At 43.2% G+C, this 72,089-nt stretch overlaps 1 pseudogene; it reads left to right on the top strand.

The window, feature by feature from the left end:
- The first annotated feature begins 51,672 nt into the window (after window positions 1-51,672).
- LOC129552061 (baculoviral IAP repeat-containing protein 5 pseudogene) lies at window positions 51,673-52,097 on the top strand (annotated as a pseudogene).
- Window positions 52,098-72,089: the final 19,992 nt, after the last annotated feature.

Genomic DNA, 72,089 nt, shown 5'->3' with positions numbered 1-72,089 from the left:
ATAGTGTATGAGCCACAGCTTTAAGCTTGTAAACTGACTTTTAAAGGGGCATAGGACAGAGGTTAAGAATCATCAGGAATATCTCCACTATGAAGCAACAATGCACTGGCGAAACACAAGACCTTTGAACTCACAGCTTTAGTTCAAACCTTGGTTCTGCCATTTGATAGCTGTTTACAGTGACTACCATCAAAAAGACATGAGATAAATGCTGGAAACTCTTGTGCACTGTTGGTGGGAATGTAAACTGGTGCAGCCATTATGGAAAACAATGAAGAGGTTCCTCAAAAATAGTTAAACACAGAAGTGCCATATGATGCAGCAATTCCACCTCTGGGACTATTTCCAAAGGAAATGAAAACACTAACTCAAAAGATATCTGCACCACCATGTTCACAGCAGCAATATTGAAGAGTCAAAGCATGGAAACATCTACTGACATACGAATGGATCAAGAAAATATGATATGTATACACACATGGTGGAATATTATTCAGCCATCAAAAATGAGGAGACCCTACCATCTGCTACAATATGGATGGACCTTGAGGGCACTATGCTAAATGAAATAAATCAGGCAGAGAAAGACAAATACCATATGATCTCATTTATATGTGGAATCTGAAAAACAAAAGCAAAACTCAGACTCATAGAAAAAGAGTCTGTCATCATCAGACTCTGGAGGCAGGGGAAGGGAGAATTGGAAGAAGGTGGTCAAAGCACAAGTTTCCAGTTTACAAGATAGATAAGTGCCAGGTGGGCAGGGGCAGGGATGTGTAGCATGATGACTATACTTACTTAACACTGCTGCATGACATACAGCAAAGGTGTTGAGAATAAATCCTAAGAGCTCTCATCACAAGGAAAAAAAGGTTTTTTTTTCTTTTTTTGCTTTCTCTTTTTATATTTTCTCTTTTTGCTATATCAGATGATGGATGCCATTTAAACTTACTGAGTTAATCATTTCACAATATACGTAAGTCAAACCATTATGCTGTATCCCTTAAACTTCTACAGTGATATATGCCAATTATATCTCAGCAAAACTGGGGGTGAGGTGAGGAGATGGGTAAAGAAGATCCAGAATGTAAAAGATTGCAACTTTGAATAGAGTGGCCATGGTAGACCTTCCTGAGGAGGTAATGTTTAAGCAAAGAGGGTGAGGGAGGGAGCTCTTCAGATACCTGAGGGAAGAGTGGTCCAGGCAGGAAAAATAACCAGTGTAAAGGTCCTGGGGCAGAGTCATCCTGAATCTGTTCCAGTTTCACAGGGGTGTCAAGAGTGGCTGGAGCAGGGGAAACAGGAAAGTTGTAGAAGAGAAGGTCAGGGGGAGTAGGCCACTATAAAGACTTTGGTTCTGACTTGAAAGACAGAGATCCATGGTGTGGTTTTGAATATGGGGTCACTCTGACTGCATCAGCCTAGAGGTGAAAAGGAGGGACCAACTGTAAAGACAGAAGCAGGAAGAACCACTAGAACGCTATTATATAAAGTCAAATGAGTGATTATGGCAACCAGAACAGGGCTGTAGCAGCAGAGGTGAAAAGTGCAACAGTCCTGGCTACACATCTGACCTTTGAACAACATGTGTTTGAACTGCCCGGGACCATTATGTGCAATGGTAAACACTACAGTGCCACAGCATTCACGGTTGGTTGGATCCCAGGATGTGGAACCACAGATAGAGCGGGCTGACTCTAAAATTATAATGTGGATTTTTGACTGCACCCCTAACCTCCACATTGTGCAAGGGTCAACTATACGTTGAAGCTGAGCTAGTTGGATGGATATAAAAAGTGAGAGAGGAGGCAGGAAGCATCTGCTGAGAGCAAACTGAAAGGATGGAGTTGCCATTCACTGTGGTGGGGAAGGCTCTTAGGAGGGCCAGGTAGGTGATCGGGCATTTGGCTGTGGACATGTTGAGTCTGAGAAGCCCTGTGCACATTCCAGGAAAGATGTGAAGGACACAGTTGAAAGTCAGAGGCAGCCGGTATCTGAATTGGGGAGAGAAGATATGGGTCAACCGAGATGTGTTAGAAATTACAGTCCGCTCAACTATGGCCTTGAGTGTTTCGTCCCACCATGATTAGTCTTGAACCTGTGGTTCTCAAACTCTAGAGTTAACAAAAATCACCAGAAATGCTTATAAAATACTGATTCTTGGGCCCATCCGGGGATGAGGGTGGGGAGGGAGAGCAAGGAATATACATTGATGAGCTCAAGGGACTCAGAGGAGTTGACTCACAGATCAACCTCTGAAAAATCTCAGGGTCTCTTCCCTTCTTCCCAAATCAGATATTCCAACTATCTGGACAATATTTACTTAATTTCTCCAATGACTCATAAAAATATGCCCTCCTTTAAAATATTAAGGAGGTGGGGGACAGTGGTGCTGGACAAAGAGTGATGATGCTTGTTTAAAGCACATTTCACTTGCTGCTTCATTATAGACAGTCTGAATGTTGGTTTGGGCAGTTCCATCCCAGCAGGGCTGAGCCACGAGTTCAGTTGGAAAGTGGACCCAGGATGGTCTCCGATCCTCCATGCTTTTGCCACTTTCTTAAGTGCTATTCACCTTAATCCCACATGCCACAGTTATAGCAACGGAGTCATGTTAACAAAACTCTCCTCTGAGAAAATAATGCTGAGTATCTACATGGACTACATGATGTGAAGATTTTCTGTACTTAAGTATCCTGTGCTGTTGTTCACTTGCTCAGTCCTATCCAACTCTTTGCGACCCCATGGACTGCAGCACTCCAGGCCTCCCTGTCTTTCACTGTCTTCCAGAGCTTGTTCAAACTCACGTCCATTGAGTCAGTGATACATCCTACACATGTGCTAAATCGCTTCAGCTGCATCAGACTCTGTGCGATGCTATGGACTATAGCCCTCCAGGCTCCTCTGTTCATGGGGATTCTCCAGGCAAGAAAGCTGGAATGGGTTGTCATGCCCTCCTCCAGGGGATCTTCCCAACCCAGGGATCAAACCCGTGTCTCTTGTGTCTCCTGCACGGGCAGGTGGGTTCTTGACCACTAGCGCCACCTGCTGCTGCTGCTAAGTCGCTCCAGTCGTGTCTGACTCTGTGCGACCCCATAGACAGCAGCCCACCAGGCTTCCCCGTCCCTGGGAACACTGGAGTGGGTTGCCATTTCCTTCTCCAATGCATGAAAGTGAAAAGTGAAAGTGAAGCTGCTCAGTTGCATTCGACTCCTAGCGACCCCATGGACCGCAGCCTACCAGGCTCCTCTGTCCATGGGACTTTCCAGGAAGCCCAAATGTCTTATACCTAATATCAGTCACACAATAGGACACAACGCTTCCTTGAAGGGTGTGGCAGCCAGCCTCCAAGATGGTCCCCACTGATGGTCACCTCCTAGTGACCATGCCATTTTGTAGTCCCCTCCCCATTGAATAAGAGTAGAATAAACAAGTGACAGTAGGTGACTTCCAAAGTTAGACCATAAAACCACAAAAGGCTTGTGGCTCCATCCTGGTCTCCTAGAGCTCTTACTCTGGGGGAAGCTGGCAGCCATGCTATGAGGACACTCAAGCGACCCTGTGGAGAGGCCCACTTGAAGGCAGAGTGAGACCTCCTACCAACAGCCAGCACCAGTTTGCCAGCCACATGAGTTCAAGTGGATTCTCAAGTCCCAGTTAGGCCTTCAGATGACCTCAGCCCCAGCAGACTTCTGCTGCAACTTCATGAGAAATCTCGAGCCAGAATCACCCACCTAAGCTGCTCCTGAATTCCAGATCCACAGATACTATGAAAGGAAGGAAATGAAGATTCTCGTTTTAAGCTAAGTGTTGGGGTGATATGTTTTATAGCAATAAGTAAATAAAAAGGGATACCCTAAGTGTTCTCACAGCTTTCCATAAAGAAGCTCATTAAAACTCATATGAATGCAATGAGGTAAGCACTTTTTAGTAAGCCCCCATATTAAAAGAAAGAAATAAAGCAAGGAGGAAGGAAAAGAAAACAGGCATTGAGAAGTTAAGTTCTTAGCCAAGGCTACTCACTTAGGAAGTAGAAGAACAGGGGTGGAAACCAGGCGGTCTGGCTCCAAAGTTTGTACTCTTAGCCACAACACTGTCCTGCCTTGGGTGTGGGAGTTGCCTTGAAAAGAAAATATTTGTGCTTCTTAGCTTATTCTGAGTAATACTTTGTACTCTAAAATACTACTTCTCTGTTTTGGCATTTACACGTAGTATTTTTTTAGAAACTGACTGCAGTTCAGGACGTGATTTTTGACTTGGAGTAAACACTGCTTTCCTCCAAAAAAACACATTTCTAATACTATAAAACATCACTGGGAAAAAGTATTCAAGGATCAAAGTTTCACTTCACCATCAAGCTATAGTCTCTTCAAAGCAAGGCACATCTCTTTCAGCCCAGCCTGCAATGCAGGAGACCTGGGTTCGTTCCCTGGGTTGGGAAGATCCCCTGGAAAAGGAAATGGCAACCCACTCCAGTATTCTTGCCTAGAGAATCCCATGGACAGAGGAGCCTGGCAGGCTACAGTCCACAGGGTCACAAAAAGTTAAACACAACTAAGCGACTAAGCACAGCACACAGCAATGTTTACTCATCCTCACTGGATACACAGGGATTTGTGAAGGAAACATAAAAAGAGCTAACAGTAAATCTTTCTCCAGTCCTCACCACTCAACTTAATCTGCATAATGGAGCATTTGCTGATGTTATCACGTATTCTGGGCCTTTTCTGTTAAGCATCTCCCTAGCTTAACAACCCACTCTTTGCATGAAAGACTAATGGTTTACGTCTCTTCCACCCTCCATAGCTGTTGCACATAACAGACTTTCAAATCTTTGTTTATTTAAGACATTTCAAGCTTTCAAAAATAAAAACCATTCTAGTTGTTCCTTGAACAGCTTCCAAGTCCACAATGCTCCGACATCCATCATTTTTGTGGTGAGACTCAGTTAGCCACCCCCTCCCTGGTCAGGTCGGAAATAAAAGGACCAAATGACAGTGCTCCCAGGGTTCTAATTGTGTCCAATGGAACCAACCCAAAGTCTACCACAGGGCTACTTTGTGTGTTCTGAATCACACACTTTAGGAGAGAGAGACCTTGGCAAACTAGAGAAGAGGGACCAGATGGAGAAAGATCTGAAAACCTAACCATGAAGAAGGCTGAAAGGTGTTTAGAGAAGACTGTACTTGGAGCACATGCCCAAGCATTTGAAAAGCTGGCCTGGGAGAGGAAGAACATGTAATTCTAACTGAGGAACCCCAGAGTCTTGCCTCCCCAGCTGTTTCAATGGGATGTGGATATATGCCTATCAAAAATATAGTTGGGTGGATGAATAAATCTGGAAAATGCCACAAAGGCAATCCCCCTCTGAGATTCACAGAGCACGTTAGCACACAAAAGATTCTGAGAAAATCCCCTAAGAAAGAAACCTGTGTTAGAATTGATTTGCCATATCCATTGTGTACACTACTCTTACTTCCCCATATAATGTCTATAGTGCAGGCAGATTCTTCACAAGGAAAGCAAATAAGGCAAATATTGCAGTAAAGTGAGTCACACGAGTTGTTGGTTTCCTGGTGCATATAAAAGTTATGCCTACTTATTTAACTAATATGCAGAGTAGATCATGAGGAACGCTGGGCTGGAACAAGCACAAGCTGGAATCAAGATTGCCGGGAGAAATATCAATAACCTCAGATATGCAGATGACACCACCGTTATGGCAGAAAGTGAAGGGGAACTAAAAAGCCTCTTGATGAAAGCGAAAGAGGAGAGTGAAAAAGTTGGCTTAAAGCTCAACATTCAGAAAACTGAGATCATGGCATCGGGCCCCATCACTTCAAGGGAAATAGATGGGGAAACAGTGGAAATAGTGTCAGACTTTATTTTGGGGGGATCGCTGCAGATGCCGATTACAGCCATGAAATTAAAAGATGCTTACTCCTTGGAAGGAAAGTTATGGCCAACCTAGACAGCATATTAAAAAGCAGAGACATTACGTTGCCAACCAAGGTCCATCTAGTCAAGGCTACGGTTTTTCCAGTGGTCGTGTATGGTTGTGAGAGTTGGGCTGTGAAGAAAGCTGATCACCGAAGAATTGATGCTTTTGAACTGTGGTGCTGGAGAAGACTCTTGAGAGTCCCTCGGACTGCAAGGAGATCCAACCAGTCCATTCTAAAGGAGATCAGTCCTGGGTGTTCATTGGAAGGACTGATGCTGAAGCTCCAATACTTTGGCCACCTCATGTGAAGAGTTGACTCACTGGAAAAGACTCTGATGCAGGGAGGAGAGATTGGGGGCAGGAGGAGAAGGGGACGATAGAGAATGAGATGGCTGGATGGCATCACCGACTCTGTGGACATGAGTTTGAGTGAACTCCGGGAGTTGGTGATGGACAGGGAGGCCTGGTGTGCTGTGATTCATGAGGTCACAAAGAGTCGGATACTACTGAGCGACTGAACTGAACTGAACTGAAAATAAAGACAATTCTGGTTCTGCCTAACAAATCTTGCAAATAACCCCTGAAAGGCTTAAACTGTTCTTTTTTAATTAAAAAAAATTTTTTTTACTGTTCTAACTGCATCCCAGAACAAAGCTCAAGAATCTTTATAAAGATATAAAAATATTCAGTACCCGAAAAGGTAAAATTTATAATATCTAGCATCCAATCAAAAATAACTAGATGCAAGGAAGCAAAAAACTACAGTCTACTACAAGGAGAGGAAAAAACCAATTGAACTCAAATCATAATGGACACAGATGCTAGAATAATCATAAAATGACATTAAAATAGTTATTGTAACTATATTTTTATCCACAAAGCTGGAGAAAATACTGAACATGCTAAGTAGTGACATGGGAGTCATTCTTAAAAAAGGCAACTTCCAAAGATGAAACTCACAATGTTTGTGATAAAAAATAAACAAAATGAGGTTAATATGTAAAATAGATAGCCAATGGGAATTTGCTGTATGGCTCAGGGAACTCAAAATGGGGCTCTGTAACAGTGAGAAGGGGAGGGAGATGGGGGTGGCGGACATGGGTGTACCTATGGCTGATTCTTGTTGATGTATGGCAGAAAACCACAAAATTCTGTAAGGCAATTATCCTTCAATTTAAAAAATTAAAATAAATAAACTAAATGAGGTTCAGTTCAGTCGCTCAGTCGTGTCTGACTCTTTGCAACCCCATGAATCACAGCACGCCAGGCCTCCCTGTCCATCACCAACTCCTGGAGTTCACTCAAATTCATGTCCATCAAGTCAGTGATTCCATCCAGCCATCTCATTCTCTGTCATCCCTGTCTCCTCCCGCCCCCAATCACTCCCAGGATCAGAGTCTTTTCCAGTGAGTCAACTCTTCACATGAGGTGGCCAAAGTATTGGAGTTTCAGCTTTAGCATCAGTCCTTCCAATGAACAGCCAGGACGGATCTCCTTTAAAATGGACTGGTTGGATCTCCTGGCAGTCCAAGGGACTCTCAAGAGTCTTCTCCAACACCACAGTTCAAAAGCATCAATTCTTCAGCAATCAGCTTTACTCACAGTCCAATTCTCACATCCATACATGACCACGGGAAAAACCATAGCCTTGACTAGACAGACCTTGGTTGGCAAAGTAATGTCTCTGCTTTTTAATATGCTATCTAGCCTAGAAAATCGCATGGACAGAGGAGGCTGGTGGGCTGCAGTCCATGGGGTTGCTACTAGTCAGACACGACTGAGCGACTTCACTTTCACTTTTCACTTTCATACATTGGATAGGGAAAAGGCAGCCCACTCCAGTGTTCTTGCCTGGAGAATCCCAGGGACGGGGGAGCCTGGTGGGCTGCCGTCTATGGGGTCGCACAGAGTCGGACACGACTGAAGTGACTTAGCAGCAGCAGGTTGGTCATAACTTTCCTTCCAAGGAGTAAGCGTCTTTTAATTTCATGGCTGCAATCAGCATCTGCAGTGATTTTGGAGCCCAAATAAATAAAGTCTGACACTGTTTCCACTGTTTCCCCATCTATTTCCCATGAAGTGATGGGGCCAGATGCCATGATATTTGTTTTCTGAATGTTGAGCTTCAAGCCAACTTTTTCACTCTCCTCTTTCACTTTCATCAAGAGGCTTTTGAGTTCCTCTTCACTTTCTGCCATAAGGGTGGTGTCATCTGCATATCTGAGGTTATTGATATTTCTCCCGGCAATCTTGATTCCAGCTGGTGCTTGTTCCAGCCCAGTGTTCCTCATGATGTACTCTGCATATAAGTTAAATAAGCAAGGTGACAATATACAGCCTTGACATACTCCTTTTCCTATTTGGAACCAGTCTGTTGTTCCATGTCCAGTTCTAACTGTTGCTTCCTCACCTGCATACAGGTTTCTCAAGAGGCAGGTCAGGTGGTCTGGGATTCCCATCTCTTTAAGAATTTTCCGCAGTTTATTGTGATCCACACAGTCAAAGGCTTTGGCATAGTCAATGAAGCAGAAATAGATGTTTTTCTGGATCTCTCTTGCTTTCTCCATGATCCAGCGGATATTGGCAATTTGATCTCTGGTGCCTCTGCCTTTTCTAAAACCTGCTTGAACATCTGGGAGTTCACAGTTCGCATATTGCTGAAGCCTGGCTTGGAGACTTTTGAGCATGACTTTACTAGCGTGTGAGATGAGTGCAATTGTGCAGTAGTTTGAGCATTCTTTGGCATTGCCTTTCTTTGGGATTGGAATGAAGACTGATCTTTTCCAGTCCTGTGGCCACTGCTGAGTTTTCCAAATTTGCTGGCATATTGAGTGCAGCACTTTCATAGCATCATCTTTCAGGATTTGAAATAGCTTAATTGTAATTCTATCACCTCCACTAGCTTTGTTCGTAGTGATGCTCTCTAAAGCCCACTTGACTTCACATTCCATGATGTCTGCCTCCAGGTGAGTGATCACACCATCATGATTATCTTGGTCTTGAAGATCTTTTTTCTACAGATCTTCTGTGTATTCTTGCCACCTCTTCTTAATATCTTCTGCTTCTGTTAGTTCCATATCATTTCTGTCCTTTATCGAGCTCATCTTTGCATGAAATGTTCCCTTGGAATCTATAATTTTCTTGAAGAGATCTCTTGTTTTTCCTATTCTGTTGTTTTCCTCTATTTCTTTGCATTGATCGTTGAGGAAAGCTTTCTTATCTCTCCTTGCTATTCTTTGGAACTCTGCATTCAGATGCTTATATCTTTCCTTTTCTCCTTTGCTTTTCACTTCTCTTCTTTTCACAGCTATTTGTAAGGCCTCCTCAGACAGCCATTTTGCTTGTTTGCATTTCTTTTCCATGGGGATGGTCTTGGTCCCTCTCTCCTGTGCAATGTCACGAACTTCCATCCATAGTTCATCAGGCACTCTATCTATCAGATCTAGACCCTTAAATCTATTTCTTACTTCCACTGTATAATCATAAGGGATTTGATTTAGGTCATACCTGAATGGTCTAGTGGTTTTCCCTACTTTCTTCAATTTCAGTCTGAATTTGGCAATAAGGAGTTCATGATCTGAGCCACAGTCAGCTCCTGGTCTTGTTTTTGCTAACTATCTAGAGCTTCTCCATCTTTGGCTGCAAAGAATATAATCAATCTCATTTCGGTGTTGACCATCTGGTGATGTCCATGTGTAGAGTCTTCTCTTGTGTTGTTGGAACAGGGTGTTTGCTATGAACAGTGCGTTCTCTTGGCAAAACTCTATTAGCCTTTGCCCTGCTTCATTCCATGCTCCAAGGCCAAATTTGCCTGTTACTCCAGATGTTTCTTGACTTCCTACTTTTGCATTCCAGTCCCCTGTAATGAAAAGTACATCTTTTTTGGGTGTTAGTTCTAAAAGGTCTTGTAGGTCTTCATAGAACCGTTCAACTTCGGCTTCTTCAGCGTTACTGGTTGGAGCATAGGCTTGGATTACTGTAATATTGAATGGTTTGCCTTGGAAACGAACAGAAATCATTCTGCCATTTTTAAGATTGCATCCAAGTACTGCATTTCAGACTCTCTTGTTGACCATGATGGCTACTCCATTTCTTCTAAGGGATTCCTGCAAGAGACGCAGGCTCTGGCGGCGCAGACGTGAGAGGCGCCAGCTCCAGCACAACCATCCACGCACAGAAGCGTGGAGGAGAGGATCTACCCCACATCCAAGGTAAGGTACAGCGGCTGCGCTTTGCTGGAGCAGCTGTGAAGAGATACTCCACGACCAACGTAAGAGAAACCCAAATAAGATGGTAGGTATTACAAGGGGGCATCAGAGGGCAGACACACTGAAATCATAATCACAGAAAACTAGTTGATCTGATCACATGGACCACAGCCCTGTCTAACTCAATGAAACTAAGCCATGCTGTGTTGGGTCACCCAAGATGGATGGGTCATGGTGGAGAGGGCTGACAGAATGTGGTCCACTGGAGAAGGGAATGGCAAGCCACTTCAGTATACTTGCCTTGAGAACCCCATGAACAGTATCAAAAGGCAAAATGATAGGATACTGAGTGAGGAATTCCCCAGGTCAGTAGGTGCCCAGTATGCTACTGGAGTCAGTGGAGAAATAACTCCAGAAAGAATGAAGGGATGGAGCCAAAGCAACACAAATACCCAGTTGTGGATGTGACTGGTGATAGAAGCAAGGTCAGATGGTATAAAGAGCAATATTGCATAGGAACCTGGAATGTTAGGTCCATGAATCAAGGCAAATTGGAGGTGGTCAAACAGGAGATGGCAAGAGTGAACATAGACATTCTAGGAATCAGTGAACTAAAATGGACTGGAATGGGTGAATTTAACTCAGATACCATTATATCCACTACTGTAAATGAGGTTAAAAACATATTAAACATTATGAGATAATGGTTAGTGTTTAAAGACATAGCAATAGAAGTTATCCAAAATAAAACACAGGAAAAAGACTGAAATATAAACAGAGCATCAAAGAACCGTGCAAAAACATCAAGAGGTCTAATACACACATAGCTAGTTTCCAAAAGAGAGAAGAGAGAAACAAAAACACGTGCATAAATCATAGCTTCAATTTTATAAAATTTGATAAAAATTATAAACACATTCAAGAAGTTCAACAAACTCCTTGCACAAGCCCAAGAAACATGATTACAACTATACCAAAGCATATAATATATCAAATTCCTGAAAACCAGTGTTAAAGGGAAAAATCGTAAAACCAGAGAAAATAGACACTTTACATTCAGAGGAACAAAAATAAGCACGATATTGGAAATAATGTTAACTAGCCAAAAATGAAACAACATCTTAAAGGAACAAAAAGAAAAAATTCACCTACACTCTGTGAAACTATCTTTCAAAAATATATGTGAAATAAAGACATTGAGGCCTATAATAGTGACAAAAACTTCTCATTGGCAGTTGAATACTATTTAAAAAAAAAAAGGTAAAGTCCTTACCTTGAGATAGGTAAGAGAGGAGGGGAAGGAACGGAGATTATGTCAAGTGAAGATGTGGATCCATTCAAAAGATTGAAGACCACTGGAAATGATAACTATGTTGGTCCAGCACTTTTCTTGTTTAACTCTTTAAAAAACAACTGTCTATTTAAAATGGATAATACATCATGACCAGTGTTTGGGGGTTAATCCCCCAAATGCAAAGTTAATTTAACATTTAAGAATCTACCAATGTTTTATGAATACACTACACTATATTAACAAACTAAAATGAAAGTCCACATGATCATTTCAATAGATAACAGAAAAAATCCTAGACAAGATCCAACACCTTTCTGAGAATGTGAGAAAACTGAAAATATTAAGGAACTTTCTTAATTAGATTAAGAGTTTCTATGAAAAGCCTATTAATAGCATCACACATAATTGGGAAAGACTAGATTCATAAGGAATTGCAAAGGGCATAGAATAGACAACTTTGGAAAAGAAAGCTGAAAGAGCAGCGCCAAGTGACTTCAGTGTTATCATAAAGCTACAGATATCAAGCCAGAGTGGTATTAATGTAAAGGGAGACAAACAGATCAGTGGAACAGCGTAGAGTCCAAAAGTAGATCCATACTATGGACAACCAACTTTCAACAACGGTGCAAAAGTAATGCAGAAGAGAACGGATCATCTTCTCAATAAATGATGCTGAAACAACTATATCCACCTGCCCCCCAAATGGACTTTGATCCATATATCAAAGTCATCTTTAAGAATTAACTCAGAACAGATCATATACCTAAATGTAAACCTAAAACTATAAACCTCTAGAAGGAAATCTAGGAGAAAATCTTGTGTTAGGCAAAGATTTCTTAGCTATAATAGTAAGTATACAATTCCAATAAATGAAAAAAAAACTGATAAATCATACTTCATTCTTTGAAAGATGTCCTTAAGAATGAAAACACAAGTCATAGACTGGAAGAAAATATTTAAAAATCATATATCCAAAAAAAGACTTACATTAAGAATATGTAATGAACTCTCCAAACTTAGTAACAAGAAAACAACCAACATTAACACTCGGTGATAAATTTGAATAAACACTTCACCAAAGACGACATAAAGATGGCAAATAAACATGCTTTTTAAAAGATACTTAACATCACTGGGCATTCAGAAAATGCAACATCAAGTAACAATGAGGTAACATTATACACCTGTTCAAAAGGCTAAATACTTAAAAACTGAACATAGTAAGGTTAGTGAGGTGTGAAAGAACTGGAAGTGGGAATGTAAAATAGAGCAACTGTTTTAACAAACAGTACAAAAGTCTCTCAAAATGTTAAACAGCCTTAGACCATCAGTTCAGTTCAGTTCAGTTCAGTCGCTTAGTCGTGTCCGACTCTTTGCGACCCCATGAATCACAGCACGCCAGGCCTCCCTGTCCATCACCAACTCCCGGAGTTCACTCAACCATATCCAGACCATATTCCACTCCTAGGCATTTAGCCAAGAAACAACGGCAGACATTCACACATGAGTATTCATAGCAGCTTGATTTGTAGTAGCAAAAACTAGGAACGATCCAAATATTCATGAAGAGGCAAATGGATAAATGGATAAACCAACTGTAGGATATCCATACAACATAATACTACTCGGCAATAAAAAGGAATGAACTATTGATACACTCAACAATGTTGATGAATCTCAAAATAATAATGCTGGGTAAAAGAAGTCAAAGAAAAATACAAACTGAATGATTCTATTTCCATATAACTCTTTAAAGTGCAAACTAATCTATAGTGATAGAAAGTTGATCAGCGGTTGCCTGAGGATTGAAGTGGGTTAGGGAAGGAGAGGAAGAGATTACAAAAGGCCACAGGAAGCCTTGTGGGGATGATGGCTATGTGCTTTATCTTATTTCTCATGATAGTTCCATGGACATAAAAATATGTCAAAACTTATCAAACTATATACCTTAAAATGTACCCTTTCTTAAATGTCAATTACACCTCAACAAAATAGGTAAAAATGAACAAATAATAATAAATGCTAACTGGAAGAAGCACAAGCTGGAATCAAGGTTGCCGGGAGAAATATCAATAACCTCAGATATGCAGATGACACCACAGTTATGGCAGGAAGTGAAGAGGAACTCAAAAGCCTCTTGATGAAAGTGAAAGAGGAGAGTGAAAAGGTAGGCTTGAAGCTCAGCATTCAGAAAACAAAGATCATGGCATCCGGTCCCATCACTTCATGGGAAATAGATGGGGAAACAGTGGAAACAGTGTCAGACTTTATTTTTGGGGGCTCCAAAATCACTGCAGATGCTGATTGCAGCCAGGAAATTAAAAGATGCTTACTCCTTGGAAGGAAAGTTATGACCAACCTAGATAGCATATTAAAAAGCAGAGACATTACTTTGCCAACCAAGGTCCATCTAGTCAAGGTTATGGTTTTTCCTGTGGTCATGTATGGATGTGAGAGTTGGACTGTGAAGAAAGCTGATCGCCAAAGATTTGATGCTTTTGAACTGTGGTGCTGGAGAAGACTCTTGAGAGTCCCTTAGACAGCAAGGAGATCCAACCAGTCCATTCTAAAGGAGATCAGTCCTGGGTGTTCATTGGAAGGACTGATGCTAAAGCTGAAACTCCAATACTTTGGCCACCTCATGCGACGAGTTGACTCACTGGAAAAGAGTCTGATACTAGGAGGGATTGGGGGTGGGAGGAGATGGGGACGACAGAGAATGAGATGGCTGGATGGCATCACCAACTCGATGGACATGAGTTTGAGTGAACTCCAGGAGTTGGTGATGGACAGGGAGGCCTGGTGTGCTGTGATTCATGGGGTCGCAAAGAGTCGGACACGACTGAGCGACTGAACTGAACTGCACCTGATCAAACCAGTGAAAGTAAACAGAATGTAAGTTGGCAGAATACAATGAGCTTATCAATTGTCATTAAAAGTAAATAAACTGAATTAATTCATTAAAAGAGACAGTAAGGACTCTCACCATGGCGTGTTAGCCTGGGTTTTTTCCCCTCTTTCTTAACTCTATAGTTCTTCCAGGCTTCTTTGGAGAAGTTTGAGCCTACAGCATTGCCTTCCACTGGCACCCAAAGATCTAGGAGGAGCTTCAAGCTGTGACTAGACTTCCGATGGATTCATCAGAAGATAACCCAACCTGGACCCTAGAGTCTCTTAAAACTTCCATTGATGATGCTTCCCAGGGAACACAGGTCTGACTCTCAAAGAGAACTACAGCAGCAGGAGGATACTGAGATTTGATCAAGAGTGCGAAGATTCCAGTGTACCTGTAGTCATTGCCAGTTTAAGAGAAATCCTTCTGATGATAATTATGAGAATTATTACAACACAATGCATAGTAATTATGCCACAGAATAAAATGAGTCATAAACCTTATTCTTGTACTGTTTTCTTGCTGGTAATTTTAGGATCATTATGAAGCAGCCTGGGAAAGATTGTACCAATATTTTGATAATGTATATTGTAAGTTTTTCTTTTTTACTTGCATCTCTTTTCTACCTTAATACAGTTAATGTATTAGGAATCTATATGTAGCTTGGATTTGAAATGATTTGAATATACACTAGTTCCACTTTTATCTGAGACCAAGAATTACTATGGTCATGTATGGATGTGAGTGTTGGACTGTGAAGAAAGCTGATTGCCAAAGAATTGATGCTTTTGAACTGTGGTGCTGGAGAAGACTCTTGAGAGTCCCTTGGACTGCAAGGAGGTCCAACCAGTCCATTCTAGAGGAGATCAATCCTGGGTGCTCATTGGAAGGACTGATGCTAAAGCTGAAACTCCAATACTTTGGCCACCTCACGCGACGAGTTGACTCACTGGAAAAGACTCTGATGCTGGGAGGGATTGGGGGCGGGAGGAGACGGGGACGACATAGAATGAGATGGATGGATGGCATCACCAACTCGATGGACATGAGTTTGAGTGAACTCCGGGAGTTGGTGATGGACAGGGAGGCCTGACGTTCTGTGATTCATGGGGTCGCAAAGAGTCGGACACGACTGAGCAACTGAACTGAAATAGTAATAAAATTTTTTGATACACTGTTTCAGTTTTCAGTAGCAAATAGATGTGTTTATAGACAATCTTAATAAAACTTGAGACTTCTTTGAGTAACTTTTAAGATAAAAATAAAGAGAGACAGTAAGACTGGCTCAAAAAGAAATTAGACTCTGTACTACACACAAAAAGCAGATGTAACCTACCGTGTGTTAACTTCCCTCACCCAGAAGAATTAAAATCTTAGTAAATTAACAATTTCTCTTGAATAGAGGAGTTAAAACTTAGGATACTTACTAACATGATTTTACATAAATCATGATTCATGATCCAAGAGAGAGGGCAGTACTGATTTTTAAATTAACACTCTAAAGTCTAAATTTACAAGTTTTTCAGAATAATATTGTCCTTGTTTTAGGTTCTTGGAATAACAACACTTGTTAACTGATACATTGCAGTGGTCTTTAATCTTTTATTCCCAAGGTTTCCAAGTTGTTGCTTCTAAATACCTATATATATTGGAGAGTCTTTGAGGGGCAAATCATAGTCTGTGATTTAACCAGTGAGTTAACAGCATTTTTCTGTCTGGAAAAATACTGGAGGATACTAGTTTAACATATTATTCATTTGCTAATCATTAGTGGCCAACAGATTCTGTGATGAGTCTTGGGTTAGAAACATATCTCCTGATTCTCCTTTCTAATGGAAAAGGGATTTGAGGACAGTGTTATGACTGGCTCTGTATTTTGTTGCTTATTACTTGGTCCAGAGTTTCCATCAGGGTGGGGAGGAGGAAGAGAAGGATCATGTCCAATCTATGATGGGCCTTGATTGGCCCTCTACAAAGGTCCAGAGCTCAGTAACTACTCACAGACGGCTTTAACCGTACTACTTGGAAGGAAAGTTATGACGAATCTAGACAGCATACTAAAAAGCAGAGACATTACTTTGCCAACCAAGGTCCGTCTAGTCAAGGCTATGCTTTTTCCAGTGGTCATGTATGGATGTGAGTGTTGGTCTGTGAAGAAAGCTGATTGCCAAAGAATTGATGGTTTTGAACTGTGGTGTTGGAGAAGACTCTTGAGAGTCCCTTAGACAGCAAGGAGATCCAACCAGTCCATTCTAAAGGAGATCAGTCCTGGGTGTTCATTGGAAGGACTGATGCTAAAGCTGAAACTCCAATACTTTGGCCACCTCATGCAATGAGTTGACTCACTGGAAAAGACTCTGATGCAGGGAGGGATTGGGGGCAGGAGGAGAAGGGGACGACAGAGAATGAGATGGCTGGATGGCATCACCGACTCGATGGACATGAGTTTGAGTGAACTCCAGGAGTTGGTGATGGACAGGGAGGCCTGGCGTGCTGTGATTCATGGGGTTGCAAAGAGTCGGACACGACTGAGCAACTGAACTGAACTGATTATATTAATTTTATGTTGTAGACTTAGCCTTTCATTTTTTTTCATTTTCTGTTTTCTATTTTTCATTTATTTTCTTTTCCTGCCTTCCTGTAGGCCACTTAAACATTTTTTTAGAACTCTATTTTTATAATCAATCCCTTTCAAGTTGTTCACAATACGGTATAGGAAGCTGGACAGGAAGAAGGTATCCCAGTGAAGCACCTTTAGTGGCAGTATAACCCATGGCTAAGAGCTCTAGGGCCAGAACATCTAGCTCCAAATCCTGTGCACCCTTAGGCAAATCACTTAACCTCTCTGGGTCTTCACATCCTTACCCGTAAAAATGAGACAATATGTCATAGGTATGTCTGGTGTAAGGTCTAAATGAGTTAATAGAGACTTCCCTGGAGATCCAATGGCTAAACTTTTGTTCCCAACATGAGGGGCTTGGGTTTGTTTCCTGGTTAGGGAACTATTAATAGATCTCACATACTGCAACTAAGAGTTCACATACCTAAAGATCCTGCATGCCGTAACCAAGACCCAGCACAGCCAAATAAATAAAAATAAATAAAAAAATTTTAATGAGTTAATACATCCAAAGTGTTAACAACCTACCTGGTGCCAAATCCTGGTTGCTAACTATTGTCAATATTGGCACAACAAAGAGAAAGGTGCTGAGGAGATGCAGGGAGAAGAGGTCGGAGACCCAGACAGAAAACTCAGCACCTCAGAGTGGCAGCTGGCCCTCTGCAACACGAGCAGATGCAAACAGAGCATCACAAGGCCCCTTCTGGGCGGGAGCAGTGGACTGGAGGGACACCCAGTAGGCACACTGGACACGGAAATGGAATTTCTCCTGCCCTGGATGTGGAGGAGTTAGGGAAGAGTGAAGGTCCTTTCTACTTCACTTGGATTCGGGGGACGTTTGACAACATCTCTTTCACAGTCAAGGGCATCAGCTGAGACTAGCCATGGTGGTTCCATGCTTGGGCAGGCCCCTCCTTCACCCAGGGACCCCGGAATCCAGTGGCTACATCCTCCATCCCAGCCCCACCCCTTCAGTGTCCCCACTCCATCTCTGGGCCTGTTTTCCTGTTCTGTTTGTCGCTGCCACTGAGAACCTGCTATTGTGCACACATACCTGCTCTCCTGGCCAGAGGGCCTGCCAACGCCACAGCCCTGGCTGGCTGGAAACTCTCAGAGAGCCTCAGTCCAAGGCTTTTGGGAACACAGCCCTGTATGACATGAGAGCCAGAGCTCACAGCAAGGCCAGTGGCTCCCTGGACAGTGACTCAGGGGCAAGTGGGTCAGGAGAGAACTGGCCAGCAGGCAGCCCTCCTCTCACCTGCCAATCAGGGTGGCCCTGGCCATGTGGATCACCCTTGCTGGACTCAGCTGGAGAGCGTAGCCTCCAGCTTGTGGTCTTGCGGTGCTCATGTGCCGTGAGGGTGACTGATCACAGAGAAGACAGAAATCACCGAGCAGATTCAGTGTGCCCAGGGTCTGCCTTGTTCTGTCTTATTCTCGAAGCACTTCTTGCCTGCTCCCTTCTCTCCAACTCCAATTAAGAAAAAAGGGAGGGACCAAGTGCTTGGAACATCCTGGATGCCAATTTCAATCTAAAACCTTGGGTAAGAGCCCCAGCCTGCAGCCCTCAGCAACTTCCAGCTCAGCCACCCTCGGCCTCCATGGCTATAAACACCCAAGTGTTTGATGAGGCAGCAACGGTTAAATTTAGCCCTGGCAAGCCTGGGGGTCAGGGTGCCCTGAGCAGCAGAGTGGACCCAAAGAGCTCAGGTGACACCGTCCAGCTGCAGACAACAGCCAGTGTGATGACAACACCACCACCTGAAGGGAGGAGAGCCAGGCAAGGGAGATGGAGAGGGGTGAGGTTCACAGCCCAGCGGCACTGGCACGGCCAGGACCCAGGGCCCAGTGCCGTCATCGGCAGATACCCAGAAGGCAGCATGAACGAGCAGAGCATGCAAATGGAAAGAAAAGGGAACGGCAGGAACGATGATGAACTGAAATTCAGATTTTTAAATAATATCAGCCAAATAAAATCCTGCATCAGGCCCACAGATGTCAAGCATGACACCCAGGCCCAGCTGTGTGGAGGAGGCGACCCCACGGGGATATTCCACCATCAGCCATTCATTCTTTGTTCCTTCAGACTCCGGGTAAAATGCACACTATGGGCTTTAAGATTTCTTAGCTAACACAGTTATCCTTACTGGTTTCTTTGTTTAAAATAGAAGGAAGGAAGAAAAGAAAAAATAATCAGCATGAATGGGTAAATTATTTGATAAATTAACATTTATTAATGTTTGGAATCAAATGTTACTTGTATGAGGTGGCAGTTGTTCAATGAAAGGAACACTTGGCTTGGAGTCAGACAGGCTTAAGTCTAAATCCTGGCTCTGCCACCCACTAGGAAGTTAATTAACTTCCCTAAGCTGCAGCTTCCTCCTTGGGAAAGTAGAAATAATATGCCTACCCTGGATGACTATGAAAATTCAATAAAACAAATCCAGGACAGGGTGCGACCTGAGAGAATTCACACTCAGTAAATGCTGTATGAGCTCTAACCATCTGAGAGTCAGGTTCTGCAGGATGGAGACCAAGGTCTAGAGGAGAGACGGGCAGTGGAAGAGCCCTTCAGCCCAGCGCTCTCCCGGAGCCTGCGTCAGAGGCCAGTCCACCCCGGAGCCACACGGGGCCACACTGCCCCGCTGTGGCCACTGGCCACACTACAGCTGCACCTGGCATGCCTCTTCTTTCCTCCGCCACTGGAGGAGTAGCAGGCCTGCAGACCTACTTCACCCTTGTCTCTGCTCCCTGTGAGGCCCTCATGCTGTCTTACACGGAGCTGGTTGGCTGCTGAAGGTAATTATCTGAGACTGCAAGAGCCAGGCTTGTCCAGTCTCCCAAGCAAGCTTCCCAGACTGGGGGACGTTTGCTTAGCTTCCCTGATCCAGCACTAACCTCAGATTTCCAGCCCTGATGGTATATCAGGACACCTGGGGGAGACATGTAAATAGGGAGCGATGTGTACATTCCACCCTACTCAAATGGAATCAGAATCTCAGGGTGAATTGGAGAAGCCATATAAAATGAAAAAAACTCGAGGAATCTCAAACATAATCAGTTTGGAAAACGCTGTGCCACACCCAGTCACCTCCCGAGTCTGTCGTGGCTGTATAAGTAACACGAGCAAGAAAAGACAGTGTTCTGTGCACTGAAGTTAGTATTCTCACGGAGCGGGAAAAGCGAGGGCTGAGGAGCCAGTGAGACGGGTAGAGAGAATAAGAGGCATGAGGAAAGACACAGAAAGGCAGGACAAGGGGAAGGAAAACCGGTGTGCACAAAGATGGGGCAGAAAGGAGAAGAGAGGGAGATGCAGGAAGGCAGATATTCATGACCATGACAACATTCTGTAAGGCAAGAGATCATTCAAGCCAAATCAATGAATAAATCCTGGAGTAAGAAAAACATGTTTTAATCTAGGCTAAGAGTTAATATATGCAACATGCAAATGCTCTTACATATTGACAAGAAAACAAACAACACAATAGAGTCAGAAAGAGAAAATCCAAATAGCCAAGTCATGAAAAGATGTGGGAGTTCACAAGTGGTTGGGGAAATCCATATGGTTATTTTCTATCCAAGAGGCTGGCAAAAATCAAAAAGCCACTTACTTATGGCTAATTAGGATGCAGGAGAAGTGATTTCTTTAAATCTGCATGATAAAAATATCTACTGTCAAAGAACTTTGAAAAGCTATCTTATACCATCTGACAAAATTTACCTCTCATCATTGAGTCCGCCTGTTCCATTGCTGGGACTAGATGCCCTAGAGATAAAATGCCCTGTACGTAATGACGTATGTTCAAGAATGCTCACTGCTGCATTGCTCATGGTAGCAAAGAGGAAGTCCACGAACAGGATACTGCTGAATAATGTTAATACATCCCGCCAGCTTAATATGCCTTAAACATCAATCAAGGAGAATGAATAAAAGCCTCACCACAGTTGGACCGCAGACACTGAGTGTTGTTGGATAAACTATAGTAAGGCAAAATGTTTATACTATTGCTCCATTTTTGTAAAGCATAAACATTGATAGAAACTCTTCTGTCTGTGTGTCCATGTGTGCTTACGTGTGTGTAGAGAGTTGACTTGTAGGCAGCACACACTGACAGAGCCGCTGGTATTTTAGTGTTTATTCTCATTGGTTGCTGCTGTGCATATTTGTGCTACATATTTTGAATGTCACTCCTACATGTATGTGATCATATTATTGCATATAAGTACACAAGAAATACAGGGCTTCCCAGGTGGCTCACTGGTAAAGAAACTGCCTGCAACTCAGGAGACGCAGGTTCAATCCCTGGATTGGGAAGATCCTCTGGAGTAGGAAATGACAACCCACTCCAGTATTCTTGCTTGGAAAATCCTGTGGACAGAAGTGGGCTACAGGCTGTGGGGCTGCAAAGAGTCAGACACGACTTAGTGACTGAGCATACATATAAGAAATATGGAGGAAATGCAAATAGGAATAATGTAAGGTGTTAACATGAAGTATGTGGGAAGGAGAACAGAGCTTTGCTGGGATGGGGGAGGGGTAGCCTCCCCCTAATAAAGAAAAGCCTCCCTCTAATAAAGAAAAGAAAAATAAAGCAGTTTAAAAAAAATGTGTAACATGATCACAGTTATGTTATCCACTCATGTAAAATTATATGCATATATGTTATCATGGATGCACACTTCCCTAAAATATAATTGTTAAGAGTTTACACAATTTGATTATTTTTGCAATAATGTTGTTTAATAAAGCAAATCCCAGAGAAGCTACATAGGCTTAAGAATCCTTCCAGAAGAGGGAACAAGAAGTGTGGAGCAGGAGTACCCATACGAGGTAGAAGTAAACCTCTGATGTAACACGACCAACAAACTCTAGAGCCCACCTGAATGCAGCAAGTGAAGGCTTAAGGAGGTATCTCAGTTCAGTTCAGTTGCTCAGTCGTGTCCGACTCTTTGCGACCCCATGAATCACACCACGCCAGGCCTCCCTGTCCAACACCAACTCCCGGAGTTCACTCAAAGTCGTGTCCATCGAGTCGGTGAGGCCATCCAGCCACCTCATTCTCTGTTGTCCCCATCTCCTCCCACCCCCAATCCCTCCTAGCATCAGACTCTTTTCCAGTGAGTCAACTCGTCGCATGAGGTGGCCAAAGTATTGGAGTTTCAGCTTATGCAAAAGCAGCAGGGAGGAACACCAAGGATCAAGGAAACATGTCATCACCAAAAACTCCAATAACCCTCGATGAGTGAGACTCTTCGACAAATGGTGCTGGGAAATGGGGACAGCTACAAGTAAAAAAAGCAATTACATCATTCTTTAACATGATACACAAAAATGAGCTCAAAATGGATTAAAGACCTAAATGTGAGACCGGACACTATAAAACTCCTACAGAAAAGCACAGGCATGACATTCTGGGACATAAATCAAAGGATATCTTTTTGATCTGTTTCTTAAAGGAAATGTAAACAAAAATAAATAAATGGGACCCACTTTAATGCATTTGAACAGCAAAGGAAAAGTTAAACAAAATGAAAAGACAACTGACAGGGAGAAAATACTCCCAAATGATGTGACCAACAAGGGATGAGTCTCAAAAGCTGACAAACATTCACAGCACTAAACAGCATGAAAACAAGCAACCCAATCAAGATCTAAGTAGATTTTTTTTTCCCAAAGAAGACAAACACATTGGTTAAGAGGCATATGAAAAGATGTTTAAGATCACTAATAATCAAATAAAAATCAAAATTACAGTGACATGGGACATCACACCAATTTAAATGTCACCCAAAAATCAACAAAAATTAATGCTGGGGAGGGTGTGGAGAGAACAGAATCCTCCTACACTGCTGGTGAAAATTTAAACTGGTACAGCCACGATGGAGAACAGCATGGGGATTTCTGACAAAAAACTAAAAATAGACTGTCATATGACCACACACTTTCACTCTGCAGACGTAACCATAAGGCAAAACAATACACGCAAACCAATGTTCACTACAGAACTGCTTCCGAAAGTCAAGACATGGAAACACTTATATATCAAAAGATGAAAGGAAAGATGTGGTACATATACACAAAACAAACTTACTCAGAAATAAAGACGAAGGAAAAAATGTCATTTGTACCAACATGCCAGGACATAGCAGAGATCACATTAAGGGAAGGAACTCAAACACAGAGAATGTGAAAACCAACTTGGTGTTCCGAATGGGGAAGCATCAGGAGTTTGGAAAGATCAAAGACTGAAGCCTTACTAACAACAGCCACGACATGGAAGCAACCATAACATCCATCCAGAGAGTGGACCAGGAAAATGTGGCACACGTATAAGAGGGAATACTATTCATCCACTAAAAAGAAGGAAAATATGTCATTTGCAGTTGGCAGGACAGACCCACAGATTGTCATACTGAGCGAAATAAGGTGGATGGAAAAGCAATTATTTCCAGTTGCATCTCTGTGGACCTGAATGAAGTTACTGTTCTGATAACCGCACAAAATATGGAGCATCCAATCTAGAGACATTCATTTGGCACATAAATGGAGAGCCTACTGGATTCTGCTGAAGGCTTGATGACCGGGGCTGAGGTCCCATGCTTGCACCCCTAACAGCCTTGGGACCAAAGGCTGCACGGTCATGGGACTGAGGGAGTTGAGAAACTTCTGCCTGAAACTGAGCCCCCAGTGGACCTGTCATGTTTCTCCCCACAGTCTCCCGACGGGGGTCCGCCCTCCAGAGCGAAAGCAAGTCTAGTACGCCCAAAGGATGGTGGACTCTGTGCCTAGAAGAGCTCTGAAAAGGTAAGGCGTCTCTACCTCGCCCGGGGTGGGGTTCCCACCTCCAGCCTCCTTCCTAAAGACTTGCCCCACTTCCGGATGACAGCACCGAAGCCAGGCAAAATTCCAGGGCTTGGGATAGGTGGGAAGTGGGGCAGGGGAGGGTGAAGGGTAAGCAGGGGAGAAGACATTCACTGAGGCCCAGGTGCCCCTTGAGCACAAATGGGAGTGACTCAGTGCTTCCACCGTGTGGCCATTTCTGGTAACAACAATTTGAAAACCCCTGCCTCTGGAAACTTCAAACTCATGAGGACTGTGGAGCTAGAAATGACTTCAGCCCTCAAAGACTGGCCTGAGGTGGGCCATCGAATCACAATTCGAAACAGGGCTGGCTTTCCAGAAGCAAATCTCAAAGGGTAAATTTAACAAACCTCGTACATGGCGGGGGGGAAAAAAAATCAGATAAAATACTCCTCTCCATGGCTCATTCCCGAGAAAACTGCAGATCAAAGTGGCAAAGAATAAGCACGAAGCTCATACAAAACCCATCATCAAAACGGCTGCAAACAATGAAACCAAGAGAGGTCCTGGATAAAAGGGAACACTCCTGTGCCTCTGCTGGGAGAAATGAATAGGTAAGAGTCACAGGGGAGAACAGCATAGAGGGTCCATCTAATCGTAGAGACAGAGAGAACTTCTGATCCTGCAATCCCCAGTTAGGCTCATATATGGAGGCTTATCAAGGGAGAAAGTCTAATTGAGAAAGACAGGCACCGCCAAGTTCACTGCAGCCCTACTCACAGCAGCCACGACAAGGAAGCAACGTAATGTGCATCAGCAGTGAATGGACCAGGAACATGGGGACACATGCAGGAGGGAATGCTACTCAGCCATGAAAAAGGACGGAAATATGCCGTTTGCAGCCACATAGATGGACCCAGAGACTGACGTATAAGGGAACTAAGACAGATGGGGAAAAAATGTATCTGATGACATGCCTTATATGTGGCATCCAAAAAGAAATCATACCAATGAACATACTTACAAAACCAAGACAGACTCACACACACACAGAATGAACTTATGATTGCCATGGGGGAATAATGGGGGTGGGGGGAGGCAAGATCCTTAGGGAGCTGTCATCGACTGTACACATGGCTCTGTTAAAAATATATGACCAACGCGGTCATACTGTGGAGCACACTGAACTCTGTTTGACGTCATGTGCAGCATTGAGGGAGGGCCATTTTGGGGAGAAGGGATGCACATATATGAAAGGCTGAGAACCTTGCGATCCACATGGAAAGAACATCACAATGTCAACTGGCTATTTTCCAAAACAAAATAAAAATTGGAAGCAACACCCAACAACTTATTATCACCTTCGAGCCCACAGGATGGGCATCATCAACACGTGGGAAAACCAGGAAACCTGCAGAGGGCCTGGGAAAAGGGACTGCTCTTCTGCCTCCCTGGGGAATGCCAGTTAGTTAACACCCTCTCTGAAGAACAGCAGAGTAGTGCCTGAGAAACCTCAAGAAAGAGATGGCCTAAGATCTGGAGCACACATCCTTGGGCCTGTTGCCAGAGGAAACTATACTTGAAAAAGACACATGCACACCAACCTTCATGGCAGCACTGCTTCCAAGAGCCAAACCATGGAAGCAACCAACAGGGAAATCGACACAGGCCTGGACAACATGATGTGATACATACATACAAGGGAAAGGCACAAGCCATGCAAAGAGGAGGAAAGGATGCCACTGGCGGTGACACAGAAGGACCTAGTGAGGACTCCAGGAAGCCAAGCCAGACAGACAGAGGAAGACCAATATCATACGGTACCACTTCTAGGAGGAAGCTCAAAATTCATTCAAATAGACTCACTGAGAAAAGAGACACCGACTCATACTGGAAACCCACTGGGAGTTCCAACTGGAGAAACCTCTGAAGGGAATCCATCAGGAGTCTGAATAGACACTCACATATGGATATAAAAACAGGCCTCCACAAGGACCTATGGGAGAGGACGGGGAACCCTACCCATTGCCCTATACAACCCAGACAGACAGGCAAAGCGCCAGAAATGACTACATGTACATCTCTGTGGGCCTGAATCAAGTTGCTGTTCCCATAACCACACACAACATGGAGAATCCACTCTAGTCCAATTAAAAAAGAAACATTGATTTTGCACATAAAATGAAAAGCCTACTGGATTCAGCTGAGGCCTCGGTGACCTAGGATGGGGTCCCATGCCTGCACTCCTAGCAGGCTTGAGACCCAAGGCTGCACCGGTCCTGGGGCTGATGGAGCTGAGAAGCTGGTGCCTGAAACTGAACTTGGGATGAAACCACAATCTCCAGATGGGGCCCCTCCCTCCAGGGCTAAATCAAGTCTTCAAACTATACTTCAAAATGACATGTGCACCCCAACCTTCACAGCAGCACTAATTCCAAGAGACAAAACATGGAAGCCGCCAACAGGGTAACTGACACGGGCCTGGACAGCATGATGTGGTACATACGTACAAGGCAAAGGCACAAGCCATCCAAAGAGGAGGAAAGAATGCCATTTGCAGTGACAAAGGAGGCCCTCGGGAGGATGCCAGGCAGCCACACACTAGAAGCTGAAGCAGGTCTAGTGCATCCAAACGATGGCGGACCCTGCGGTGGAAGAGCTCTGAAAAGTCATGGGGTCTCCACCTCTCTCGGGGGCAGGGTTCCCAACTCCAGCCTCCTTGCTAAAGACTCGTCCCACTGCAGGATGATAACACCCTGAACTGGACAACATTCCAGGGCTTGGGACTGGAGGGAAGTGGGGCAGTGGAGGGTGAAGGGTAACTGGGAGCAGACGATTTCGTGGAGGCCCAGATGCCCCTTGAGCGCACATGGGAATGACCCAGTGCTGCCACCTTGTGGCCATTTCTGGTAACAACAACCTGAAAACCCCTGCCTCTGGAAACTTGAAATTCTCAAAGCCTGTGGGTCAGGAAGACTCCAGCCCTCAAAGACTGGCCTGACATGGGTCATCAAATAACAATTTGAAACAGCACCAGCTTTCCAGAAGCCAGCCTCAAAGGTAAATTTGACACACCCCATACATGAAAAAAAAAACTTCTTCACATAAAATGGTCTTTTCCAGGGCTCATCATTCGAAAATTACAAATCAAAGTAGCAAAGAGGTATCACCTGAAAGCCCACATAATGGCCATAATCAAAACGGCTGCAAACAATGAAGGCAAGAGAGGACCTGGAAAAAAGGAATCCTCCTGTGCCTCTGCAGTAAATGGCTAACAGCCACAGTGGAGAAATCATAGAGGGTCCTTCCAATCCTAAAGACAGAGACAGCTTCTGATACGGCAATCTCCCAACTGGGCTCATATATGGAGGCTCATCAAAGGAGAAGTCTACTTGAAAAAGGCACAGGCACCACAAAGTTCCCTGCAGTCCTACTTACAATAGCCACAGCATGGAAGTGACCATAATGTCCATCGACACATGAATGGACCAGGAACATGTGGGACACATATACACGGGAATGCTACTCAGCCATTAAAATGGATGAAAACATTCCATTTGCAGGCACATGGATGGACCCAGAGACTGACATACCGAGGGAACTAAGAAAAGGGGAAAACTAATATATCCAATGGCATCCCTTATATGTGGCACCCAAAAGGAAATCATAGAAATGAACATATTTACAAAACTGAGACCGACTCACAGATATCCAGAATGAACTTAAGGTTGTCACGGGGGGGAAATGGGGTGGTCGGGGTGGGGGCCGGATCATTAGGGAGGTAGCTCAATGTGTACATGTAGCTCTATTTAAAATAAATGACCAACAAGGTCTTACTGTGAAGCACAGAGAACTCTGCTTGACGTCATGTGGCAGCTGGATGCGAGGGCAGTTTTGTGAAAAGTTATGCACGTATATGGATGGCCAAGTCCCTCTGCAGTCCATCTGTATCTGCTGCCACAATGTCAATTGGCTATTCTCCAATAAAAAATAAAAATTGGAAACAACACCCAACAATTCGGTTCACCTATGAGCACACAGGACGGGCACCATTCACATGTGGGCAAACCAGGAACCCTGAAGAGGACTGGGAAAACGGAAGCCTCTTCTGCCTCCACTGGGAATGTCAGTTAGTTAACAACCACTGTAAGGAACCGCAGAGCAGTCCCTACGAAACCTCAAGACAGCGATGGCCTAAGATCTGGAGCACGCATCCTTGGGCCTGTTGCCAAGGAAACTACATGTAAAAAAGACACGTGCACCCCAACCTTCATGGCAGCACTGCTTCCAAGAGCCAAACCACAGAAGCAACCAACAGGGAAATCGACACAGGCCTGGACAACATGATGTGATACATACACACAAGGGAAAGGCACAAGCCATCTGAAAAGGAGGAAAGGATGCCACTGGCGGTGACACAGAAGGACCTAGCGAGGAGCCTTGGAAGCCAAGCCAATCAGACAGAGGAAGACCAATATACGGTACCACTTCCAGGAGGAAGCTCAAAATTCAATCACATCGGCTCACTGAGAAAAGAGACACCGACCCACACACTGAAAACCCAGTGGGATTTCCAACAGACAAACCTCAGAGGGGATTCCATCAGGAGTTTGGATCATCACAGGCACACTCACACACGGATGCAAAACAAGGTCTCCATGAGGACCTACAGGAAAGGACTAGGAACCCTACTCACACCTCTGGACAACCCAGACAGACAGGCAAAGTGCCCAAAAAGACTACACGTACATCTCTGTGGACCTGAATCAAGTTATTGTCCGATAACCACCCATAACGTGGAGTATCCACAATGCCTGCTAAGTCACTCCAGTCATGTCTGACTCTCTGCGACCCTATGGACTATAGGCTGACAGGTTCCTCTGTCCATCAGATACTCCAGGCAGGAATACTGGAGAGGGTTGCCATTTCCTTCTCCAGAGGGTCTTCCCAACCCAGGGTTTGAACCCATCTATGGAAACCCACTCCAGTACTCTTGCCTGGAAAATCCTATGGACTAAGAAGCCTGGTAGGCTACAGTCCATGGGATCACAAAGAGTCGGACACGACTGAGCGACTTCACTTCACCTCACTGAACCAATACAAAAGAAACATTCATTTGGCACCGAAAATGGAAAGCCTACTGGATTCTGTTGAGACTTCAGTGACCCTGGGCTGAGGTCTCATGCCTGCACCCCTACTAACCTTGAGACTCAAGGCTGCAAAGTCCTGGGGCTGAGGGAGCTGAGAAGTGGTTCCTAAAACTGAGCCCTCATTGGACCTGTCGTGTTTGTCCCCTAGGGATGAAACCACAATCTCCAGATGGGACCCCTCCCTCTAGGGCTAAAGCAAGTCTAGTGTACCCAAAGGATGATGTACCCTGCGGCTGGAAGAGCTCTGAAAAGTCATGGGGCCTCCAATCCTCCTGGGGTTCCCACCTCCAGTCTCCTTCATAAAAACTCAGCCCACTTTGGGATAACAGCACCTTCAGCCTGGTAAAATCCAAGGGCTTAAGACTGGTGGGAAGTCGGGCAGGGAAAGGTGAAAGGTAATGGGGGGAAGCCTTTCACTGAGGTTCAGGTCCAGGTTCCTTGAGAACACACGGGAACAACCCAGTGCTGCCTCCTTGTGGCCGCTTATGATAAGAACAACTTCAAAACTCCTGCTGCTGGGAACTTCACTCACAAGTCCTGGGGGCTGGAAAGGTCTCTGGCCCTCAGTGATTGGCCTGAGGTGGGTCATAGAAAAACAATTAGAATCAGGGCAGGGTTTCCAGAAGCAAATCTCATAAGGTGAATTTCACACACCTCATACATGGGGAAAAAAAAACTTTATCACATAAAATGGTCCTCTCCATGACTTATCCCTGAAAATGAAAAGTGAAAGTGAAGTCACTCAGTCGTGTCCGACTCTTTGTGACCCTGTGGACTGTAGCCCACCAGGCTCCTCCGTCCATGAGATTCTCCAGGCAAAAATACTGGAGTGGGTTGCCATTTCCTTCTCCAGGGGATCGTCCCGACCCAGGGATCGAACCCGGGTCTCCCTCATTGTGTGGGCAGACGCTTTAACCTCTGAGCCACCAGGGAAGCTCCATCTCTAGAAAACTGCAAATCAAAGGGGTAAAGAGATATCAGCTCAAAACCCACACGAAGGCCATCATCAAATTGGCTGCAAACAATGAATCCAAGAAAGCATCTGAAAAAAAGGGAACCCTCCTATACCTCTGCCGGGAGAAGTAAATAGCTAACAGCCACAGGAGAGAACAGCATAGAGGTTCCATCTAATCCTAGAGACAGAGAGAGCTTCTAATCCTACAATCACCTGACTGGGCTCACATATGGAGGCTTATCAAGGGAGAAAAGTCTAATTGAGAAAGACAGGCACCGCAAAGTTCACTGCAGCCCTACTTACAATAGCCACAACATGGAAGCGACCATAATGTCCACCATACCAGGAACAAGGGGGACACATATAGGAGGGAACGCTACTCAGCCATTAAAAAGAATGAAAATATGCCATCTGCAGACAGGTGGATGAACCCGGAGACTGTCATACTCAGTGAAACAAGGCAGACAGAAAATAGCAATGTATCCGAAGACATCCCTTATATGTGGCATCCTAAAAGAAATCATACAGATGAACATATTTACAAAGCTGAGACAGATTCACAGACATCAGAATGAATTTATGGTTGCACTGGAGGAAAAATGGGGCGGTCGAGGTGGTGGCCAGATCCTTAGGGAAATGGCTTGAACGTGTGCCAACAGCTTGATTCAAAATAAATCATTAGCAAGGTCCTGCTGTGGAGCACAGGGAACTGCTCGACATCATGTGGCAGCCTGCATAGGAGGGCAATTTTCGGGAGAAGGGATGCACATATATGGAAGGCTGAGACCCTCTGCCGTCCAACAGGAACAACCGCAACACTGTCAACTGGCTTTTATCCAGTACAAAATAAAAATTGGAAACAAAACTACCAACTGAGTATCACCGGCCAGCCAAAAGGATGGGCATCATCAACACGGGGGCAAACCAGGAACCCTCTTCTGTCTCCCCTGGGAATGTCAACTGGTTAACAGCCACTGTAAAGAACAATGGGGCCTGAGAAATCTCAAGACTCTGATAGCCTAAGACCTGGCACCCCCAACTTAGGGCCTGTTGCCACAAGAAATTATACTTGAAAAAGACACGTGTACCCCAACTTTCATGGCAGCATTAGTTCCAAGAGACAAAACATGGAAGCAACCAGCAGGGAAACCGACACAGGCCTGGACAACATGATGTGATACAAACATACAAGGGAAAGGCACAAAGCCATCCGAAAACAAGAAACGAATGCCACTGGCAGCAACAAAGAAGGACCTAGAAAGGATCCCAAGAAGCCAAGTCAATCAGATAGTGAAGACCAATATAATACAGTATCACTTCCAGGAAGAAGATCAAAATTTATTCACATCACCTCACTGAGAAAAGGGACACTGTCTCATACCCTGAAAACTCACGTGTTGATCCGACTCATGAAACCTCAGGAAGGGGAATCCATCAAGAGTTTGGATCACCACAGACATAATCACATACGGATATAAAGCCAGGCCTCCAAGAGGACCTACAGGAGAGGACAGGGAACCCTACCTATCCCCCTGTACAATCCAGATAGACGGGCAAAGTGCCCAAAAAGACTACATATACATCTCTGTGGACCTGAATCAAGTTGCTCTTCTCATAACCACACACAACAAGGAGAAACCACTCTAGTCCAATATAAAAAGAGAGATTCATTTGGCACAGAAAATGGAAAGCCTGCTGGATTCTGCTGATGCCTCTGTGACCCCAGGCTGGGGTCCCAAGCTTGCACCGGTAGTAGCCTTGAGACCCAAGTCTGAACGGTCCTGGAGCTGAGGGAGCTGAGAAGCTGGTGCCTGAAACTGAGCCCCCATTGGGCCTGTTGTGTTTGTCCCCCCTCTGGATGAAACCACAGTCTCCAGACGGTGGCCTGACCTCAGCAGCTAAACCAAGTCTAGTGCACCCAAAGGACGGTGGACCCTGCTGTGGAAGAGCTCTGAAAAGTCCTGGGGGCTCCACCTCTCCCAGGGCGGGGTTGCCACCTCCAGCCTCCTTCCTAAAGACTTCCCCACTGTGGGACGACAGCACCCTCAGCTGGACAATATTCCAGGGCTTGGGACTGGTGGGAAGTGGAACAGGAGACGGTGAAGGGTAACTGGGAGAAGGTGACTTTCACTGAGCACACATGGCCAGCGCTGCCACCTTCCGGCCACTTCTGGTAACAACAATTTGAAAACCCCTCAGTTCAGTTCAGCGACCCCAGGGACTGCAGGACGCCAGGCCTCCCTGACCATCACCCACCCCCAGAGTTCACTCAAACTCATGTCCATTGAATTGGTGATGCCATCCAACCATCTCATCCTCTGTCGTCCCCTTCTCCTCCCACCTTCAATCTTTCCCAGAGTCAGGGTCTTTTCAAATGAATCAGCTCTTCGCATGAGGTGGCCAAAGTATTGGAGTTTCAGCTTCAACATCAGTCCTGCCAATGAATATTCAGGATTGATTTCCCTTAGGATGGACTGGTTGGATCTCCTTGCAGTCCAAGGGACTCTCAGGAGTCTTCTCCAACACCACAGTTCAAAAGCATCAATTCTTCTGCGCTCAGCTTTCTTTATAGTCCAACTCTCACATCCATACATGACCACGGGAAAAACCAGAGCCTTGAGTAGATGGACCTTTGTTGGCAAAGTAATGTCTCTCCTTTTTAATATGCTGTCTAGGTCGATCATAACTTTTCTTCCAAGGAGCAAGCGTCTTTTAATTTCATGGCTGTAGTCACCATCTGAAGTGATTTGGGAGCCCCCCAAAAATAAAGTCTGTCACTGTTTTCCCATCTATTTGCCATGAAGTGATGGGACCAGATGCCATGATCTTAGTTTTCTGAATGTTGAGCTTTAAACCAACTTTTTCACTCCCCTCTTTCACTTTCATCAAGAGGCTCTTTAGTTCTTCGCTTTCTGCCATAAGGGTGGTATCATCTGCATATCTGAGGTTATTGATATTTCTCCCTGCCTCCTGGAAATTCAAACTCACAAGGCCTGTGGGGCAGGAAAATACTCCAACCCTCAAAGATTGGCCTGAGGTGGGTCATTGAATAACAATTTGAAACAGCACAAGCTTTCCAGAAGCCAATATCAAAGGGTAAATTTCACATATCTCATACATGAAAAAATAAACTTCATCACAGAAAATGTTTCTCTCCAGGGCTCATCATTCGAAAATTGCATATCAAAGTGGCAAAGAAGTGTGACCTCAAAGCCCACAGTGGCCATCATCAAAATGGCTGCAACAATGAATGCAAGAGAAAAAAGGAAAAAAGGGAACCGTCCTATGCCTCCACAGTAAATAGTTAAGAGCCACAGCGGAGAACAGCATAGAGGGTCCATCTAATCGTAGAGACAGAGAGAGCTTCTGATCCTACAATCACCTGACTGGGCTCATATATGGAGGCTTATCAAGGGAGAAAAGTCTAATTGAGAAAGACACAGGCACCAGAAAGTTCACTGCAGCCCTACTTACAAAAGCCATAGCATGGAAGCAACCATAATGTCCACCGACACATGAATGGACCAGGAACAAGGGGGACACATATACGAGGGAATGCTACTCAGCCATTAAAAAGGATGAAAATGGTATCATGCATTGTACTTGGACTGGCTGCAGACGAATGGTAAGAAAGCTGTGGTACATTTACACAATGGAGAACTACTCAGCAATTAAAAGGAATACATTTGAATCAATTCTAATGAGGTGGATGAAACTGGAGCCTATGATTTGACATAGTCCATTTTTTAAAGTACTCCTTCTGTGCTCAGAAATAACGCTTATTGGAGAGACGCCCGGCTCCGGCGGCGCAGACGCGAGAGACGCCCGGCTCCGGCGCAACCGACCACGTGCAGAATCGTGGCTGAGAGGAGCTACCCCGCGCCCAGGGTTAGGGCGGTGGCCGAGAGGAGCTGTACCACGTCCAGGAGGCGGTGGCTGCTTGGGCACCGGAGGGCTGAGAGGAGCTGATCCACATTCAAAGCAGGAGGGGCGGCCTTGAGGAGATACCCCTCGTCCAAGGTAAGGTACAGCGGCTGCGCCTTGCTGGAGCAGCTGGGAAGAGGTACTCCACGACCAAGTGGAATATAAGAATCCAGTGTTCTGGGGAGGAAGGAACAAGATGGCGGAGGGATAAGACAGTGAGACCACTTTCTCCCCCACAAATTCATCAAAAGAACATTTGAACGTGGAGTAAAGGCCACAAAACAACTTCTGAATACTAGCAGAGGTCATCAGGCTCCCAGAAAAGCAGCCCATTGTCTTCTAAAGGAGAGAGAAGAAATCCAGCTCCACCCAGCAGAACACCGACACATGCTTCCCTAACCAGGGAACCCAGACAAGTCACCCGTCCAACCCCACACACAGCGAAGAAACTACATAATAAAGAGAACTCCACAAACTGCAAGAAGAGGGAAAGGCCACCCCAAGCAAAGCAATATAAGCAAGATGAAGAGGCAGAGAAATACCCAGCAAGTAAAGGAACAAGATAATTGCCCACCAACACAAACAAAAGAAGAAGATATAGGGAATTTACCTGATAAAGAATTTCAAATTTTGATGGTGAAAATGATTCAAAATCTTGAAAGCAAAATGGAGTTACAGATAAATAACCTGGAGAAAAGGATTGAGAAGATGGAAGAAAGATTTAATAAGGACTTAGAAGAAATAAAAAAGAGTCAATATACAATGAATAATGCAATAGATGAGATCAGAAACACTCTGGAGGGAACAAACAATAGAATAACAGAGGCAGAAGACAGGATTAGCGAACTAGAAGATAAAATTGTAGAAATAAATGAAACAGAGAGGAAAAAAGAAAAACGAATTAAAAGAAATGAGGACAATATTAGAGACCTCTGGGACAATGTTAAACGCTCCAACATTCGAATCATAGGAGTCCCAGAAGAAGAAGACAAAAAGAAAGACCATGAGAGAATACTTGAAGAGATAATAGTTGAAAACTTCCCTAAAATAGGGAAAGAAATAATCACCCAAGTCCAAGAAACCCAGAGAGTCCCCAACAGGATAAACCCAAGGCGAAATACTCCAAGACACATATTAATCCAATTAACAAAGATCAAACACAAAGAACAAATATTAAAAGCAGCAAGGGAAAAGCAGCAAATAACACATAAGGGGATTCCCATAAGGATAACAGCTGATCTTTCAACAGAAACTCTTCAGGCCAGAAGGGAGTGGCAAGACATACTTAAAGTGATGAAAGAAAATACCCTACAGCCCAGATTACTATACCCAGCAAGGATCTCATTCAAATATGAAGGAGAAATCAAAAGCTTTACAGACAAGCAAAAGCTGAGGGAATTCAGCATCACCAAACCAGCTCTCCAACAAATGCTAAAGGATCTTCTCTAGACAGGAAACACAGAAAGAGTGTATAAACTTGAACCCAAAGCAATAAAGAAAATGGCTACGGGATCGTACTTATCAATAATTACCTTAAACGTAAATGGGTTGAAATTTTCAAAAAGGCTAGGAAACAATTCTCATAGCCATCAATAGTTCAGTGTTGAGTTCATGAATAGTTTTTAAAGTTTGGGACAAACTGTAGTATTTGCTATTTGAAGTACTATTTGTAATTGGCATATTACGATGTAACATTGGTCTTCATTTCCAACTTAAAACGCCTAAAAATGCCTAACAGGTTTTTAGATTTGTGAATTTTAGTTGATATGTATTTTATGATGTTACTGAACCTGCAGGAATATTGAAATATTTCAGAGAACTTATTCACTGTACATTTAATTTATTTTATTTATAAAAGTTATGAACTGTAGAAAGTTTTACTTGTTGGGTCAAATGCTTGTTGCTTCAAATGCTTGTTGCATTTGAAGTGCTAGTTACAAGAAAATCAAATACCTTCAATGTATAAATGCTATTAAGTTTTTAAAGGACTCTGGAGTATAAGTAAGTTTGTTTAAAGAAATTTAGTCTATTCAACCTGAATCAGCTCTGTCAAACATTAATTAAAAGCCTCAATTAAAATAAATAAATAAATAAATAATGGTGGTGGGAGGGAGGGTTGGGAAGCTGGCTGGAGGTGGAGGTGGTGAAGTTTATTAATCTAATTAAAAATGAAGTTGCATTTCCATTTTCCAAAACCACCCATCCACCATCGTACTGTGTCACTAGACATTATGTACGATTTTACTTTGCGACAGAAACCATTACATTTAAAAATTCATTACAGCAAGGTTAGTTAGACACATGATGGATGCAGCTTTAATCCTGCCATATATTATTACAGGTAAAATGTAAATGATGAAAAATATTTTGTGCTTATCAGCATTTATGTGGAAATGTGTTTTACAGTGATATATGGTGTTATATTTCTATTATTGTGATGAAAAAGAAAGCAATACAAAAAGTCGAAGTGTTTATTAAAACATGAAAAAAAAAAAAAGAAAGAAATGGTTTTGCAGCACTGAAGAGATTATAGAAAGTAAATTAGCTAGATCAGACCTGTTTTATGTAGTAATTTTATAGTTTATTTTAATTATTTCAGTTGTAAAATATTGTTATACTGTTCATTAGCTCTGATTGTTCATATTAAACTATTGTAATGCAAATAAATAAATAATCAAAAAAAAATAAATAAATAAAAAGGATGAAAATATGCCATTTGCAGCCACGTGGATGGACCCAGAGACTGACATACTGAGGGAATTAAGAAAAGGAGAAAATCAATATATTCTATGGCATCCCTTATATGTGGCATCCAAAAAGAAATCATACAGATGAACATATTTACAAAACCAAGACAGACTCACAGATATCCAGAATGAACTTAAGGTGGCCACAGGGGAATAAACTGGAAGGGATGGGGGAGGTGGGGCAGGCAGGCTCCATGGGGAGTTGGCATTGACGTGTAGACACAGCTCTGTTTAAAATAAATGATCAACAAGGTCTTACTGTGAAGCACAGAGAACCCTGCTCAATGTCATGAGGCAGCCTGGATGGAAGGGAAGTTTTGGGAAAAGGGATGCATATATATGGACAGCCAAGTCCCTCTGCAGTCCACCTGGATCTGCCGCCACAATGTCAACTGGCTATTCTCCAATACAAAATAAAAATTGGAAACAACACCCAACAACTCGGTATCACCTCCCAGCCAACAGGATGGACACCATCACCAAGTGGGCAAACCAGGAACCACGCAGAGGGCCTAGGAAAAGGGAAGCCCCTTCTGCCTCCACCAGAAATGTCAGTTAGTTAACAACCTCTCTAAAGAAAAGCAGAGAGGCGCCTGAGAAACCTCAAGACAGCCATGGCCTAAGATCCAGAGCACACATCCTTGAGCCCATTACCGAGGAAAATACATTTGAAAAAACACGTGCACCCCAACCTTCATGGCAGCACTGCTTCCAAGAGCCAAGCCACAGAAGCAACCAACAGGGAAATCGACACAGGCCTGGACAACATGATGTGATACATACACACAAGGGAAAGGCACAAGCCATCCGAAAAGGAGGAAAGGATGCCACTGGCGGCAACACAGAAGGACCTAGCGAGGACCCCAGGAAGCCAAGCCAGTCAGACAGAGGAAGACCAATATCATACGGCATCACTTCCAGGAGGAAGCTCAAAATTCAATCACATCGGCTCACTGAGAAAAGAGACACCGACCCACACACTGAAAACCCACTTGGTCTGACTGGAGAAACCTCAGAGGGGAATCATCAGGAGTTTGGATCATCACAGACACACAGACATACGGATGTAAAAACAGGCCTCCACAAGGACCTACAGATAAGGACGGGGAACCCTACTCATCCTCCTGTACAACCCAGACAGATGGGCAAAATGCCTGAAAAGACTACATATACATCTCTGTGGACCTGAAGTTGCTGTTCCCATGACCACATACATCATGGAGCATCTACCCTAAGCCGTACAAAAGAAACATTGATTTGGCACATACATGGAAAGCCTACTGTATTCTGCTGAGGCTCACTGACCTGGGCTGGGGTCCCATGCCTGCACCCCTAGCAGCCTTGGGACTCAGGGCTGCACGGTATTGGGCTGAGGGAGCTGAGAAGCTTATGCCAGAAACTGAGCCCTCACTGGGCCTGTCGTGTTTGTCTCCTGAAACAGAACCACAGTCTCCAAATGGGGTCCGCCCTCCAGAGCTACAACAAGTCCAGGGCACCCAAGGGACAGTGGTCCCTGTGGCCGGAAGAGCCCTGAAAAGCCATGGGGTCTCCACCTCTCCCGGGGCAGGGTTGCCACCTCCAGCCTCCTTCCTAAAGATTCGCCACAGACTGGGATGACAGCAGCCTCAGCCGGGCAAAATTCCAGGGTTTGGGACTGGTGGGAAGGGCAGCGGGGCCGGGGCGGGGGGCGGTGAAGGGTAACTGGGAGAAGCCGACTTCCACGGAGGCCCAGGCGCCCCTTGAGCGCACATGGGAATGACTCGGTGCTGCCACCTCGTGGCCCTTTCTGGTAACAACTTCAAAACCCACGCCTCCGGAAACTTCAAACTCACAAATTCTGTGGGGCTGAAATTGACTCTAGCACTCAAGGACTGGCCTGAGGAGGGTCATTAAATAACAATTTGAAGCAGGGCAGGCTTTCCAGAAGCCATTCTCAAAGGGTAAATTTCACAAACCTCGTACATGGGGAGAGAAGAAAAGAACTCCATCAGATAAAATACTCCTCCCCATGGCTCATCCCTAGAAAACTGCAAATCAAAGAGGTATCACCTCAAAGACCACACACTGGCCATCATCAAAATGGCTGCAAACAATGAAGGCAAGAGAGGACCTGGAAGAAAGGGAAACCGCCTGTGCCTCTGCAGTAAACAGGTAACAGCCACAGTGGGAACAGCATAGAGGGTCCTTCCAATCCTAAAGACAAAGAGAGCTTCTGATCCAGCAATCCCCCAATTATTTTGATATATAAGGAGGTTTATTGATGGAAAGATGACTACTTGAGAAAGACACAAGGACTACAAAGCTCACTGCAGCCCTTACAATAGCCACAACATGGAAAAAATCACAATGTCCATCGAAAGAGAATGGACCAGGAACATGGAGGACACGAATATGAAGGTATGCTACTCAGCCATTAAAAAAATGAAAATATGCCGTTTGCAGCCACGTGGATGGACCCAGAGACTGACATACTAAGGGAACAAAAACAGATGGAAAAAAACAAGATATCTGATGATAGGCCGTATATGTGGCATCCAAAAAGAAATCATACACGTGAACATATTTACAAAACTGAGACAGACTCACACACACACACACAATTTTGCGCAGCTGAGGCTGCTCTCATCCCATTCTGTGGCAAATCTTTAGGAAGGAGGCTGGAGGTGGCAACCCTGCCCCAGGACACATGGAGGCTCCATGACTTTTCAGAGCTCTTCCAGCCACAGGGACCACTGTGCTTTGGGGGAACTAGACTTGTACACATACACAAACGTAAGTTCATTCACTATAATGAACTTATGGTTGCCACAGCAGAATAATGGGGCATGAGTGGAGGCAGGATCCTTAGGGAGCTGGCATCGACTGTACATATCAGTTCAGTTCAGTTGCTCAGTCGTGTCCTACTCTTTGAAAACCTGTGAACTGGCCTGCCTGTCCATCACCAACTCCCGGAGTTTATTCAAACACATGTCCATTGAATTGGAGATGTCATCCAACCATCTCATTCCCTGTCATCCCCTTTTCCTCCCCACCTCCCAGCATCAGGGTCTTTTCAAATTAGTCAGCTCTTCACATTCGCTGGATCATGGAGAAAGCAAGAGAGTTTCAGAAAAACATCTATTTCTGCTTCATTGACTATGCCAAAGCCTTTGACTGTGTGGATCACAATAAACTGTGGAACATTCTGAAAGAGATGGGAATCCCAGACCACCTGACCTGCCTCTTGAGAAACCTGTATGCAGGTCAGGAAGCAACAGTTAGAACCGGTCATGGAACAACAGACTGGTTCCAAATAGGAAAAGGTGTACGTCAAGGTTGTATATTGTCACCTTGCTTATTTAACTTATATGCAGAGTACATCATGAGGAACGCTGGGCTGGAAGAAGCACAAGCTGGAATCAAGATTGCTGGGAGAAATATCAATAACCTCAGATATGCAGATGACACTACCCTTATGGCAGAAAGTGAAGAGGAACTCAAAAGCCTCTTGATGAAAGTGAAAGAGGAGAGTGAAAAGGTTGGCTTGAAGCTCAACATTCAGAAAACAAAGATCATGGCATCTGGTCCCATCACTTCATGGGAAATAGATGGAAAAACAGTGGAAACAGTGTCAGACTTTGTTTTCTTGGGCTCCAAAATCACTGCAGATGCTGATTGCAGCCATGAAATTAAAAGACGCTTGCTCCTTGGAAGGAAAGTTATGACCAACCTTGATAGTATATTAAAAAGCAGAGACATTACTTTGCCGACCAAGGTCCGTCTAGTCAAGGCTATGGTTTTTCCCGTGGTCATGTATGGATGTGAAAGTTGGACTGTGAAGAAAGCTGATCGCCGAAGAATCGATGCTTTTGAACTGTGGTGTTGGAGAAGACTCTTGAGAGTCCCTTATACTGCAAGGAGATCCAACCAGTCCATTCTAAAGGAGATCAATCCTGGATGTTCACTGGAGGGACTGATGCTAAAGCTGAAACTGCAATACTTTGGCCACCTCATGAGACGAGTTGACTCACTGGAAAAGACTCTGATGCTGGGAAAGGTTGGGGGCGGGAGGAGAAGGGGACGACAGAGAATGAGATGGCTGGATGGCATCACCGACTCTGTGGACATGAGTTTGAGTGTACTCCGGGAGTTGGTGATGGACAGGGAGGCCTGGCGTGCTGTGATTCATGGGGTCGCGGAGAGTCGGACACGACTGAGCGACTGAACTGAACTGAACTGAACTCACATCAGGTAGCCAAAGTAATGGAGTTTCAGCTTCAATATCAGTCCTCCCAATGAATATTCAGGACTGATTTCCTTTAGGATGGACTGGTTGGATCTCTTTGCAGTCCAAGGGACTTTCAAGAGTCTTCTCCAACACCACAGTTCGAAAGCATCAATTCTTCGGCACTCAGCTTTCTTTATAGTCCAACTCTCACATCCATACATGACTACTGATAAAACCATAGCTTTGACTAAACAGACCTTTGTTGGCAAAGTAATGTCTCTGCATTTTAATATGCTGTCTAGGTTGATCATAACTTTTCTTCCAAGGAGCAAGCGTCTTTTAATTTCAAGGCTGCAGTCACCATCTACAGTGATTTTGGAGCACCCCAAAATAAAGTCGGTCACTGTTTTCCCAACTATTTGCCATGAAGTGGTGGGACCAGATGCCATGACCTTAGTTTTCTGAATGTTGAGCTTCAAGCCAACTTTTTCACTCTCCTCTTTCACTTTCATCAAGAGGCTTTTGAGTTCCTCTTCACTTTCTGCCATAAGGGTGGTGTCATCTGCATATCTGAGGTTATTGATATTTCTCCCGGCAATCTTGATTCCAGCTTGTGCTTAATCCAGCCCAGAGTTTCTCATGATGTACTCTGCATATAAGTTAAATAAGTAGGGTGACAATATACAGCCTTGACGTACTCCTTTCCTGATTTGGAACTAGGAAATTAGGTTGTTGTTCCAAAGCCTGTTGTTCCATGTCCAGTTCTAACTGTTGCTTCCTGACCTTCACATAGGTTTCTCAAGAGGCAGGTCAGGTGGTCTGGTATTCCCATCTCTTTCAGAATTTTCCACAGTTTGTTGTGATCCACACAGTCAAAGGTTTTGGCATAGTCAATGAAGCAGAAGTAGATATTTCTCTGAAACTCTCTTGCTTTTTCTGTGATACAACTGATGTTGGCAATTTGATCTCTGGTTCCTCTGCCTTTTCTAAATCCAGCTTAAACATCTGGAAGTTCTCGGTTCACATACTGTTGAAGCCTGGCTTGGAGAATTTTGAGCATGACTTTACTAGCATGTGAGATGACTGCAATTGTGTGGTAGTTTGAGCATTCTTTGGCATTGCCTTTCTTTGGGATTGGAATGAAAACTGACCTTTTCCAGTCCTGTGGCCACTGCTGAGTTTTCCAAATTTGCTGGCATATTGAGGGCAGCACTTTCACAGCATCATCTTTTAGGATTTGAACTAGCTCAACTGGAATTCCACCACCTTCACTAGCTTTGTTCATAGTGATGCTTCCTAAGGCCCACTTGACTTCGCATTCCAGGATGTCTGGCTCTAGGTTGGTGATCACACCATCGTGATTATCTGGGTCATGAAGATCTTTTTTGTACAGTTCTTCTGTGTATTATTGCCACCTGTTCTTAATATCTTCTGCTTCTGTTAGGTCCATACCATTTCTGTCCTTTATTGTGCCCATCTTTGCATGAAATGTTCCCTTGGCATCTCTAATTTTCTTGAAAAGATCTCTAGACTTTCCCATTCTATTGTTTTCCTCTATTTCTTTGCATTTATCACTGAGGAAGGCTTTCTTATCTCTCCTTGCTATTCTTTGGAACTCTGCATTCAGATGGGTATATCTTTCCTTTTCTCCTTTGCTTTTGGTTTCTCTTCTTTTCAGAACTATTTGTAAGGCCTCCTCAGACAGCCATTTTGCCTTTTTTCATTTCTCTTCTTTGGGGATGGTCTTGGTCGCTGTCTCCTGTACAATGTCATGAACCTCCGTCCAGAGTTCATCAGGCACTCTGTCTATCAGATCTAATCCCTTGAATCTGTTTCTCACTTCCACTGTATAATCATAAGATATTTGATTTAGGTCATACCTGAATGGTCAAGTGGTTTTCCCTACTTTCTTCAGTTTAAGTCTGAATTTGGCAATAAGGAGTTCATGATCTCAACCACAGTCTTCAGCTCCTGGTCTTGTTTTTGCTGACTGTATAGAGCTTCTCGATCTTTGGCTGCAAAGAATATAACCCATCTGATTTCGGTGTTGATCATCTGGTGATGTCCATATGTAGAGTCTTTTCTTGTGTTGTTGGAAGAGGCTGTTTGCTATGACCAGTGCATTCTCTTGGCAAAACTCTCAGCCTTTGCCCTGCTTAATTCTGTGCTCCAAGGCCAAATTTGGCTGTTACTCCAGGAAGTTTCTTGACTTCCTACTTTTGCATTCCAGTCCCCTATAATGAAAAGGACATCTTTTTGGGTGTTAGTTCTAGAAGGTCTTGTAGGACTGTATACTGTCTCTGTTCAAAATAAATGACCAACATGGTCCTACTGTGGAGCACACTGAACTCTGTGTGACATCATATGGCAGCCTGGAGGGGAGACCGTTTTGGGGAGAAGGGATCCACATATATGAAAGGTTGAGGCCCTCTCGATCCACATAGAAGGACCACCACAATGTCAATTTTACAAAACAAAATAAAAATTGGAAACACCACCCAACAACTCATTATCACCGTCGAGCCCAAAGGATAAGCCATATTAACATGTGGGCAAACCAGGAACCCCATAGAGGGCCTGGGAAAAGGGAATGCTCTGCGGCATCCCCTGGGAATGTCAGTTGGTTAACACCCACTGTAAAGAACAGCAGAGCAGTGCTTGAAAAAACTCAAGACCCCGACAGCCTAAGATCAGGCCCCCCCATCTTTGGCCCTGTCGCCAGATGAAGCTGTCCATGAAAAGGACACGTGTACCCCAACCTTCATGGCTGCACTAATTCCAAGAGACAAAACATGGAAGTTTGAGCAAAACAAGAGGGAAATCGACACATGCATGGACAACATCGTGTGGTACATATTTACAAGGGAAAGGCACAAAGCCACCCAAAAAGAGGGAAAGAGTGCCATTTGCAATGAGAAAGGAGGACCTCACAAGGTTCATAGGAAGCCAAGCCACGTTTATATTGTAACCAGCTTTGTATGTGTGTGAGTCATGATTAAAATTTCCTTGGGAACTTTTTATAGCCCTCAGTTTCCATACAGACAGATTTAGAAAGAGCAACCCAAAAAAGGAATCTGGGAGGCTAGAATGTGTGTTTTTAGAGCAACATTCCCTGAAAATGCCAGTAAATACAAAGTCCACCCCTGCCAGGGCCATGCTTCAAAGGGTGGACACCGATGCGTGGAAAGTGACCAACTTAGGAGAAAAAACAAAACCCACTATATAAGTCCCTGCTGTGGTTCCAACTAGCTGTACCTAAGATCTGTACACCTAATGCTTCTCCACGTCATGTTAGGGTAATGACATGGAATCAATCAGCAGTCAGTGGTGAAGGGATCAGCAGGTTAGGGGGACTACAAGGGACTACTTGCCGACAAAGGTCTGTATAGGCAAAGCTATGGTTTTTCCAGTAGTCATGTACTGATGGGAGAGTTGGACCATAAAGAGGGCTGAGTGCCAAAGAATTCTAAATTGTGGTCCTGGAGAAGACTCTTGAGAGTCCCTTGGTTTTCAAGGAGATCAAACCAGTCAATCCTAAAGGAAATTAACCCTGAATATTCACTCAAGGACTGATGCTGAAAGCTCCAATATTTTGGCCACCTGATGCAAAGAGCTGACTCATTGGAAAAAACACTGATTCTGGGAAAGATTGAAGGCAGGAGGAGAAGGAGATGACAGAGGATGAAACGATAGTATGGCATCACCGACTCAATGGACATGAGTTTGAGCAAACTCCGGGAGATAGGAAGCCTGGCATGCTGCAGAAATGGGGATGCAATTAGTCGCACACCACCGAGCAACTGAACAACAGTACCAACAATCAAAATGACAAGGGTGTATCGCCTTCCTCCTGTTTGTTTGGTATACATCTAATAACGTGCCATGGATAGATGCAGGAGAGGGCCTGGAGCAAAGGGAACCCTCCTTTGCCTCTGCTAAGAATGCAGTCTCATAATAGGCCCTGCAGAGAACAGGAGGGAGGTTCCTTAAAAACCTAAAAACAAAGGTACTGTATGATCCAGCAGTCTCACTGTTGGGCGTGTAGCTGGTGGAAACTGTAACTGGAAAAGACACATGTACCCCAACTTTATGCAGCACCATTTACCATAGCCAAGGGATGGAAGCAATCAGAATATCCATGCACAGATTAATGGTTAAAGAAGATGTGTTATATACATACTAGAGACAGCAAGTCATAAAAAAGAAATAAATATTGTCATTTGCATCTACATGACTGGACCCGGAAATTATCATACTAAGTGATGTAAGTGAGACTTAGAAAGTCAAGCACGGTATCCCGGTTGATTAATGATAGCCTATAACTTTTTTGCTAGATATTATCACAGGGAGATATGTCTTCCCTTTTATTAAAATGTGGTATAATTCATCTGGCAGGATGAGACCTTTTAGAGGCATATAATGTGCATATTGCTTTTCACATAAATGTGAAATGGTTTTAGATTTAGAAGACATAGAATTATATCAGAACATAATTACTGAAAAAAAGTGATTACGAAAACAGACAAATCAAGGGCAAATTAATCATTTACTATTATAAGTGCTTGAGAAATCTTCATCTTCTTCCTCAGATACTGGGAATTTTAAAGTGTCTACTGGTATTAACCATTGATAATTCCAAGTCTGGCCCCAGTATTAGTGAATATCCATCAAACCAGAGGCAGTAGATGGAATAATACCTATTATCCAGGAATTCTGTGAAAAAAAGATTTATAAATCCTTGTACCAGTGCTGTAATACTCAATTTTCCTATTAAGAAAGCCAAATGGAAAAGACTGTAGGTTTGTTCAGGAACTGAGATCTATAAATAATTTTCTGACTTCTTTCCACCCTGTGATTGCTGCTTATTCTCACACTCTGTTCTCAGCCCTTCCAGCGGACACCGACTATTTCGATGTAGTGTATTCTTTAGTATTAAAGTAGAAAAAGAAAGCCACCAACTCTCCATGGGAATATGGTCAATATACCTGGCTGGTTATACAACAAGGCTATACTAAAAATCCTACTTATTTGTCTCAAATACTTAAAGCTGATTTGATTGATGTACAACTTTCCTAATGGCTCTACTTTATTTCCATACATAGATGATTTACTTCCAGAACTGAGCAGCAGGGCTGCCAAAGAGATACTACCTATCTCTTACAACTGTTAGCTTCTAAGCAGCCTAAGATTTGCAAAGACAAACTACTATTCTGCTAACCAGCTGTGAAGTAAGTATTCAGGTCACGAAGGACTGATGCTAAAGCTGAAACTCCAATACTTTGGCCACCTCATGTGACGAGCTGACTCACTGGAAAAGACTCTGATGCTGGGAAGGATTGGGGGCGGGAGGAGATGGGGACGACAGAGAATGAGATGGCTGGATGGCATCACCGACTCGATGGACATGAGTTTGAGTGAACTCCGGGAGTTGGTGATGGACAGGGAGTCCTGGCGTGCTGTGATTCATGGGGTCGCGGAGAGTCGGACACAACTGAGTGACTGAACTGAACTGAATATTAAAGAAGGAATATTAATTGATTCTGAAAGAATTAAAGGAATCCCAGCTTTATCACTCCCCTAAGCAAACAACTAAGAGGATTTCTAAGTCTAACCAGACATTGCAGGAATTGAGTACCTAGTTTTCCCCACATTGCCCAACCTCTGTACACATCATTAAAGACTGACCAGCCAGACCCAACTGAATGGATGACAGAGGGAGAAAAGTTATAAATGGTTTAAAATTTGTGTTAGCTCAGGCTTTAACATTAGGCCATCCTAACTATACATCACCATATTCTCTCTTGGTGCATGAAGACAGAGGAAACACCTGGGTATATTAACTCAGAGCCATGGGGACCAGAATCGACCCATAGGATATTATTGTCAGGACTTGGATTCCATGACAAGAAGGTTCCCACCCTGTATGAGGTTATTTCAGCAACATCTCTCTAATGCAAAGCTATTAAAGAGCTTATAGTGGTCTCCATAAAAGGTCTCCTATTTATGCTCCTCACTCAGGTGACTGTCAAATTCTCATCATCCTCAACACTGTTCTGTGAGTGAGTCGCCTGTCCTCTTATGAAGTTCTGTTACTCTCGTCACCCAATATTTTGGCTAATTTTTTTCAATTTGAGGAAAATTGCTTTACAATGTTGTGTTGGTTTCTGCCACACCACAGTGCAAATCAGCCATAATTATACATGTATCACCTCCCTCGAGTCTCCCTCCTCTCCTCCCATCCCCATCTCATCCCTCAAGGTCATCACACAGTGCCATACTTTGGCTTGATATAATAGTCTTAATCCCACAATTTTGCTTCCAGGGCATCAAGATGACAGTATGGCTGCATCACGCTAACTGAGAATTTTCTGCTCCTAGGACTGATTCACAAGAATGTTAACTATCTTCTCACTCCTAGGACAGGTTCACAAGAAGTTCCCATTGATAAAGCTGATTTAATTTGGTTTAAGATGGATCCTTTTCAAACAATGAAGAGGGACATTATCAAACTAGGTATGCAGTAACTTCAACAGCAGAAATAATTGAAAGTTCTTATCTACCATGCACCAAATCAGCCCGACAAGTTGAACTGACTGCATTGAGTAGGGTTTGTCAATTAGCCAAAGATCAAGGAACCAATATTTATACAGATAGCCTCTATGGCTTCAGAGTAGTGCATGATTTTGGAATGCTATGGATATTTCTTAGCTCTTATAATCAGCTTATAAAGAATAAACAGCTATAGAGGTGGATGAAACTGTAGCCTATTATACAGAGTGAAGTAAGTCAGAAAGTGAAACACCAATATAATATATTAACGCATATATACAGAATTTAGAAAGGCGACAATGATGATCCTATATGCAAGGTAGCAAAAGAGACGCAGATGTAAAAAACAGACTTCTGGACTCTGGGAGAAGGCCAGGGTGGGATGATTTGAGAGAATAGCACTGAAACATGTATATTAACATATGCAAAATAGATGACCAGTGCAAGTTTGATGCATGAAGCAGGGCACTCAAAGTCGGTGCTCTGGGACAAGTCAGAGGGATGGGGTGGGGAGGGAGGTGGGAGGACACATGTGCACCCAGGTCGATTCATGTTGATGTATGGCAAAAACCACGATAATATTGTAAAGCAACTATTCTCCAATTAAAATGAATTAATTTAAAAAAAGAAAAGACAGCTAGTCTGAAAACCATGAGACTCCATTCAATTGCCCAAACAGCTGGCCATCATTAAAACATCTGGACATTCCAAATCTGATTCAACAGACACCAAAGGGAGTCGACTGGCTGATGTAGAAATCAAACAAGTTGCCTTAAGTCTATTCTCTCCTAATTATGAGTATGTCCTCTGCTCAAACATAACTCTGATGAAACTGTTAAGAAATTGCTTTTGCAGCCTGAAGAACTAGCTTCAGAAAATGAAAAGCAAGCCTGTAAGAAAAAAGGGTTTATTTTGATCCCATCTCACAAATATGGTTCAGATCAGATAAGAGGTTTATAGTACCCATAAGTGTTCAATTGGGGTTCCCAGATGGCTCAGTGGTGAAGAATCTGCCTGCAATGCAGGAGATGTGAGTTTGATCCCGGGTCAGGAAGATCCCCTGGAGAAGGAAACGGCAATCCACTCTAGTATTCTTGCCTGGGAAATCCCATGGACAGAGGAGCCTGACGGACTACAGTCCATGGGGTCATAAAAAAGTTGGACATGACTTAGTGACTAAACAGCAGCACAGTGTTTAATTACCTTTACTCCAACATGTTCATTTCCTGATCCATTGGGCATCTGAAAAAATGATATTGTGGGGAAAACAATACATTTGGAAACCTTCTCCCACTATAGCTCATAAGATTTATGACCAACACTTCATCTATTCTAATATATAATCCTGGTAAGCCCTTTCATGGCTCTCAAGGCCACTTTCCCCTCCCAAAGGAGCCCTTTCAAGTTTGGAAACTGGATTTTATCCAGGTGCCTTCTTCTGAAGTGTACAAATACATCCTGGTAATGGCAGCCATGGTTTTCACACTGGATGGAAGTGTTTCCTTGCAGAAGAGCAACAGCCTTGACAGTAGGCAAATTACTATTGGAAAGAACAGTTCCAGTTGGAGGGATTCCTTTGAGCTGCATAGTGACCAGAAAACCTATTTTACTGGACCAGTCATTAAGTCTACTTGTGAGATTTGGCTGATAATGCAGCATTTTCACTGTGCCTATCACCCTCAGGCCTCAGGATTAATAAAAAGATCCAAAAGCACAATTAAAACACAACTGCCTAAACTTCCAGAGGCTTTTCATCTTCCATGGCCAAAAGTCCTTCCCTTGGTACTATTCAACCTTAGGTCTACCCACTTTGGTCAGCACTGTCTCCTTTTGAAATAATTACTAGACAACCTATACATCTAGATGAAGGTACTTATGAACCAACACTTCTTAAATGTGATATTCTACATTACTGTCAAGGACACATCAAAGCGCTTGACTAAAATGACGAATTAGCAACTGATTTCTTCCATAGTGAGCTCCAGTGAGAACTAGACTTGAAGGACCCCAGAGATTTTGCCCATTGGAAAAGACATAAAATAAAAGACTCTTTACAACCATGTTGGAAAGGACCATATCAGGTATTGTTAGCAAATCCCTGTGGTGCAAAAAGGAGTAGGCTGTGGGATTCACATTTCTCACCTCAAAAAGGCCTCTCCTCCTGAATGGACTGCAACTCCTATTTCTGATAGCTGGCTTTGACTAAGAAAGGCCCCACCAGGTCAGAACAAGAAGAAGGTGACAGCAGTGGTAGACGGCTAATCCAAGAGTTGAGGCCGGATCTGTAGTACTTATCCTACTAGTTCCAATTATCTCTGTATCAAAGTGTCTGTCTCCATCAAAATTCAAAGTTATTGTTCTATTTCTGGCTATGATTTTGTGCCAATGTTTAAGATGGAATGAAAACTCTTTAGTAAAACTATCATAAAGCTACTGGGGACAATTAACTGTTTGATTTGTCATCAAATTCCTTGGTCAATACAAGGCCAATTTAAATCCCTTGGAATTCCTGTCACTGACTTCTCAGTGTTCCTAATGTTGGAGAAGACTCTTGAGAGTCCCTTAGACTGCAAGGAAATCAAACCAGTCAATCTGAAAGGAATTCAGTCCTGAACATTCATTGGAAAGACTGATGCAGAAGCTGAAGCTCCAATACTTTGGCCACTTGATGCAAAGAACCGACTTATTGGAAAAGACCCTGATTCTGGGAAAGATTGAAGGCAGGAAAAGAAGGGGATGACAGAGGACGAGATGGTTGGATGGCATCATCAACTCAATGGACATGAGTTTGAGCAAGCTCCAGGAGTTGGTGACAGACAGGGAAGCCTGGAATGCTGCAGTCCATGAGGTCACAAAGAGTCAGACACAACCAAGTGACTGAACTGAACTGAGTGTTACCACTTACTCAGATCAATCTCCCTCTGGCCTAACCTTTCAGGTTCAAATTTCCAGCACATTAATATGTCCATCCCTTTTCTGAATTATATTCAATTCTTAGAGACCAGACACAACTTACCCTAGGAACTCTTGCTCTGTCCCTTAGTTGGTTAATAGACGCATTAAATTAAAAAAAAAACAACCATAAGTCTCTGATGCCAGCAACCCTCGCCATGTCAAATATACAGACAGCTTTTGGAAAGCCTGCGAGAGAGAGATCTGTGGTTTAATATTATGTTAACACATAACATTTGTGCTGTTGCTCACACTACTTGCTGCACTTTTGTCAGCGCCTCTAAAGAGGTTGACAGATGCCTGGGAAAGATTTTCCAAAGAGCAAAATAGTTACAAGATGTAAGAAACACTGCTCTTTTAAATGACCTAGTTGACTCCCCTCAGGACTAGGCAACTTTTTCCTCTCTGCTTTACAGACAGTTGTTATTTTCATAATATGTGTTATCATCCTTTTCCTGGCTATCAAATTACTCATGACATGTATCACTACTTTAAGTCTACTGTCAAAAGCACATGTACAATGACTGTACAAATTGAGATGACTGAACAAATGCATAATCTATAAAACTTTTCTCCATCAATATATTTATATGCTTATTTACTGCATTTAATTAATTTACTATGATTATATACATACACATACAAAGACCCGCCAATAGCTCAGTTGGTAAAGAATCTGCCTGCAATGCAGGAAACCCAGGTTCAGTTCCTGGGTTGGGAAGATCCCCTGGAGAAGGAAATGGCAACCCATTCCAGTATTCTTGCCTGGAGAACCCCATGGACAGAGCAGTCTGATGGGTTACAGTCCACAGGGTCACAAGAGTAAGACACAACTTGGCAACTAAACCACCACCATACATATATATAATGCTTAGTGAATTAAACTGAATTTTAACATGAATTTAAAATGAATTCAAATGAATTGAAACTGCTGATCAAATCTATAATTCTATACAAGATACTGGACATACACAATGCACGTATAAGATAAAATTGGCCTAAGTCCTCTTGGCACCCTAGGATTGACTATAAGCCCTTGCCAAGCACTCTACTAGCATAACCCTCTAAAAGAAAGAACTCATTTTCAAGGCCCAGCACTGAGGGACCTGATCCAGGGCAGGTAAGGAAACATCCAGGCAACAAGGGACCAAATAGTTGATCACCTAATGCTTTCTATGTAAAGATTTACAATCAAAAGGGGGAAGATGAGGAGGAAAAATCATAAATTTTTTTCTATGGTAGGACAATCAAACGAAGACAAAGAAAAAAATAATGACTTGGGCCCTTTGTGGTAGGCTTTTCCCAATGTGCAGTGTACATCTACGTTATATATATACCAGACCTCCTCAAAACGGGAGGATGCCCCGACATGCCTAGCAGCGGCCATCAACCGCTGGATTTGAATCGAGGCACCACTTGGCGGCGGTGGGATGGGAACCTGGTGGTTGCCCCCGGCCTGGGAGCTCTACCTCAAGGACCACTGCATCTCCACATTTAAGAACTGGCCCTTCTTAGAGGACTGCGCCTGCATCTCGGAGCAGATGGCTGCGGCAGGCTTCATCCACTGTCCCACTGAGAACAAGCCTGACTTGGCTCAGTGTTTCTTCTGCTTCAAGGAGTTGGAAGGCTGGGAGCCAAATGACGACCCTATAGAAGAACATAAAAAGCATTCATCTGGTTGTGCTTTCCTTTCTGTCAAGAAGCAGTTTGAAGAATTAACCCTTGGTGAATTTTTGAAACTGGATAAAGAATCAAGAACAAAATCGCAAAGGAAACCAACAATAAACAGAAACAATTTGAAGAAACTGCAAAGAAAGTCTCCTGTGCCATTGCGCAGCTGGCTGCCTTGGAGTGACACCTCCCTGTCACTGCGGCGCAGAGACACAGACATGTCGTTTCCAGGGCACACCCCTCAGCGTTACCAGTTTTTCTCTGGGGCGTCTTAACTGTGCCTTAGGAAAGGAGAACATCAACATTTTGAAATTCGAATATTTAAACTGTATTTTTCACTTTTTTTTCTTGAAGTTGGTGCCGGGGGCTACTTCTGTTATATAGCAGGAGCTAAGTATAGTAACTGACCCTGTTTTTCATCTTTGGTAGTTTTCACTTTATTGCTTCCTGGACTCAGCAGGGTGAGGGGAGATGTTTGTTCACATGCATAGAGTCCTTTTACAGCAATGTGTTTGGGCTTCACGAAGCTGGTAAATGGCTGTCCAGCTGAGATGTGACGGGTGAATGCGATCACAGGTCCATTGTGACTGGACAAACAGGATTAAGAATGCCATTTTAAGTTTCATTTGCATAATAATCTGCATTTATGGTGTGCACTTATCATGTTCCAGATGTTCTGTATTATCTCACATTGACCTCTGCAGGTCTGGTGACCATCACTGACCCCATCAGGTCTGTGGTGTCACAGCAGCTCCCTTCCTCCTAGACAGATTGTGTGACCCATCCCTGCCACACCTCTGAAAGTGCCCTGTGGGTTAGGGGTTCCTTGCCATCCCATCTTGTGATTTTCAGGTTCACAGGAGTCACCATGGGATCAAGTGCCTCTGGACTTGATCTATGTCAGAGCCCTTTCCATGACTGTAGTATGTGTGGCTTGGTGAGAAGGCATGCAGAAGGACTGATGTCTTGAGAGTAGAGCTGGCCTCGTGGCAAGGTTGCAACATTTTTCTACAATAGACAAGGAGGTCTTTCATGCAGAAAAGGAACATTTCAGAGGCCTGATTCACTGCTTCTGGATAGCAGAGCAGACAGTCAGAGTGGATTCTTCCTGGGGAGTCCTGCTCTGGACCAGCTGTCATCCATTAGACAGGACACACAGGGGCGGGATGAAACATCCGAGGAAGGAGTTCATGGTCTTAAGTATTTTTAATACTCTTCAAATACCTACTTCCCATTAATGATGTGTGTTAGGCAACTGATAATTCTCCTGTCTTTTCAATGTGAATCTTCCTAAAGGAATAAATTAATTTAAAAAGTAGATTGCAAAACCAGTTTGGGGGAAACTCAAAAAAAAAGCATGGCTTTTTCATGTTGTTTTCAGTCTTGCAAGATCATAAATGCAATGATGTATGAGTTTCAGTCCCAGCACAGACTAAGCAAAGAATTGGAGCAGCTGTATAAAAGGTGTGTGGGACACCCTCTCTGGCCCTGCCGTCTAATGGGACGCTTGCCTTGTGGAGCTGCAGTTTACTCACCAGTGTTCCAGGGGTCTTAGAGACTGTGCTGCCTCGGGGTGTGTCTGTGTCTGTGTGTGTGTCTGTGTGTGTGTGTGTGTGTGTAGGATTTTCATGTAAAGAGGAATTTAGACAAAGCCCTCAGCCCCTCCTAAGATTCTGCAGTGTTGTTTTCTTATCTTGTTTGAATTATTATTTTGCATAACAGGATAAACTACAATTAAAAGTGAGCACAGCAAAAGAGACACAGATGTAAAGAACAGACTTTTGGACTCTGAGAGAAGGCGAGGGTGGAATGATTTGAGAGAATAGCATTGAAACATGTATATTATCATGTGTGAAACAGGTCACCAGTCCAGGTTCGATGCATGAGACAGGGTGCTCAGGGCTGGTGCACTGGGATGACCCTGAGGGATGGGAGGGGGAGGGAGGTGGGAGGGAGGGTCAGGATGGGGAACACGTGTACACCCATGGCTGATTCGTGTGAATGTATGGCAAAAACCACAATATTGCACAGTAATAAGCCTCCAATTAAAATTTTTAAAAAAAAGTGAGCACAAAGCCTTTCTTAGTCACTGGGGACACCAGTGTGTACTTTAGGTGGATTTAGAGACAAAGTAGGATAGCAGGAAATATCTAGCAGAAACTGTCATGAAATTGCTGCATGGTTAACCAGCCCTAGTGAGCAGGAGGGCGCACACTGGCTGCTCCCCTGCGAGAACTATGCAGTGGCCTGAATCCCTTCTAAACAACTTGGCTCAAAACTGTGGGGACTTGGTGGGCTGTGCAGGTGACCAGTCAGCCCTGATTGGCCGTGTCTCCATTGCTCCACACCTGTGCCACGTTCTCCACAGCATCGCCTCCTCCACAGCGCTCCCTTCCTCTCCTCCCTGAGGCCGGCTCACGCTGAGGCCTGATCTTCAGATTAGACAGATTTGATTTCGCCCTCCTTCATGAAGCAAAGCTGCAGGGTGGATGTTTACTGTCCTATTGGAACCTCTGGGGGTCATCTTGGTAGTTGCTGAAGAATAAAAACTATTTCATTTCAAACAAACAAACCAAAATAAAAACAGGAGGAAGAAATCAACCTTTGAGAAAAACTGGTCCCTTTCTTCAGATGCCAGCACTGTAATCCTAAAATTATCAATATTTCAACTTTGATGAACTGTGTGCACAATGGTTAACCTATCAATAGGACACACAAATTCTTTGTCTCAAAATGTATAAAATTGCATCTCTAACTTGATCGCCGAAGAATTGATGCTTTTGAACTGTGGTGTTGGAGAAAACTCTTGAGAGTCCCTTGTACCGCAAGGAGATCCAACCAGTCCATTCTAAGGGAGATCGATCCTGGGTGTTCATTGGAAGGACTGATGCTAAAGCTGAAACTGCAATACTTTGGCCACCTCATGTGACGAGCTGACTCACTGGAAAAGACTCTGATGCTGGGAAAGGTTGGGGGTGGGAGGAGAAGGGGACGACCGAGAATGAGATGGCTGGATGGCATCACCGACTCTGTGGACATGAGTTTGAGTGAACTCCGGGAGTTGGTGATGGACAGGGAGGCCTGGCGTGCTGTGATTCATGGGGTCGCGGAGAGTCGGACACGACTGAGCGACTGAACTGAACTGGACTGAACTCCTGATTAATCAAACAGTTCTCAGAGCTTCTGAGAATGTTTCCTGGGTTATAACCCTCAGTTTGGCTCAAATAAAATTATCTTTTCTTTTTTCTTAGCTTGACTGTTATTTGATTTTTTGTTGACACACTCTACACATTCATGTGCATAGATAATTATAGATATGTCTAAGATATTAGATTTTTAAAATCTAGTTCAGAAAAATGATCAAATAATACAAAATGGCAAAGAAAACTATAACCCAGTCAATAAATATGGAAACATGCTCAATCTCAGTAATAATTGGGTGTCTCTTATTATAACAACCATAAGATACTATTTCACCCTCACAAAACTGACAGTTACTGCTGATAATATCAAGTGTTGGCAAAAATATGGAACAGCAGGAACTCTTACACATTAGCAATAATATAATGCAAAAGTTATAAAGAAACCTGCCTCTTGGGGCTTCTGAGTGACGGAAATACAGATGACGATTTGGAAATAATAAAATCTTTTTCTTTTTTGATAAAGGTGAAATAATGCAGACCACATACAGAATATGAATTTTAATAAAGTACTTGAAAGGGGCTTTTATGGCACCCATACGGACTATATGAAGCCATGTTGGGTTGACAATTAGAACAATTAGAAGCATCCATAGCCAACTAAACAAACAAAGAGATCAGGCTGATTATCAGCCAAAATGGGTCTAGAATGAGCTCACTCAACGCCTTGGGGGACAGGATGGACAGCATGTTCACCCAACAGACAAACTCTCCATCCAACAACAGTGCCCATCCAACTGATTTGCTGGACAAAGGAAAAGATTCAAAAGCACGGGGCACAAACAACAAAGAACGTTATAAGCATCAGTGTTCAATAGCTGAGTTCAGAATAGAAACAATGTGATTATCAGCAGTTCACACAAAACAGAAGTGGGAGACTTTTTGTTCATTATAAGATCAACTTGAATCAATGGTATGATGTTGCAACACTTGTCTTCCCACAACCCCCAAAACAAAAACATGTATTGCAGACTAAACTATATTATTAGAAGTGTCCATAACAGGGTGAGCTGATTAATCATTATCTGAAGTGTCAAGTTCAGATTTTGTTTCTACATTTGAAGAACAGTGGAAATAGTAATCCTGTTGATGATGTGCAGATATTTACTATGTTCCAGGGATTAACTATACACACACACAATACTGCAAGTTCTGTGCCACTTAATAGTTATATTATGAGGCAGATACATTTTCATTTTAGAAACTAGAGCTCAGAGAGGCCAAGTCTGCACCACAGGTACACGGTCAAGCCAGGACTGAAGCCCAGGTCTCTAAATGTAAAGCCCTGACCCTCACCTATGACATCCTACCACTCTCAACTGCAAGGTGGCCAGAGACAGGCCAAGTCGCTGAGGAATGTTCCAGCAGTGAGGACACTGGGAACAGAATTGTATCAGACACTCTCAACATGTGGCACACGCCTATGTGGTAAGATTTCTGGAGTTGAACCAGTCACTGGGCCCAGGAAGCTGCTATAAACTAATCAGCAGCTGGTCATGAAGACAGAAGATGTAAACTATGACCACTTGAATAGTCCCATAACAACTAATCACAGATCACAGTCAAATAACCTGACATCCTGTGGAGACACTGACTGTCACTGCCTCATCTAAGTCATCTGTGTCCTCTGTCCCACCACCTAGACTTTAGTCAAGGTTTGCCTGTGGCCAGGAATGAGCCAACAGAACTCCAGGGTCACTTTGGCCTAAGCTACAACTCAGAAAGGCTCCAAGTGGGGAGTTGAACCCTCCGGGTACAATTACTATTCAGATGTTTCCAAGCCAACAGACATAGCAGCGTCAGAAACACTTATGCTAAATGCCCTAGCAAGAAGTGACTTAGGTCAGTTTCATGAGACTGAATTTCAGGAATTTCCCTTTATCCACTGCAAGGGGGAAAGTCACTTCCTCTTGGAGGGGGCTGGGCCATGAGCCTGGAGGGACCAGCTGCCACCTCATGAGGAAGGTCTGCTTGGTAACAGGGGCCTCACTCACAGAGAAGACCAGTGTGGGGCTAGACAGAGAATCCTAGGGTGAGTGACATCCATATTTATTATCTATTTTTCCATAGAACCCCCCCAATTACTCCCAGTTACCCCAACACATGTTTAGTGTATTTTTATCTCACAGTCGCTGTGGGGCAGGAACACAAGGGCACTTTGCTAGGTGATTCTGGCTCAGGGTCTCTCACAAGGCTGCAATCAACATGTTGACCAGGAGCACAGTCTTCTCAAGGCCCCAGTAGGAGAAAGACTGCATTCACACAGCTGTCCTAAGTCTCAGAAGACCCACTTAAAAGCTAGCTCACATGGCTGTTGGCAGGCCAACAGGTTCTTACTGGTTCTAGGATTGAAACATCCATTTCTTGCCACCTGGGCCTCCCCACAGGGCTACCCACAACATGGCAGCTTGAGTTACCCAGTCAGAGCACTCTGGGAAAAAACAAGTGAGCAACTGCAAACAAGGCAGAAGTCAGTCCTTTCATCCCCTCCTCTGGGAAATGACATCCCATCACTTTTGCCATATTCTCTTTGAAGCGAGTCTCTAGGTCCAACCTTACACTCAAGAGAAAGGGATTACAGGGGGCAAGAATACCAGGAGGCAAGAATCACTGGGAACCACTTTAGAGACTACCTGATACACCACCATTCGAGCCCCTGGAGTCAGCCATGCCTGAAGCCAGATCATTCCTTGTCTTTTCAGTTATGAGAGCAAATATAACCTTCCTTTCCTGAAATCAATTTGAGTTGGGTTTCTGTCATGTCATGTGTAACCCATGGAGTCCTTCACTAATACATTAACACACCCTCTGAAAGCAAACACCATCATCAATAAAACCAGAGTGGCAAGAGTAAGGTCAACAGAACAAGCTTTTTCTAGAGTGGACAAATAAGCCAACAAGAATTCTTAAATGTCCTATATGATCCTGGATGATATTTTTGGATTTTTTTCTGCCTGGATTTATTCTAGCATTTCTGAGATTCTGCTCAGCTAATTTAGCAAGCCCGTGTCAGTGTGAGAGCATGCCAAACTCGGAATTTTACTGCCAAAAATGACAGTGAATAGAATTAGACCATGAGGAGTGCAATTAGTTTGACATGCTATTAACACGCCAACGTGAACACAGAAGGAAAAGCTTGAAAAAAAGTAGAAAGTTAAAGTTTAGTTCAACTAATGGCAATGATAAAATAAAATTACTACCTCAAATTTTTTTGTTTGCCATACTAACTGAATGAAAAGAATAACATACAAATAATGTGAAATTTGATAAAGACTTTTATAATTTTAGCAGGAAGACAATCTATCATGTTTCTCTGGGTAATCAACCATAGTGAGACTTGAGAACGTTCCTCAACACCCATCCTTAAAAACAGATCCTATTTAGCACCCAGTCATGGGAGATGATGTCACTTGTCTCAGACAGTAACCATGAGGAAAAAAAAAAAAGCCAGATAATTGGTTTCCTTTAGAAAATATATCACCTGTGTAGTATTGCCTAAAATACACTATATTTTTTAAGAAAAACGTCAGTAATGATGTTTTCAGTAGAACGTTTTCACAGGCACAGTGGTGTTCCACCTCCCTCCAAGTCAGATGTCAAACCCAAATGGGCTTCAGAATCATCAGGGGGCTTGTTAAAACCTGGATGACTGGGCCCTGACTCTAGAGTTTCTGAATGTGTTGGTCTGGGGTAAGGGCCTAGAATCTGCTTTTTTTTTTTGCCTGCACCACATGGTTTGTGGATTTTAGTTCCCCAACCAGGGAACAAACCCAGGCCTTCAGCAGTGAGAGCATTGGAATCTTAACCATTGGACTTCCCAGAAATTCCCTAGAATCTGCATTTCTAACAAGCTCTCGGGTGCTGTGGCTGCTGCTGCTTGGGGACCACACCCCGAGAACCATGCTCCAATGGCAAAGGAACTCAGTTATCTTGCAGGGACTCTCAAGCTCCTTGCTGGTTCTTGCAGCCTCTAGAACTCTGCCGTCTCTCTCAGGCATTGCTATTTTTCCACCCAACTCCTTCTCTCTTCACATCTGCCATTTCTCCTAGCCTTCAAGACAGACAAGCCATGCTGCTACCAGCTTCCTCCAAGAATTTCAGATTTCCCAGTTTCACTTCAAAAAGTGCGGGCTGTGAGTGGGTATCACCTCATCTCTTGCTTACAGAGTAACAAAACTGAAAGCTGAATATTGACAGAGCTCAAAATATTAGCCACGGAGTAGGATTCTAATTGATTTATTATACAGCCTAAGAGGACCTTATTACCGAAAAGATACTACATTAATTCAATTAAGTTCCCAGTTTTTATGTTTTTAGTGTACTAAACAATTGTTTAGGAAAAGTGAATAAATTCAAACAAATGAGATTTCAGTGCCACTCAGGGACAATGATTTCTTAAATTAGATCTTTTTCTTCTTTGTTCAAACAATTTGTGTTTAGACAGAGTCTAGGCATGTATTCAGACTTCAAGGGGAAAATATATTCAAAACAGATGAAAGAGTTTAGGAGTTGCACAACAAAGAAATGCCATCCAATTTTATATATGTCAGTCTAAGAAAATTTGAAGCTGTCATCGACTATAACTGCAAGAACAGAAAAAAAACATTTAAAGAAATTCTACGTTTCTTGGCCTTTATTCACCAAACTGCTAAAGCAAATTGTTTTCAGAACCGCTCAGAACAGAAGATGCCAGAGAGTGGTTTCAAAGAGTTTCTAATGAAAACGAGCTGTATGTATTCTGACCTCCATGTGAAATGGAGTTGGTCTGTTGGGTTTTTTGTTTTGTCTTCACTTTTCTCACATTTAAGACTTCTTTCTGATGAAGAGTTAAACGGGATGACTGAAAGCCACTCTGATAGGAACTGCTGTATTTTCCACTGTGTATAAAGTACTTCACACATGGTTAAGCATTCCAACTTAATGGTCTATAACTTCGGTCTCATCAATCAACACTAATCCATTCATTCATTCAGACACGTACTCGGTACCTGCTAGGCATGGGAGATACAAACCTAAATGACATACAGTCCCTGCCTTGAGCCCACAGTCTAAAGGTCTAGGCTGAAGATTTAGACTCGGGAGGCAGAGCACGTGGATATCTGCCACTGTTTACAGGAGTCCCTGGTGGCTCAGTTGGTAAAGAATCTGCCTGCAATGCAGGAGACCCAGGTTCAATCCCAGTATTGGGAAGATCCCCTGGAGAAGGGAATGGCAACCCTCTCCAGTATTCTTGCCTGGAGAATTCCATGGACAGAGGAGCCTGGCGGGCTACAGTCCACGGGGTCACAGGGTCAGACACGACTGAGCGACGAACACTTTCCATTTCATTTCATGCCATCACTCCAGGCTGTGTGTAGGCCAAGAAGCTGGAAAAGGCTGGAACCTGAAGGAAGGCCGACGTTTAGGAGGACAGAGGCGACAGAGGGATGAGAGAGGGAATCAGAGTGTGGTGAGGGGCAGGGGCTATGTCATGGAAGCCAAAGGGGCTGTTTCTAGGAGGCCAAATGCAAGACTGTGACAATGCGCAAATGCTGTGTGGAGGCCCAGTGAAAGAGACCCGAAAGAGTTGTTGGGATTTGAAGTTTGCTGATGGCCTTGGTAGAGGTGGTATCAGGAGAGAGACGGGCGAAGCTCATTGTTAGGACTGAGGAGAAGATGTAAATGAGGTAAAGGCAACAGGCAGGGAGAAATTCTTCCCATATAGAAGAGAGGGCATGCCTTTCTGGTGTGAGAAAGTATTCCTCTTTAATAGGGAAGGGCAGGGGAGAGTTTACCGTGAATCAAACAAGTGAATCTGAAGCTTCAGGTCCCTCACCAGTATGGACCTGCCACCCCCACCAGGCCCTGGGAGGGACCCTAAGGTAAGCAGACCTGAAAGATACTACAGGTTTGGTTCCAGACCACCTCAATAAAATGAGTATCAAATAAAGCAAGTCACATGAATTTTTTTGGTTTCCTAGCGCATATAAAAGTTGTTTACACTATAAGGTAGTCTATTAAATGTACAATAGCATTATGTCTAAAGAAACAACACACATATCTTAATAAAAAAATACTTTATTGAAAAATGCTAACCATCATCTGAGCCTTTAGTGAGTGGTAATCTTCTTGCTGGTAATCTTGTGGCTGGTCTTGCCTCGATATTGATGGCTCTGCGCTCCTGACCCAATTACCTCCCAAGAGCCCCACCTCCAAATACCAAAACCATGACGACTAGATTTCAACATCTGAATCTGGGAGGAGGGCACACAAGCATTCAATCCATAGCACCATCCTTCTGTTCTCTCTCTCAAAATGATATTAGAAAATCTTTCATATGTGAAGATGTGCTCAAAGAGTGTGTGCATGCTAAGTCACTTCAGTCGTGTCCAACTCTGTGTGACCCTGTAGACTGTAGCCCACCAGGCTTCTCTGTCCATGGGATTCTCCAGGCAAGAATACTGGAGTGGGTTGCCAGAATATGCAGTCACAGATAAAGAAAAGAAGTATTAAAGAGATACACTGGGCAGTTAATGATTGCTATTTTGCTGAATTTTTGTGACATTTCTGGTATTTGTTAGCTTAATTATTTTTTAATTTTCTATGACTTCTTTCTGGAGAAGGCAATGGCAACCCACTCTAGTACTCTTGCCTGGAAAATCCCATGGATGGAGGAGCCTGGTGGGCTGCAGTCCATGCGGTCGCGAAGAGTCAGACACAACTGAGCGACTTCACTTTCACTTTTCACTTGCATGCATTGGAGAAGGAAATGGCAACCCCCTCCAGTGTTCTTGCCTGGAGAATCCCAGGGACGGCGGAGCCTGGTGGGCTGCCGTCTGTGGGCTTGCACAGAGTCGGACACGACTGAAGTGACTTAGCATGACTTCTTTCACATTCTAAATATACACTTTCATATCTAATTATTTTGCCTAATTTTGCATTCTTTTCTGTAAAGTGCTTGCACGGGCACACCCACACACAATTATATAACCTTCAGACCTCACAAAACCTGGGTCTGCCCCATGGTGTTAGCCTTCAAGGGAGAGGCCTTGAGTGAAGGAAATGAAGGTTAAGTACCCAGCATGCCCTGGGATCGACTCCTCACTCCCAAATGGACAGAGAGAAGCTCACTGAAAGGTTCTGACCATCTAGAAGGGAAGCTGGCACTGAACATGTAGGTGGAGGCTGCATGCCCTTGGGCACAGCACAAGGAACACTGGTCACCAGATTTCCAGTCCCTCCAAGGCCCAGAGCCAGGGGAAGCTGTAACCAAGCAGGACACTATGGGGCCATCCTCTGCTGCAGCTCCTCTCTGAAATACCCAGATAACTATCTGATGCACATTTCCTGAGTTGTTTTGCAGAAGTGAAACTCCCCACCAAATGAAAGATGTTAACTACTTGACCTGAGACACAGCCCCAGGCCTCCTGGAGCCGAAGGACCTACCCCTGTGATACTATCCTGTTCACTCACCATCACCCAACCAGAGAACTATGCACGAGCTGATCACATATCCTGCAACTGCTCCACCCCCATCTGACTTGTAAAAATGCTTTGCCAAAACCCTTCCGGGAGCTCAGGACTTTTTAGGGCATAAGCCAACTGTTGCTTTCCATGACCCTACAATAAACCTTTCTCTGTTCCAAACTCTGACATTTCAGTTTGCATGGCCTCACTGTGCACTGGACACACACAATTGTGCTAACAAAGCCAGCCGGGGTCAGTAGATCCTGTTAGAAGTTAACAGCTGTTGCCTGTACAGAGGGTGAGTAGTATTTTGAGTATTTTCCCTGGAAGCCAAAGGACCTAGGGTTAGAGAGAAAGAGAATCCTGACGTGGTTGAGGCACTGCTCCCATGGACTTAGGGATTCAGCTACATGCTCATCAGTTCTCTTTGCTGCAAGAGTGTAAGCTCCTTTAGGTCAGCAACCTTGGCCATCAGTGTCACTCTGCATAAAAACAGAAAATTATAAACTTAGCGGCCTTGATTCAACTTGATTAAGATTATAGTTGAAATCAGAGGCTACATATTTCAAAAATGGTTAAGGAACTTCAAGAAGATGAAGATACTATTATTATCCCACATATTTGAGAATACAAGCCCAGAGTAAGTCTGGAAGACACCAAAAAACATAAATCATAGCCAAGATGGAGTGAAGGCTCTTTGAAGCCAAATCATAAAATTGGGTTGTTTGCCACAAGCGTTCTTGTGAAATTCTATTGTAGTTGCAATGATTTACTGTTACAGAACCCTTAACTTAGAGACTGTGACACTTGTTCAACTTTTTGCTGTAGAAAATTGAATTTACTCATTGTATATTTGTTATGGACAATTTGGTTTACCATAAATCTTGTCTTATTTATCCCATTACCTATGACTTATCTGATGTCATTACAATTAGCCAAGCTAGCACTATAAAAGTGGTGTAGATTCACTTGGGCTTAGAAAGGACAACACAAACTTTTGATCCCCATGTAAGTCACGCAAGTTTTTGTGTATGTGTGTTTATTTCATTTTCAATAATGATAAAGAAACAGTTGTTGGAATACAGTGGAGGACATTTTCTTCCAGCTGGATCCTAGTATCTAGAAGAGTATGCAGTACTTGTAAACATTCAGTAAGTGCCTGTTGACTGATTTATTTGCTGACTTCTGATTAACACTGAGGAAAAGGATCTGTTAGAAGAGGTATCAACTGGACATCAAGACGTTAGAGGAGGACTTTCCTTGGATTCTCTGAAGTAATTTTTATTAATTTGCTTCAAATATTTCATTTAAATAACTGTACCTTCTTTAAATACATAATTTAATATTATGAAGGAGGCTGAATCCAGTCAGAGACGAAATGCAATCATGAAACACATCCTTTAAAATGCTTGTTTCAACAACTGCATCCAGCATACAGGCAGTTAATTATCATATACCTGCAGTAATTCAGGAGGCCACCAGAGGGCAAAAAAAAGGGCCAGAGAGTTATTGAAAACTAAGGAAGACGTGCACATGGACCACAGCCTTGTCTAATTCAATGAAACTATGAGCCATGCCGTGTAGGGCCACCCAAGACGGACGTGTCGTGGTGGAGAGTTCTGACAAAACATGGTCCACTGGAGAAGGGAATGGCAAACCACTTCAGTATTCTTGCCTTGAGAACCCCATGAACAGTATGAAAAGGCAAAAAGATAGGACACTGAAAGATGAAGTCCCCAGGTCGGTAGGTGCCCAATACACTACTGGAGATCACTGGAGAAATAACTCCATAAAGAATGAAGAGACGAAGCCAAAGCAAAAACACCCAGTTGTGGATATGACTGGTGATAGAAGTAACTTCTGATGCTGTAAAGAGCAATATTCCATAAATGTCAGGTCCGTGAATCAAGGCAAATTGGAAGTGGTCAACAGGAGATGGCAAGAGTGAATGTCGATATTTTAGGAATCAGCGAACTAAAATGGATTGGACTGGGTGCATTTAATTCAAATGACCATTATATCACAGTAAACCAAGTCTATGCCCCGACCAGTAATGCTGAAGAAGCTGAAGTTGAACCGTTCTATGAAGACCTACAAGAGCTTCTAGAACTAACACCCAAAAAAGATGTCCTTTTCATTATAGGGGACTGGAACGCAAAAGTAGGAAGTCAAGAAATACCTGGAGTAACAGGCAAATTTGGCCTTGGAGTACAGAATGAAGCAGGGCAAACGCTAATAGAGTTTTGCCAAGAGAACGCACTGGTCATAGTAAACACCCTCTTCCAACAACACAGTGAAGATTCTACACATGGACATCACCAGATGGTCAATACTGAAATCAGATTGATTATATTCTTTGCAGCCAACGATGGAGAAGCTCTATACAGTTAGCAAAAACAAGACCAGGAGCTGACTGTGACTCAGATCATGAACTCCTTATTGCCAAATTCAGACTTAAATTGAAGAAAGTAGGGAAAACCACTAGACCGTTCAGGTATGACCTATATCAAGTCTCTTAGGATTATATCGTGGAAGTGAGAAATAGATTCCAGGGATTATATCTGATAGACAGAATGCCTGAAGAACTATGGATGGAGGTATGTGACATTGTACAAGAGGCAGGGATCAAGGCCATCCCCAAGAAAAAAAAAGGAAAAATGGTTCTCTGAGGAGACCTTACAAATAGCTACAAAAAGAAGAGAATCCAAAGGCAAAGGAGAAAAGGAAACACATACCCATTTGAATGCAGAGTTCCAAAGAATAGCAAGGAGAGATAAGAAAACCTTCCTCAGTGATCAGTGCAAAGAAATAGAGGAAAACAACAAAATGGGATAGACTAGAGATCTCTTCAAAAATATTAGAGATATCAAGGGAACATTTCCTGCAAAGATGGGCACAATAAAGGACAGAAATGGTATGAACCTAACAGAAGCAGAAGATATTAAGAACAGGTGGCAAGAATACACAGAAGAACTGTACAAAAAAGATCTTCATGACCCAGATAATCACTCACCTAGAGCCAGACATCCTGGAATGTGAAGTCAAGTGGGCCTTAGAAAGCATCACTACGAACAAAGCTAGTGGAGATGATGGAATTCCAGTTGAGCTAATTCACATCCTAAAAGATAATGCTGTGAATGTGCTGCACTCAATATGCTAGCAAATTGGAAAACTCAGCAGTAGCCACAGGACTGGAAAAGGTTAGTTTTCAATACAATCCCAAAGAAAGGCAATGCCAAAGAATACTCAAACTACTGCACAATTGCATTCATCTCACACGCTAGTAAAGTAATGCTCAAAATTCTCCAAGCCAGGCTTCAACAGTACATGAACCGTGAACTTCCAGATGTTCAAGCTCAATTTAGAAAAGGCAGAGGAACCAGAAATCAAATTGCCAACATCCGTTGGCTCATCAAAAAAGCAAGAGTTCCAGAAAACATCTGTTTTACTGACTATACCAAAACCTTTGACTCTGTGAATCACAACAAACTGTGGAAAGTTCTGAAAGAGATGGGAATACCAGACCACCTGGCCTGCCTCTTGAGAAACCTATATACAGGTCAGGAAGCAACAGTTAGAACTGGACATGGAACAACAGACTGGTTCCAAATCGGGAAAGGAGTATGTTAAGGCTGTATATTGTCACCCTGCTCGTTTAACTTATATGCAGAGTATATCATGAGAAATGCTGGACTGGATGAAACACAAGTTGGAATCAAGATTTCAGGAGAAATATCAATAACCTCAGTTATGCAGATGACACCACCCTTATGGCAGAAAGTGAAGAAGAACTAAAAGCCTCTTGGTGAAAGTGAAAGAAGAGAGTGAAAAGTTGGCTTAAAACTCAACATTCAGAAAACTAAGATCATGGTATCTGGTCCCATCACTTCATGGCAAATAGATGGAGAAACAGTAGAAACAGTAACAGACTTTATTTCTTGGGGCTCCAAAATCACTGCAGATGGTGATAGCAGCCATTAAATTAAAAGAGGCTTACTCCTTGGAAAAAAAGTTATGACCCAACTAGACAGCCTATTAAAAAGCAGAGACATTACTTTGCCAACAAAGTTCCATCTAGTCAAGGCTGTGGTTTTTCCAGTGGTCAAGTATGGATGTGAGAGTTGGACTATAAAGGAAGCTGAGCACCAAAGAATTGATGCTTTTGAACTGTGGTGTTGGAGAGGACTCCTGAGAGTTCCTTGGACTGCAAGGAGATCCAACCAGTCCATCCTAAAGGAAATCAGTCCTGAATATTCACTGGAAGGACTGATGCTGAAGCTGAAACTCCAATACTTTGGCCACCTGATGCAGAGAACTGACTCATTTGAAAAGACCCTGATGCTGGGAAAAATGGAAGGCAGGAGGAGAAGGGGATGACAGAGGATGAGATGGTTGGATGACATCACAGACTCAATGGACATGAGTTTGAGTAAACCCTGGGAGTTGGTAATGGACAGTGAGGCCTGGCGTGCTGCCGTCCATGGGGTTGCAAAGAGCTGAACATGACTGAGTGACTGAACTGAAGGAAGAAGTGAGGGGTAAGAATAACCCATTTCCTATTGATGCTGAGTTTGTGTGAGCCAATGGGCAGAGGTAAGAACATTATTCACAAGAACTGATGAAGACTGAGCTGGGAAATTTTAAAAGTTTAATCCAAAGCAGTAAAGAGAAATTATAAGGTAGAAAACATTTAAAAGGCATGGATGCAGGGGTCAAAGAACAATAGTGTTACTAGAAATGTTAAGTGTAGGATTGAAAATACCAAGGGCCATGGAGAATAGGCAAAAACAAGGTCAGAAACCACTAGAATTTAAGACCCCAAGTGCAGAAAGCAGAGCACACATTTCTGGGTCTGAGTCTGAGTGAAGAACTGACTCCAACCTCCTGTAGTTACTCAACATTCCTCAACTGTGTTCTTTGCTAAAGAAAAAGATTTTAGGTTGTTAGATTCTTCTAATGTCCTGTATTGCTCATCACCCTGGAAGTCAGTAGTCACAGTGTAATCTTAAATTTTCTCTACACATTTGTTACCTCACCTGTTAAATGGAGACAACAACAGCCCAAGGTAGTTGTGTTTTCTATGAAGGATTCAACAGAGACTTCATATTATGGAAGTCAGTAATTTAAGATTGATCCAGACAAAGAATATCAAGCAATTCTGTGGTCAAGCTGCATAGTTTACAATGCATTCAACCAGGCAACCTTGAAGTTATACAATTCTTGCCAAAATTTGGTTGTTGGGTCATAGAGGAGACACAGATTTTCCTTTATTTCAAAATTTTCACACAAACTGAGACTTCGATTTTTTATTACACAATATAAATTTTTTCATTAAATTTTAAATTAAGCAAGTACTAATTAAATGGACTCTTGGGACAAAAAGGACCTAGAGTAGAATTTGATAAATATTTTTATCTGTCGGCTACTGCAGTGTAACAAAACACCCAAAACTCAGTAAGTGAAAACAGAAACCATTTGTTAATTCCCACCTATCTGCCAGTCAGCTAGGGAGCTGGCTAATCTAGGCCAGGCTTGCCTGGAAGGTTCCACTGGTCTCATCTGGGTTCACTCACACATCTAGTGGTTAGCTAGGAAAATCCCATGGATGGAGGTGCCTGGCAGGCTGCAGTCCATGGGGTTGCTAAGAGTTGGACACGACTGAGTGACTTCACTTTCTCTTTTCACTTTCATGCATTAGAGAAGGAAATGGCAACCCACTCCAGTGTTCTTGCCTGGAGAATCCCAGGGGTGGGGGAACCCGGTGGGCTGATGTCTATGGGGTCGCACAGAGTTGGACACGACTGAGGTGACTTAGCCGCAGCAGCAGCAGGGGTCACATAATCTAGGCTAAATTTAACTGACATGCCCATATCTTTTCAGCTTCCGCCTGTGATTGTCAAGCCAGGCAGGGCATATCGCTTTCATGGAAGTAGCAGAAATATAAGAAAATGAGTAGAAATAGACAAAGACTTGAGGCACAGTCTTGGAACTGGAGCTCCATCACTTCTGCCTCATTCCATTAGCCAAGCAAAATTATACAATCAAGTCCAGATTCAAGGATGTGGAAACAGAGTCTGCTGACATATATTATGTCTTTTTTTTAATGTCTCCCACAACTAGAAGGTGCATATGCTAACATCCCCTAAATGTCCAACAACAAAGGAATAAACAACATGTGATATACGTATACAATGGAATACTACTCAGCCATAAAAAAGAATGAAACCATGCCATTTGCAGCAACATGGATGAACCTAGAGATTATCATACTAAAGTGAAATAAGTCAGAGAGAGAACGACAAATACCATATTATGATATCACTTTATATGTGGAATCTAAAGCAGGACATAAATGAACTTATCTACAAAAGAGAAGGAGTCACAGATGTAGAGAACAGACTTGTGGCTGCTAAGGGGGAGGGGGTAAGGAGGGAGCTTTGGACTAGCAGATGCAAAATATTATGTACAGGATGCATCAGCAACAAGGTCCTACTGTACAGCACAGGGAACTATACTCAGTATCCTGGAATAAACCGTGATGGAAAAGAATATGAAAAGGAATGTACATATATGTATAACTAAGTCACTTTGCTGTACAACACTGTAAGTAAACTACGCTTCAATAAAATAAATTAAAAAGAAAAGTATAGGGATCCAATCTGTTTTGTTCCCATTTTACTGGTGAGGAAACTGAGACAGAGCGGTCACATTGGTATGAAGTGGTAAAGCCAGGATTTGAATTAGAATAGTCTGCCCCTAAAGTTCATGCTATTAACCACTACATTATATCATCTCTCCTAACAAATGCAAATAGTTAACAATATAGAAGATTCTGGGCCCTAAATTAGATCTAAATACTATAATGCCTTTGACTGTGTGGATCACAATAAACTGTGGAAAATTCTGAAAGAGGTGGGAATACCAGACCACCTGACCTGCTTCTTGAGAAACCTGTATGCAGGTCAGGAAGCAACGGTTAGAACTGGACACGGAACAACAGACTGGTTCCAAACAGGAAAAGGAGTACGTCAAGGCTGTATATTGTCCCCCTGCTCATTTAACTTATATGCAGAGTACATCATAAGAAACACTGGGCTGGAGGAAGCACAAGCTGGAATCAAGATTGCCGGAAGAAATATCAATAACCTCAGATATGCAGATGACACCACCCTTATAGCAGAAAGTAAAGAGGAACTAAAGAGTCTCTTGATGAAAGTGAAAGAGGAGAGTGAGAAAGTTCGCTTAAAGCTCAACATTCAGAAAACTAAGATCAAGGAAACAGGTCTCATCACTTCATGGCAAATAGTTGGGGAAACAGTGGAAACAGTGAGACTTTATTTTGGGGGGCTCCAAAATCACTGCAGATGGTGACTGCAGGTATGAAATTAAAAGACACTTGCTCTTTGGAAGGAAAGTTATGACCAACATATACAGCATATTAAAAAGCAGAGATATTACTTTGCCAACAAAGGTCCGTTTAGTTAAGGCAATGGTTTTTCCAGTGGTCGTATATGGATGTGAGATTTGGACTACAAAGAAAGCTGCTACTGCTGCTGAGTCACTTCAGTCGTGTCCAACTCTGTGTGACCCCAAGCCCACCAGGGTCTCCCGTCCCTGGGATTCTCCAGGCAAGAACACTGGAGTGGGTTGCCATTTCCTTCTCCACAAAGAAAGCTGAGTGCCTAAGAATTGATGCTTTTGAACGGTGGTGTTGGAGGAGACTCTTGAGAGACCCTTGGACTGCAAGGAGATCCAACCAGTCCATCCTAAAGGAGATCAGTCCTCAGTGTTCATTGGTAGGACTGATGTTGAAGCTGAAACTCCAATATTGGCCAAACGATACAAAGAGCTGACTCATTTGGAAAGACTGAGGGCAGCAGAAGAAGGGGACGACAGAGGATGAGATGGCTGGATGGCATCACCGACTCAATGGACATGAGCTTGGGTAAGCTCTGAGAGTTGGTAATGGACAGGGAGGCCTGGCGTGCTGCGGTCCATGGGGTCGCAAAGACTTAGACATGACTGAGCAACTGAACTGAACTATAATGCTTTTTTTCTGAAGCCAGAACGTCTCCATGAAGCATCAAATCATTGCATTTATTATTGGGTCAGATGATAACACAGAAGGAAAGTGTTAAGAAAACTGAATTTGTTAGATAGGCTAAACAATCCATTAAATAACCCAGAAAGGTCAGACTGTCTTTCTGCTTCCAAGCAGGGCTGTGTATCACTCTTATCAGGAACACTACAGTTAGCTGTGATTTTTAGTCTTCAGAGACTATTTCTACAACCAACTATGGAAATTCTGTCCATGTTTCATAATTCCATCAGCAAGTTTCCTTACCATTACACCTAAACTGTTCAATTTAATTGCACTATGATTGGATCAGCTCTGTAAAGTTTAGATCAAGGGTTGCAAACTGGCAGACTGTGGGCTCAAACCAGCCCACAGACATACTTTGTTTTGCCTGCACTGACAAAAATGTTTCGATAGTTGCCAACATTTAAAAATAGGGATCTTCATATTAAAAATCCAGCTCTTATGGAGTTAAATTCTCTAAAAGGGTTTGCTTATAATCAGCATTGTCTCGTGTTTGAAAGTTTGGCAGTCACTTATAAAACCTTCTGAACTTGCTGATTTTTTGAAGAAAAAATGATGATGTTAACTACCAATTCATTTCTACATTTCTATGAATGTAGTTATTTAGACTGTCTTCAAATAGTGACAAAAAGTTGTCCATAATATCCTTTCATTATCACAGTCTGTACACATCTGTAGCTGTTTTTCTCTTTTCATTCCTCTTATTGTTGACCTATAGCTTTTCTTTTCTGTATGGGATAAATTTTGCCTGAACTGAACCAATTCTTGGTTTTTATTTTCTCTATTGTTTCTTTATTTGCTATGCATAATTATTGAATTAAGCTCTTATCATTTCTAAACTGCTATTTTTCACTGGGTATGATATGCTAGGTTTATTCTTAAATTTTAGAAGCTAGAATCTTAGCTCATTGATGTTGATCCTTTCTTTTCTGATATAAGTTATTGATTTCTGAATATAATGTTTAGTGTACCTTACAAGTTTAAATACATGGTATTTTTAGTTTTCAGTGCTAAGTAATTTTAAATTTACATTATGATTTTTTTTTCTTTGACCCATGAGTTGTAGTGGGTTTGGCAAACTAGCATCCATCACCCATGCCAAACCTCTTTCTAGTTGCCTTCCAACCCTCCAGAGCATGGAAAGATAAAGCTTCATATGTCAGTCTCCCATACTTTATATTCAGACTCGCTGAATGTGAATTAGGTTCTTTCACTGGGTGTGCCTACCCATGAATTGAAAGGAGGAAAAGGAGTACGTATCATCAGGACAATCTTTTAAGATGGTGACAAGGAGGGATCCTGAGCACCACCTCCCATTCCACCACCCCCTGAACACATGGAGCAATTTGGAATCTACCTAAGCAACTACAGGCTTCCCTGGTGGTTCAGCAGTAAAGAATCCACCTGCAATTTAGGAAACACAAGTTTG

The sequence above is a fragment of the Moschus berezovskii genome, chromosome 3 (assembly GCF_049115385.1).
Source record: "Moschus berezovskii isolate FMDL1 chromosome 3, NW_MosBer_1.0, whole genome shotgun sequence".
In the NCBI taxonomy this organism is placed as follows: Eukaryota; Metazoa; Chordata; class Mammalia; order Artiodactyla; family Moschidae; genus Moschus; species Moschus berezovskii.
The sequence above is the reverse complement of the archived record's forward strand: the minus strand, read 5'-3'. Positions and strand labels throughout refer to the sequence as shown.